Here is a 70,839-nt window from a genome sequence, read left to right on the forward strand (position 1 = left end):
ATAGAACCTAAGACTTAAACCAGCCTTGTTTCGTGGCGGTCCAGAAGGCTGTTTTCAGGAGGGTGTCTGTCACAGAGAAATTGTTGCACTCAAATCCTGTATAGTGCACTTCATGAATGGATGGAATGCGTTTTTAGAACCAAAGATGAGGGCCAAGGACACTCAGATGGTCATATACACTGAGTATACTGAGTAGGCGGTAGCAGCTCAGATGGGATCACAACTGCCCCTGTCATCTGTTGCAGAACCAGGAAGAGTTGATGGGTATGGATCCTCTCAGGTCTGGGAGACGCCCATTTTGTAGTTTTCAGTGTGTAAAATGTATATTCCATGTGATCCCATTCTGTATGCTTACCTGTTGAGTAGAGAAAGGAGGCACTCGCCTCCAAGTGAGTACTTTGAGGAAGTGAGTCTGACCTCTTGTGGACGTGAAGGGCAGCAGCAAACCCAGGGACTCTGCCCTGGAATGACAGAGGTGTGCTTTCTGTGTGACGGTGGTGGGGGTCAGAGAGGGAGGGTCTCTGGTAGGTAGAGAAGTCCCTAACTATTGCCTACCTCTTTAAAGACAGAAAATCAATTTAAACCCTCAAACGAAACTTCCTGAGCCTGTAAGCTTCCACGAGTGCAAAATGCTGCTGTCTTTTTTAGTGTTTCAGGAACAATGTTTTGAATGCTGATAAAAGTTTGAGAAACGATAACGTATTATCTAATTCTCCAAATATATAGCTAACTGTAAGAAACATCTCAACCGCGCCAGCAAAGCTGTCAAACTAGCACTGTACCATGGCTGTGCACTGACTCGGCCTGAATCAGGTGTGAACACCTTGTCGACACACATCTCTAACCACCAACCTCAGTTACCTTTCCTGTGAGTGTAACTTCAAATGGTTTGCTCTATTTCATACCTCAAGGATTTTCTAGTCAGAATCAAGGAGAACAAAGCACACCAATTGTACTTCATGACGGAAAGGCTTTCTACTTGAAAACGTCCATACGCTTCAAACTTGAGTGTACACAGCCTCTGTTCTCAGCTTGACTTAAAACACACACAACTCTTGCTGGTTTGCAGCTTATCTGTGAATATTACCACTCTTCAATAAAACACTGTTTATTGTGAATATCACCACTCTTCAATAAAACACTGTTTATTGTGAATATTACCACTCTTCAATAAAACACTGTTTATTGTGAATATTACCACTCTTCAATAAAACACTGTTTATTGTGAATATTACCACTCTTCAATAAAACACTGTTTATTGTGCTTTTGCTTCAGTGTTTTGGAACAAGATTTGGGGGTTGGGGAAATAGCTCATTCCATAAAGAATTGGTTGTGTAAGCATGAGGACCCCAATCTGATCCACGGAATCCATTTTAATCCACTTTAAAGACTCCCTGGCCTCACTGGTGCAAACAACGTCCTGTTAACACTCCGAAGGCTAAGGCTGACTTCTGGCCTCCACACACCTATGTATCTGCACACACACATAAAAATGACTTGCTGGTACTTATGCAAGAAATCATTTTAAAGAGACCTGTTGAGGATTCAAACATACCTTTGTTTAAAAAAATAACTGCGAGTTGGGCCTGACCTTTAATCTCAGCCGTCAGGAGGCAGAGACAGTGAGGGAGGCAGAGCTGAGTTCAAGACTAGCCTCATCTACACGGTGAGTTCCAAGACAGCCAGAGTTCATAGTTAATCTGTCTCAAAAATAAATAAACCACATAAATAAATAAAAATAACTTACCACAGAGTTAATTTAATCAGAGTTTTACCCACTCTCATCCACTAAAAAGATGCTTTTTTAATATATTAACCCCAGTTGTATTCCCAATCGTCACCCAACTGCGACCATTTCACTGTTCACTAAACCACCATTTCCTGACTGACTGCAGACTGGCCAGATGTAGTGGAAAATCCATTAAATGCTTCTTTCATTTTAAAAAACATCTGGTGCTAGCTGGGGGTATGTAGTTCATTGGTAGAGTGTTTGCCTAGCATTCAAAAACCCAGCACTCACTACCACCAACAGAAGAAAACAAAAACCAGTTTGGTCGAAACCTTACTACACAAAATCCTCCTAAGGGTGAAACACTCATTTTGATGATGGCTGAGGAGCTGAAGAGGTCGCCACACTGGACTCTCTGTGCCGACTGAGGTCGAGGATGACAGAGTCAGTGAAGCAATGCATGCACAGCACCAGCCAGCACAGGGCCCCGAAACACCGCTCTAATACAGCACTACAGGGAACTTAGGAATTTTGAAATGTTTTATTTTTGTGAGGTGGCAACACGTTACCCAAGCACAGGAAGCTCTCAGGCCTGTGCGGCTCAGTTGTATGTCATGTAGCGGGGAGTGGCGCTGAATTTGGCGTAAGACTTGATGACCTTATTTACAGCTTCCAAGAAGTCCTTCTCTGTAGCAATTTTCCGCCGTGCTCGGATTGCAAACATGCCAGCTTCTGTGCACACGCTCCTAATCTCTGCTCCTGGACAACACAGAGAAAATGAAATGTTTAATGACAGTGGTCCAAAAGGCTGACTGGCGAACGGACTAGACCAGCACTTACCAGTGCTGTTCGGACACAGTCGGGCTAGCAGCTCAAACCTAATGTCTCTTTCAACACTCATTGAGCGAGCGTGAATCTTAAAGATGTGAGTCCGGCCCTAAAAATGAAGGAATTCACATATATTAAGGTGAAAATAGATATCAGAAAGACAAAATTTCAGGAATATTTTTTCTAAAATGATTTTTTTTTTAACCTCTAAATCAGGTAAGCTAAACTCAATTTTTCTGTCCAATCTCCCCGGCCTCATCAGCGCTGGATCCAAAGTATCAGGTCGGTTGGTAGCCATCAGGACTTTGATGTTGCCTCGAGGATCAAAACCATCCAGCTGGTTAATCAGCTCCAACATTGTTCTCTGCACCTCATTGTCTCCCCCAGCGCCATCATCAAACCGAGCCCCTGGGAAGAGAGCAGAGACTCATCTCACGCCCAGGTAGAGCAGCTCCACGCGGGACTGAAGACACAGGCCTTGTCACACAGCCTCCCTGCAGCCAATGCACACCTACTCTCAAGTCATAAAACTAAAAAGCAAAATATACCAAAACAACACAAAATGAAACAAAAACCACAGAGTCGGTTTTGTGCTGGCCAACCTACTTAAGGCTGGGCCTGCCGTGCAGTGTGGTTGGTATCCAGAGATAATCCACTGAGAATATCGATTTTCCCTTTCCCAGCAGCTATCAACTGCAAACAGCTTCTTGGTTGGGGGTGAGATCTTATATCCATTTCCCCTTCTCAGTGCTGGATTTTTGCCTGGACTGAACCTAGGCAAATCTCTGTTTTAGAAAGAATTTACCACAGGTTTACTTGACAGCTTTTTTTTAGAGATCTTTGAAGATATCCCTTAAGGACATTTTGTTTTCAAATTAATCAAGGACTCTTGTGTAGAGAGTGAAGGGATTGCTCTGGCAGGCCTTGCCCTTCCATCCCTTCAGCCTTGCTAAGAACCCCTAGATGTTCCCTAGAGTTAGTCATCAAGGTCTATTGCCCCATTTGGCCACCTCCTTCTCCCAAGGCTGACCACCAAGTTTCCAAATACTGAAGTCCAGCAATCAGAAGCCCCACACACCTAACATCCTAACGCAAGGTTTCCCCTCGTACCTTGATAAACCGCGGTTTGCCTATGGGCCTCATTTTTCTCCTCTATCCAGAGGCAGCCTTTGGCCCTGCTTTCCCCTGTCCCCCTTCTTCTCGATCTCCCCTACCTGCATCCCAGTCCATACAGACCTCCCCTTCTGCTCTCAAGATTGAGCCTGCAAGGTTATTTGCTGCTGCTTTCTGTATGAGTCAGAAAGCAACCAATTTAACTTTTTTTTCCTGCCATGAAAAAAGGTGCTTGGTTGTGGTTTGTGCCTAATCCAGGGTCCAGAATGAAGCCCCCACTGGGCGGGGGTCCCCTTCAGGAAGACTTTCAAGATGTCAGCTGTTATTACCTTGGCTGGAGTCTCCAGGTAATAATAATCTGGGGACGGCTGGAGATCAGTTATTCAAAGAGTATTAGGAGAACAGAGATGGCGTGGCAGTTAAGAGCATTTGCTGTTCTTACAGAGGACCCCAGCTCCAAAGCATCTGACAAACTTTTCTGACCTCTGTGGGCGTGCACACACACACACACACACACACACACACACACACACACACACACACCACGCATGGCATACATTTTCTGAATAAATGAAAGTGGCTGGAAAGATGACTTGGGGTTAAGAGCACACACTGCTCTTGCAGAAGCCCTCTGAGTCAGCTTTCTGGCACCCATGTCTCAGTCACGACGGCCTGTAGCCTGCTCCCGGGCACTGTGATGCCCTCCTCTGATACTGCACTCATGCACACACCCACACACTGTCAGACACTAGTAAGCAGAAAAGGCCAAACCGAGGGCAGCTTCCTCTGCACTGGGTGTTCAGCACAAGGCACTGACAAAGCACAGACAAAGCAAGACACAATTTGGAAAAGACTTCTGCTATGCTGGTGGCTTGGCAGCTCCCTTGTGAGAAACTCAGCAAGTGTTGACCATATGCTGGAACCTGGCCAAAAGCATACTGCTAACCTGTAGACAGTAACCGCTGAACCAGATCTGTGTAGCATTCAGCAGGCTGAACACCTATATACGGGGGATACACACAGACCACAGACTAGGTCGTGCCTGGAGCACTGGGGACGGCACAGGATAGAGCTGGCATTCGTACTGAGGATCCCTGAAGGAATACACGGAGATGCTTTGGGCACCTGAGACTCCATCTGCTGAAGCACTACCTAAAGACTGGAACCGTATCTGTAACCTGGGACAGAAATCACAGAGGAGCTCCACGGTTATGACAGGCACTGAGATACCAGAACTGTGAGTACGACTGTTCGCAGTCTCCAGCCCTCTATGTCCTCTCCATGCGTTCCTCCCTAGTCGATCCCCAACGTCAATGAAGTCAGCCTGACTGAGAACTAAAGGGAACCTTCCATGACGAAAGCAGTCCTCAAGACTACGGCCACTAAGGTAGTCCCACAGAAGATACTGGAAGCTTCTGATCCAAAAAGAACACGGACATCTAAGAAGCTACAGGAAGAAGTCCTACATTGAGAATCTATCTTATCCCAGCCACAATGCCATTCATTAAGAAAACAAACAACGGGCCAGCAAGAGGGCTCAGTGGGTAAAGGTGATTTCACCAAGCTCCTTGACCTGTGTGATACCCAGAAATAAAAAAAAAAAAGAGAGAGAGAAAAGATTCTGGAGAGCTGCACTCCGACCTCCACATGTGCTATGGCGTAGACACACACACAGACACACTAATTCAATTGTCTGAGGAAAAGAAAGGAAGAAAGAGAAAAGGAGTGACAGACTCTGGAGGGTGTGGACAACAAGGCCTTACACATCGCTGAGGAGAGTGCAGTCTAGTCTAGTCATCATGAATTCTTCTCAAAAAAAACGACAAAATATTAACACCAAATCTTCCGTACAACCCAGCTGTACACTCCCGGGTATTTACCCAGAGGACGGCAGACATCACAGACACACCTGCACATCAATGCTCATTGCAGCATTAGACACAATGGCTACATTAAGGGCCCAACTTAGCTGTCCAACAAGAGAGGAAACAGCACACATGTACATGGTGGCCAGAAGAGACGTTACTGTGCACAGTGACGGACGAATCTGCAGCAACTACGGGTTAGTATTCTAAGTCACAGCCAACACCTCAGGACAGTTTAAGGTTTTCACAGTCATTCTGCTGCTTAAATCTGTGGCCTGGAGTTAAAGTCTTGTAGATTAACACCAGAACTCTACTACGTATCACTTGAAGCTTTCACAGAACTCAGTCCTATACCAATTCTTTAAAATATCACCCAGGGATGGTCAGACGGCTCAGGGACCTGGGACCCACACGGTCGGAGGAGGGAACCGGCCCCCACAGGGCGTCCTTTAACCACACGTGTACTGTACATGGTGGCCGAATGACAATGACCCCATAGGCTCATAGGAACCGCCACTATGGGGAATTATGGCCCTGCTGGAGGAGGTGTGGCATTGTTGGAGGAAGCGCGCCACTAGGAGCAGGCTTTGAGGTCTCAGATGCTGGCCAGCGTCTCTCTCTTCCCGCAGCCTGTCAATCTAGATGTACAACTCTCAGCTCCTCCAGCACGGTGTCCGTCTGTGTGACGCCATACTTCCCACCATAACAATAATGGACTGAACTCTGAACTGTAAGTCAGCCCCAATCAAGCTGTGGTCATGGTGTCTGCACAGCAACAGAAACCGATGAAGACACAACAGCCCTGTACATGTGTATGTGTGTGCGCGCGCGCACACACACACAGTAAAGACAACTAAACTTATAAAAGTCGTCCATACCTCCAATGGCATCAATTTCATCAAAGAAAATGAGGCAGGCTTTTTTCGTTCTGGCCATTTCAAAAAGCTCACGAACCATTCGGGCCCCCTAGTGAGAAAATTTGATTCATTACTACAGAGTTGATTTTTAAATCTTTTCAAGTACAATAAATAAACTACACTGCACAGTTTTAAACACTTTTTCTAACAGCATTCTCAACCATTTGCACCTAAGCTTTTTTTAAAAGACTGATGTTTGAGCCGGGTGGTGGTGGCGCACGCCTTTAATCCCAGCACCTGGGAGGCAGAGGCAGGCAGATCTCTGAGTTCGAGGCCAGCCTGGTCTACAGAGTTCCAGGATGCCAGGGATACACAGAGAAACTCTACCTACCTACCTACCTACCTACCTACCTATCATCCATCCATCCATCCATCTATCTATCTATCTATCATCTATCTATCTATATAATAAAACAAACAAAAAAAACTAAAGTTTCCTACCTATATTATCAAATGAAATCTTAGCCTCAACACAGTATCACACCATCTTCCTGACCCCCTAGCTATTTGATAGCACAAAGGTTACGATGAGAAGTAATCACTTTTTAAATTTTTTTTTCATTTTGCATGTTAGCATTCTTAAGTGAAGTACAATAAGCAAAACTTGAGGAAATCAAAGTACTTGATCTGTCACTTGAAATTACTGATCACTGAATCTGATTAAGGTTTGATCTAAATATTAAAAATTAAAATACTAAGTCATGTAGCCCTTTTGGCAATCCTTAAGTACACTAAACAGTATGTTCTAGATATCATATATGCAATCCTAGCCTTTAACCTAAATGTATGTTCTTAGCTAACACTTCTGTGCTTATGTGTGTCGACACCCAAGTCCCCACACACAGACAATCCATGTTTTCTATTTCTCACTAAACCTTTGGCTACTGTCCCTGAGAGAAAATTTCATTTACCCAGCACTCCTGGGGTTTTTACCTCACACACCCAAACTGCACTAAATGCTGTTCTTCTGGGAGGAAACATGTTGATCAGAATTTCAAATGGCAGCTTATTTGCAATTATTTTTTAATCTTATGCATTTATCACAAGTCTTTCACAGAGCAACGAATGCTTTAACTTTGACAAGTTCACTTACCTCCCCAACGTATTTCTGCACAAGCTCAGACCCGATAACTCGAATGAAGCAAGCGTCGGTCCTGTTAGCAACAGCCCTAGCACAGAGCGTCTTGCCCGTGCCCGGGGGGCCAAACAGCAGCACACCTTTCGGAGGCTCAATCCCAAGGTTAACAAATCTCTCTGGCTGTGACAGAGACACAAATTTTACACTTACCACTTCTCATAGTAAAAATATAAAAATAGTATTTTCACTTTTAAAAATTCCATTATTTGACCCTGTGTGTTCCGTTATCCTCCAAGATCTACCTGTGTCTTCTACAGTAACAGTAATTATCTATAACTCAACAATAACTTGTACCCCCTAATTTCCTTTATCAATCTAAGTAGCAGATCTGTCTTTTAATACACCTGGCCACTCAATTCCTGTTTGCTCTCTGCTGAAATTTAACCACTTTCCACACCTCCACCCTATCAAAAGCTTTCATTAACGAAACGCTCACAAAGCTTCGTACTACACGGCGACGTTAGTGGTCGCCGTACAGCAGCTCAGCGCGCCCTCACACAGGAGCTGACGGAGTCACCGGTCACTTACGTGGAGCAGAGGGGTTTCAACCACTTCTCGCAGCTTCTCAATCTGCTCCTTACAGCCACCGACGTCACTGTATGTGACGTCAGGCTTCTCCTCCACCTGAGGAAGACGATGCAGCACATCAGACAGACCAGGTCAGGACAGTGACCGATCCCAGTGTCCCACAACTGTCTGCTGAGCTACATATTCTGATATTAGCAAGTGACAAATACTGTAAATATTTCACAAAATTTTTTAATCTCTGGTAAGTTTTTGGAGCATTAGCTGCTTAAAGGCTTCAAACTTTTTAGGAAGAGATGCAGCTGTTGCTGTTTTGTTTGGGGTTTTGTTTATTTTATGAGATAGGCTTCTGCCTGGTAGCTCAGGCTAGCTTCAAAGGCTTTAATTCATGGCAATCCTTCTGTCTAAGCCTCCCAAAGGACGGGATTACGAATATGAGTCACTATGCCTGGCTCGCAATTATATTGAAGAATGCGAGTCACTTTCCCCATGTTTCTTACCTGCATCATGGTAACTGTTGGGTCAATCTTAGGAGGTAGTGGAATGTGAATTTGGTATTTATTTCTGTCCACACTAAGGGAATAAAAATAAAAAAAAAAAACAAAATAGATGCTCTTTAAATTTTCAGGACTTTTTTTCTGGCTAGTATTTATCTTGAAAATCACATGATAAGTAAGCAAAAGAGATATAGTCCCAGAAGTTATGAAGACTAAGTTATTATGTATCCCAGTTAATCCTCATTAACTGTTCTCAAGCATGGACTGCCTCTACCTTAGCTGCAAGTCTTTAATTAAGACACAAAGTCATGCATAAGAAGAAACGTGGGAATGGGAAGGCTACGTTGGTGTGAAGTCAGGAAGCTCGCAGAGAAGATCATGAGGTGTGCTAATCGATCCCCCTTCACACTCCACGGCATTCTGCACACTCATTCACAACAAAGCCACGGTGAGAACTTACCCAACTCTCATCCCTTCCTCAATGTCAGTAGGCGCCACTTGATCACTGAGATCCACTACAAACTTAGCAAACTGCTTCACATTGATAATGTATTTGGGGTCCTCTGAATCAGCATTGATTATCTTCGTACACCTAGCACAGCAAAAGGCTTCATGAGAGGAAGAAATCCAAACCACTAGCAGGGAGCCCAGGGCACGCAGTGTAGCACAGAGCAAATGTAGACCACAGCTGCAGAAACTGGGCCACTGCTCAAGATCCTTCTGGGCTCAGCCCCAACAGGACTCAACCCTAGCTGAGCCATAGAAACTTCAGATAATACCCTTCCTCAGGAAGACTAAACCCAAAAGTTGCCTTACTGGCTTCCAAGCTTGACTTTGCTTTTCACGTCCCTTTATTATTTGGGACACATTTCATCTTAGGAGACTATCTTCTTTATTAAAAATAAAGCCATGTGTCTTATATCAAATTTAGTAATTTATGTGTTTTCATTTTTCCTTGGGTTCACAATTTAAATCCATTTTTATTATTTTTAATCTGAAAGCATTCACTCTCTGAGAGCTCTGGTAGAAGTTAATATATAATAACACATGTGTCAAAGTATCTAATAAAACAGGAAACAGAATACAGAATTCATACTAAGCAGCTATCGCATAAGCCGCAGCAACAATACAGCCGGGAACGAACGAGCAGCCTCCTTCCTACTACAGTTACATCTTTAACTGGTAAGATGGCTCTGCACACAAAGGGGCTTCCCATCAAATCTGAAGTCCTGAGTTTGCTCCCTGGACTCCACATGGCCAAGGAAAGGACCACAAAAGTTGTCTTCTGACCCCTCACCCATGCTGTGCACAGGCGCGTGCTCACACACAAATAAACAAATGCAGTAAAGCTTTTCTAAGGACTCCATATTACTCCTCTGCATGCAGACACAGGAGCCCACACGTAATGGGCGAGAATCCCTGCAGCACGAGAACTGGGCTTTCACATTGTGCGCTGCACTTCCTGAGGATCCAAAATAATTACTTAAGGCACAGACTGTTAACCCCACATATCTGTAGAAAGTTTTAATTATGAAATGTGAAACAAACAAACAAACGGATTTAAACTACTGCATTAGCCCCAAACTCTAAATGTGCTTGGCAATAAAAACCACAGAGCACTGACGTACCTCGCTACCTGCAGCGGCTGCTCACTCTGAAGTGTCTGTTTATCTGCGGCCAGATCCCAGAGGGCTGGTGGGGCCAGGCCAGTGTCGGACTCTTTAATACCTACAAAGAGAAAGATGAGAAAATTCAGCAAGATATAGTGCGTCACCCCAAACTAACCTTCTCTACCTTGGCACTACTGGCATTCCAGGTTGAGTAACTCCTTTTCCAGGTTCTGTCCTTATACTCTGTGGGAAGCTTAGCAGCATCCTGGCTTCTAGACATACATAACACCAGTACCTGCTTTCTTGCACATCATGGGGATTAAGTTGCCTCCGAGCACTGCGGAATGCCTTCAGACTGAATCATTACCATATAGACTCTACACAGACAGAATCATTACCCTATAGACTCTACCCAAGCCACTGTCCTAAAGCAATCAAAGCAAAAATGTATACTTGATTTTCTTTTTTTTTTTTGGTATTACAGGACTTCACTATTTAAATTTCCCAGTGCCAACAACCAGGCAATAGCCACACTGAATAACATCGTGTTTTTACTCAATTTAAAATTTTGATATATTAAGAGTTTACTGAACTAGGCTTTGACCAGCAGAAATATCACTTGTGTAAGGTATGCTACCTAACTGCATAATGATTAAACACAGTTTGAAAAGTATATAGGAAAAGAGAGTGTTAAATGAGGTCATTTAAAATTTAAGGTTTTTTTTAACACTTCTGTTACGATTTCACTTCAAATTTATATTTAAAATCTTACAGCACAAGCAACAATTCAAAGAAAGGAAGTAGGAATGGATACGTACCAGTGAGCTCATTAATTTTTTTGAGAAGTTGTTGAATGTCATCCTCAACCTGCTTGATCTGCCTGGAGTACGTGCTCTGGCCCTGGGTGGCAAAGACCAGTTTAGTTAGAGCATCTGAACATCAATACTTAGGAAACTCAGACACAATTCTCTACGGCAACAGTCTACTAGCCTTGCTGTGTCAGGGCTGGGTAGTGAAAGGAGGAAGACCTTTCTAGACATTTTCCTGTGGCAGATCTGCATTTTCTGACCTGTACGTGATCTGCACCAAGCTGGCCTCACACTTGTGATAATGCTGAGTGCTGGGCAAAAGGTGTGAGCCACCACACCCAGCTGAAGCAGCATATGTCTAAGCACTTAAATTTTCCATTCAAATCTAATTTTGCCACATATATTTTAAATACACTACGTTTGCACAAGCCACTCCAAACATCTTGGACACACCACCACCCACTCTCAGAGGCCGTGTACAGATCAGGAGCAGTTAAGATACTGCAGACCCAACCCATTGTGGTCACTAGACAGAACAATTCTTGTTTAAACACAAAACATCTACTTTTTTGTAGTCACTTAAAAAGACTTACGTAAGTTTTCAGTAAGGCAATATCCCCTTCATCCAGAGCTAGAACAAAACAGAAATAATACATGATACGAGGTTCAACAGGAGAGGGCAGCTGGTCAACTTTCCTGTTCAAATCCAAGTGTTCTGTCTGAGTTCCAGAAACAGTAAGAATGGGGATGAGGAATTAATTACACAGTATTAGACACTCGCTCACTTATACACTTTATGTACTGCACATATAAAACATACCCATTACGGCACTTAAATAATCATGCTATATTCATACAATGAAATACAAGGCAGCCTACCAGTCAGTGGTAGTGGACACTTTTACTCCCAGCACTTGGGAGGCAGAAGCAGACGGATCTCAGTGAGTTTGAGGCCAGCCTGGTCTACAAGGCGAGTTCCAGGACAACCAGGACTGTTACCCAGAGGAGTCTTAGGTGGTCATTAGCTAAATGTTACCAGTAGTTGTCTGGTATAATAAATGATGTGTAGTCTCTCTGTAAATGATACATAGTCTACACTTCTTTAATGGATCAGTGTGCACTGTAACTAACATCTAATTATGACTCTCGATTCAACAGTCACGTGCTTCTGTGGGCATTCAAGAGCACGAACAGAGAGCCCTCCCCTCCTGCCCTGAGTCCCTCACAGGTGACAGGGCTGTAGTAGACAGCGTAGCACAGTCTAAGAAGCTCAGCTACCAGCCTGACAGATCTGAATTCCATCCGCAAGCCGGTAATGTCACTTCTGATAGAGTAGTTCACTGTGCAGACTATTTGCACAAATAACAGATCATGCAGAATACCAACTTCCTTCTGAGAGCCTGGAATCTTGGTAAGTGCTAGGCAAAGCCTGCCTATCTATCCAACCCCCAGTAAGAACAAACTGAGTACTGGCACCAAGCCTCCAAAGTCTTCCCTGACTGGCAATCATTTTAATCAAACTGTCATATCTTGTCAAGACAATCAGGAGCATCTGCAATTCTTCCTGTTCCCTTAGATGTCACCTCATGTCCTCTGTCCCTTTTGTCTTTGCAGATTCTGCTGTGTATCTTTTACCACAATAAAGTCACAGTCATGACTGTAACCATCTAAGTCCCATAACATGTCCTATAAACTTTAGAATCTAATGGTAGTCCTAAGAATCCTTAACACACCAGCACATTCCAATGTGGCAACCCAGAAGACAAAGAAATCAGACAGAGTTTCAGCACCAACATAAAGTCAAAACAATTAACTGTCTTTCCAGTCTTGGCTGCCATGGGTCTCAACAAAGGCCACTGGTGTGTTTATGCCTCACTAAACATACCAAGCTCTTTGAAAATATGGTCCAGGAGGTGTGTGCCTTTACAAATGCTGTTGCTCAAGGTGTCCAAGAACAAATGGTGCTCAAGTTCATCAAGAAGGAGATGGACCAAGAGGAAGCAGCAAGGCGCTGAGCAACCGAGTAGCCACAGGAAAGCGGCTGCCAAGAACTGATCCTACCCTGCCGGCCACCACCCACAACAAACCATTATAAACTGGAGAAGAAAAGGAACGGTTAGCTGAGAATTATCTCTGAGAAGAGACAGTTCAGATGCAAACAGATGAAACCACCAGAAAGAAAATTTCAGAGAAACTACTGCAGGACACAGTGAAGGGAAAAGAAACAGCAAAAGGACAGTAAGCAATGACAGTCACCTAGAAGAGGTTAGTAAGGTCCAGGGTCACCTAGTAAAGCAGTGGGCAGTCAGGACAACAGACCAAAGAGTTACTGTATAAGAGACAGAGATTAAATATAAATGTACTGTGTACTATGGATATGCTATTCCATCCCACAAATACCATTATTTCCAAACTACGCTGGAGCAAATCAGTAAGAACTATGCCAAGAGTTAATCTAGCTCCTTCTATTACCAAGCTTATTCTTCCAGCCAGTTAGGCAATAAAAGGAGAAAAAAAGGAAAAGAGAGTGGAGGAGGGAAGGAAGAAAGAAGAGAAGGGAAAGAAGAAAAGGGAAAAAAGATGGAGGAATGGGAAAAGAGACAATGAAATAAAAAACGGTTTGTAGATTGAAAAGGGAAAATACACTGTCTCAACTTTTTGTTCGGTTTTGGTTTTTTGAGACAGAGTTTCCCTATGTAGTCCCGGTTGTTCTGGAACTCGCTCTGAAGACCAGGCTGGTCTTGAACTCAGAGATCTACTTGCCTCTGCCTCCTGAACACACACACACACACACACACACACACACACACACACAGAGAGAGAGAGAGAGAGAGAGAGAGAGAGAGAGAGAGAGAGAGAGAGAGAGACGTCCTTGCTTCTATGTGTATTAAAAATGCCTAGAAAAAACGTAAAACGACTGGAACCGGCACTAGCTGGAATCTAGGGAAAGGATGCGAGACTTGACCTCTTCTGACTCGGGTTCGCCTTCCAGGGTTGCCACGACGCAGTTGCAACACCCAGCCGCCACACCTGGGGAGGAGAAGAGGGGCCGGGAGGAAGAACTCAAACCCCACCAGGCCACTATTTGCAGACCTACAAGGCCACGCTGGGTATGGAGCGTCAACGCCTGGCAAACTATTCGATACAAAAAATTAGAAAAACATTTTTTTTAAAAAAAAAAATCGGTGATCAAAAGAAGCATCCAGAGCCTGAAGTGAGCGAGGAAGAACGGGAGGCGGGCGGGAGCGGCGGCCCGGGCCTGTCACCACTCCGGTCCGACGGCGGCGGGAATCCCTCGCCTCTGCGGGGCGGGCGCCGGTCCCTCCCGGCTGGGAGCTCCAGCCCGTGTGCGCTCACCTCGGATGGGCTTGTCGTCCTTCTCATCCTCCTTGGTTTTCCGCTGGTCCGCACCTAGGTAATCAGGCATCTTTGGGGGCCGCAAGCGCCTCAGCGTCCGGGGTATTACGCAGCACCTTCGCGCTTCCGCCGGTGCTTTTCCTCTCTCTTCCCCACCGGAAGTAGAACGGCGCTTATTTACAGGGCGTTCGGATCTGGAGCGCCTGTGTGTGCTCAGGCTCAGACTTCCCCCGTCCCTCCCCGAGACTGGTCTTCTTGGTACCGGAACGAGAACTTTCAGGACCAACCCTGGTTCAGTGGATGAGTTTAAATTTGATTCAGTCATTAATAAATAATACACGCAGTCAGGGGTGGTTTGTTAAATCTCTAAATTTTAATTTCCGCTTTACCTCACAAGATTGGGAAGGTGCTAAATAACAGTGTTTAAAACGCTTGGCATTTTAGATGCTGCTAATTGGTGGCTGATCTACAAACAGAATGAAGGCAACGCATTTCTGTGGGAATGTGTATCCAGGATATACAAAGAGCTACAACTCAACAAGAAAACGATCTGCATTTCATGATGGGAGAGGGAAAGAATGTGTAAAAGATGGGGGAAAGAAAGATGGGTACAGAACTTGGACAATCGCTTCTCTAAAGGAGAGACACAAATGCCAATTAACACTTGAGAGAATGTTCAACCCTGGGAAAATACAAATCAAAAGCACTTTATTCTCGTTAGGCCTCAAACTTAAAGAGATCTGCTTTCCTGAGTGCTGGGACGAAAGGTGTGTGCACGAAAGGTGGATAGCTTTTTTTTTTTTTTGATGACTTTTTTTTTCTTAAAGAAATACAGTTTGAGGGAATGTAGGGGGAAAAGGCTAGAACTAGCGCGTGCTGTTGGTGGGTAACACGGTGCAATGGTTGTTGAAAATTGAAAACAACCACAATATAATCTATATAAGCGAGAAATTCCACATCTGGATATCTAACGCCGAACAGTTGGAAATGGAATTTCAAAGAGATACTTGCACAGCCATGTTCATAGCTACATTGACAATAGGCCAAAAGAACAGCAGCCCAAGCATCTACTGCTGAAGGGATAAACAAAATTGTGGTGTGTGAAAACAGTATTATTCAGCCTTAAAAAATAAATTCTGTGGCCATTTACTAGTAAAAAAAAAACCCACTCACATAGAGACAATGTTTAATAATAAGATATAAAATAAAATATAATTCCACCTGTATGAAGTACCTAAGGAGTCGGGGTGGTTTCTGACAAACCTGAGCACTTGAGAGAGTGAGACAGGATCGTCACGAGTCAGAGGCGGCCTGGCTGACATCGTGCCTCGAGTTCTTTTTCAAAATTATTTTCCACCTTTTGCCCTGGTGAGAGGAAATCAATTCCCCCCACTTCCACCCCCGGGCGGGAACTGAACAGCCTCGGAACCCTTCCTTCGCGCTCCGCGTCTCCAGCCGGGATAGGGTCCGCAGAGGAAGTGGGCGGCCCGCGCGCCGGCGCGCGCAGGCGTGGGTGGGCCGGGCGTCCGCCCCGCGAAAGCGCCATCCCGGAAGTGCTTGCGGGCCGTCCCCACGCGCCGGTGCCCGGGCGTGCAGCCTGGGCGCGAGGCGAGGCGAGGCGAGGCTAGGCTCGGACCGGGAGGCCGAGCGGACGGCGAGGGCCACCATGCTGCTGCTACCGAGCGCCGCGGACGGCCAGCGCACCGCCATCACCCGCGCTCTGACCTCCGGTAGGTGCCCACCCGGCCCCGGGCGCCCCGTCCCCGGCAGCCCCGTCCCCGGCAGGGCAGCCTCGGTGTGGGTGCGCCCAAGCCCAGCCGCCTGCTCCGGGACGTGCCCGGGACGCGTGGGGCCGCGACGAGCCCCTTTATCCATGCTGTGATTTGAGGAGTCCCCGGTTTATTAACGGGAGGGTGGGGGCGTCCTCTCTCTGCACCTGTGGTTCCCCCTTCCTCTCGGGGCCGCTGACTCATGAGCGGGCTGAGCGATTGGGGACCGAGCCCCCCGACTCGCTGAAAGGTCCCCTAAAGCACCCCGCGGCCCGCGGCGGAGAGACCCCGCTGCACGCATCCACGTGCTGGGGTTGTACAAAGCCGAGTGGACGCTTTTCTGAGCGCTTCACCTCTGCTCTTGCTCCTCGCTCTGTGTTTTACGTGTTCGGACTCAGACAGCTTCCTTATCCCCGTGGAAGCCCCTTTCGGGTGACCCTGGAAAGCTTGGAGTGTTCGGAGGAAAGATTGAAAGAGCGGTTGACCTCCTGTTGTGGGTATTTTAGTTTACACCCGGCACACTGGGAAGTGTTGCAAGCGTTGGCGCTCCAATTTTAGTGATCTTTACTGATTTCTGTAGCCACTTTACCTTGGGCACTTGTTGAATGTGAGTTTTAAATGTTTCCCACGGCACATGTTGCGTCTGTGTGTCCCGATGTAATCCTATATTAGAGAGAGGCTCCAAAGGCTCAAAGCCACGCCCCTGTCACACAGCTGTTTCATTTGAGCGGTTGAATCCTCTATTAGGTGGAGGAAATCGTAATATCATAAGCCAATTAAAATGCGAGAAACGTTCTTAGAAAATGTTGCCCCAAAACCGTGCAGCAAAAAAAAAAAACCTCTTTGATTTCTTATGAAATTAAAATTATGATCTCACCTTTTTCCTGACTCAGATTACCGTATTTCAGTTTCTGCTATACAGATGTGCAGTGATTTATTCTGTGATGCCTTCTCTACAACAGTTTGTAGTTTTTAAACTGCATTAAAATATTCTAGGAATTGAATGAGAGAGGTATTATTTCAGTCTTACATTTCAAGAAACTCGTGGTCCTAGACTAAAACCCAGAGATTTCGGGTTCACATCTAGCCAGCATCACTAAGCCCTAGATGCAATAAGTCCCCAGCATGGCTTAGAAAGTTGTCTGTTTGAGCAGATGGTCCTAGAGAATCCTTTAGAACTATTAGCCATTTTAATAATTTAATCATTAATAATTAAGATCCCTTGAGTATCTGTTTTTGCTTTATTTGTCTTTTGAGGCTAGTTCCTGGTGGCATTTTATCATTTGTTGTTTTATTACTATTATTGGTTCCTCACCTTCCTTTCTCACATCCTCGGGAAAGTATTGATTAGTGGCTGAATTTTTCTTTTGCTTTTAAAAAAAAAAGGAGTGTTTTTGAGTGCTGTAGCATGCATGCAGAGGTCAAAGGAACACTTATGGAGCCTGTCCTTGTGCACCTTGATGAGACTTCTGGGCTTCGAACTCAGGTCCATCACCCTTAATGGAATGTTAACTGAAAGAGGTTGCTGAAATAATTAATGTTACCAAGTATAATTTGCTTTCCATAATGCAGCTGGATTCTGCAATTATTTTTATAGTTGACGGTTTGAAAATTATATCCTGGCGTCATTTTTTTGCTCGTCCTAGGAGTCGTTACCTTGAAGTAGAGGTGTTCCTTGCAAAGGTTGACGTCTGCTTTTCCCTCACAGCCTCTGCACTCTGTCAAGTTGAGCCCGTGGGAAGGTGGTTTGAAGCGTTTGTCAAGAGGAGAAACAGAAATGCCTCTACCTCCTTTCAGGAACTGGAGGATAAGAAGGAGCTGTCAGAGGAGTCGGAAGATGAGGAGTTGCACTTGGAGGAGTTCCCCATGCTGAAGACACTGGACCCCAAAGATTGGAAGGTATTGGCTGTGCAGAGCTTTCGGGAGTGAAGCATCTAGACATAGGCCACGTTCCCCCGTTTTCCTGTGACTGCACTGTGTTTCCTAAGGCAATTCAACACGATAGGCTTACGTAAGCACCGTTACTGCTGAGCCTAGAGTTGGAATAGCACTGACCGTAGTCAGTGAAGCGCTTGCAAGCCAACCTTGGTTCAGTCCCCAGAACCCACTCTTAAAAGAAGTCTCGGGATTGGGTAGAAGAGGAAAGGGAATGGGAAAGAATGGGGTGTGAGGGTTTGATCAGAGTGCATTGCATAATCCCAGCACTGAGGTGGAAGAAGCAGGCCCGCCAGCCTCGATACTAGTGAGCTCCAGGCCGATAGAAACTGTCTAGAAGGGAAAGAAAGGTGGACCATACATGAAGAATAGCCTGAAGAATAGCTTTGGCCTCCACGCACGCGCACACAGACTGACACACACACACACAAGCACACATTTCTGATTATAAGTGTAGAGGACAATTCCGTTGACAGCATGGAAAACATCTGAAGTGTGGGGCAGGCCTAGAGGGGAAGTAAATAACTTTCTGCTACAAGGCTCGCTCATAAGCTCGGCCTGTTGGTAACGATTTGAAACACATGCAGTCAGGTTTGAGGAAGAGGGGACACACTGACGGCAGGAGGGAGTTTGGTAGAGTACACTAAACAGGAACCAGTTTTAGGATGCAGGCTGAAGGACTTTGTAGGTAGTTTTGTGCCCAAATTTTAGGAACGTTGTCTTGCTCGGCTTGCTTTTTTTGTTTGTTTTTTCGAGACACGTTTTCTCTGTAGAACAATCCTGGAACTTGCTTTGTAGGCCAGGCTGACATCAACCTCACTGAGATCTGCCTGCATCTGTCTCCCAAGTGCTGGGATTAAAGGTGTGCGCCCAACTGTCCAGCTCAGCCTTCTTTCTTCTGTCCTCTAGGACCATAGGCTCAGGGGTAGCGCCATCCCCGGTGGGCTGTTTGTTTGATTCCAGGCTCTGTGCCCTCACCTTCTCTTCTTAATGTGAGAGCCGGCTCATTCTCCAAGACAAAGTGGACAGTTTGGATTAGCGTGACCTCACTACTGTTGCTTCCTCAACTTGTAAATTCACCAGAGTGTTAACTGAAGAGCACATCCCTCAAGTCTCTAATCTTTACACAACATACTCCTGTTTCCTGGTTCTGTGCAACCATTCATTGGCTCATCCTGCCAGGTCTATTGTCATTCTCTCTCCTACATATTCTAGCTGAACTAGGTTTAAGGAGGGAAGGGTATAAAATACAGGTTTTAATAGAGACAGGGATTCTTTAGAAGTATATTTAGAGGATGCTAGGTGTTACCGGTCTGCTTGCTTGTTCTTGTTTGGTTTGTTGTTGTTATTGTTTCAAGATGTGGTTCCCTGGAACTCACTCTGTAGGCCGGGCTGGCCTCGAGCTCAATAGAGATCCGCCTGCCTCTGCCTCCCAAGTGCTGGGATTAAGGGCTTGTTTTACCATTACCTGGGTTTGTTTTTGTTTTTTCAATCTCAGAAAATCTCTAGCATCCAGTTCGCTAGGCTTCTGTGTAAAACATCAGGAAGGCTGTACAGTCAGCCGTCCCCCTCTCCCTGTGTACACGGCTGCAGAGCCTGTTTTGTCCAGAACCTCACCGGCTCCTCTGGAAGCCCTGCTTTCCTTTGCTTGCTCTTTTGTTAGCGATGTGACGAGACTGAGCACAGGCTGAGTCTGCTAAGCAGGTGCCCTGCGGTTCCAGCCCAGAAGTCTCACTTTGGAAAATAGTTTTTGTGGTAACAGAACACAGAGGGTTAAATGTCCTCCGCTCAGCTTTAACCCCGTTTTGTGTGTTCATCAGAATCAAGATCATTATGCAGTTCTTGGACTGGGCCACCTCAGATACAGAGCCACACAGAGGCAGATCAAAGCAGCTCGTAAGTACTGGTTTTGAAATAGTCCAATATTTAATACAGGAAATGTGACCCCAAACTCAGACGCAGAGCAACCACTTACATGAGACCCGGCCTTAGGAAAGGAAGGGCTCAGAATCTCCGTAACAAACAATAATTGTGCATCGGGAACCGTTTTGTTTTCTTATTTGTTTGGAGTTTTGGTGGTGGCTGGGGATCAAACCTGAGGCCTTAAGTCACAGGCCAACTCTCTACCGCTGAATTTCACGTCTAGTTCGGTTTTGCTTTGACGCTTTTTTCAGGTGAGAGAGGGACAGGGTGTGGCTACCTCATACCTTATATCCTTCTGCATCTGCCTTCCGAGTGCCGGGATTTCAGAAGTTATGGCTGTACGGCACCGTGCTTGGGTCTAGTTCAAGAATTATACCTATCTTAGTTTTCTTTCTAAAAAGATTTTAATTTTAAAACTTAGATGTGTGTCTGTATGAGGGTATGTACACGTGAGGCAGGCGTCCTCAGAGGATAGAAGAGATGACCAGGTCTCCTAGAGATGGAGTTACAGGAAGCTGCAAGCTATCCATTGTGGTTGCTACAAATCAGACTCAGGCCCTGTGCGGGAGCAGTCATGCTTGTAACAGCTAAGCCATCTCCAGCCCTGTTTTCTCTTAATACAGTATTTCATGGCCACATTAGCCTCAAGTCTGTGCTCCTCCTGCCCAGTGCTGGGATTGCAGGTGTGCGTCACCACACGCCTGAAGGTGTTTATGTCCGCAGACTGGCTGGTGCACATGTGTCAGAGAACAGCCTGAGTTAAGCTATATAGACTCTCGTTCTGGCCAGGACAGAGGAGAGGGGAAGAGAAGCGTTCACAGCTGTACTCCGCAGTGTGAGACCAGCACTTGTCAGAAACGGTGTTCAGCCTCATGACCTGCTGAATTGTCCCATGTTATCTGACTCTTGGGCTCCAAGATAGCTTATTTCATAGGTTTTTAGAGTTTCTGTGACCCACATAATAATCTTTACTACTTTCTACTTGAATTAGGTACAGTAAAATGCCTCTTTGTCAGCATAGTTAGGGAAAGGCTACTATATCCAAGCTGAAAGGAAGTCTTGGCCATCAGAAAGCAAATATCTCCCAGTGCTGAACCCTGTACATTCAGAATACATAGGAACAGCCAGATTGGGTGTGCCCATGAGATGGTTTCTAGAGAAATGTGTGTACATTCAGAATACATAGGAACAGCCAGATTGGGTGTGCCCATGAGATGGTTTCTAGAGAAATGTGTATACATTCAGAATATATAGGAACAGCCAGATTGGGTGTGCCCTTGAAATGGTTTCTAGAGAAATGTTTGTAACGTTATTAGATTGTCCACAAATGGAAAACTACTTAAATGTTCACTAACAGGAAAATAATACACAAATCAGTGTATTTTAGTCAGCCAAATGCTGTTCAGCAATACAAAATAAGAGCAAACAACCAGGACACCTTCCTTAAATATGGATGAATTTCAAACCACAATATTGAGGAAAGAAGCCAGGCTCGGAGACCTGCATACCTATGTCTGTATAAGGTTCCAAAGCACACAAAGCAGCCTGTGAGGGCGTAAGTCTGCAGCTGCTGCCCAGTCTAGTGGGGATGAGAGCTTCCCGGGAAAGGCAGCCTCGGGAGTAACTGTGTAACCAGGTAGCCCCTCTGTCTCTTTGGGTGTTTGCTGTGAGAACTGTACACCTAAACCTTAGAGTTTACTGCTGAAAATTTATCTCGGTTGAATGAAATATATGAGATTCCAACAACCTAACGAAACAGTCACATTGGAAATATGAAAAATGTATTAATGGATTTCTTTTTCCCCCTTGCCAAATTTGAAGCAAGCTTTAACTAAACACTGGCCCAATTGATTGTTCGGGTAATCCATCTCTGGGGTCCCAGGAAATGACCAGATTCCTTGTTAAAGTAGAATCATTGCTATAAAGCTTAAAGATAGAAAACTAGAACTAAGTGAGTTCATTGCCTGAACATATATTGTTTTAAAAAATATGAGGAGAAGAGAGATATTTTGTTTTCATCGTTTGAGAGGTTATCACTAAGTAAAGTGGAGGAAAGAAATAAACAAGATGATGTCCCCACGCTGAGATTTAGAGGAGGAAAATTGTAAAGGATAAAAATTATAGGCTGAGCTGGGAGGTGGTGGTGCACGCCTTTAATTCCAGTGCTGAGGAGGCAGAGGCAGGCGGATCTCTGAGTTCAAAGTCAGCCTAGTTAGTCTACAAGAGCTAGTTCCAGGACAGCCAGGACTACACAGGGAAACTGTCTCGAAAAAAAAAACAAAAACAAAAAAAGTCATAAACGGTTATTTTAGTTGAGATTATGATGTACAGTGGATTTGAAAATGTCAAAAAAAATTGACTGTTAAAATTAGAGGAAAAAAAAGTCAAATTACTAAAGAATTACCCCTAAAATCAGTGATATCTAATTGGTTCTGCAGATAAAGCAATGGTCCTAAAACATCACCCAGACAAACGGAAAGCAGCTGGGGAACCAATCAAAGAGGGAGACAATGACTACTTCACTTGTATAACTAAAGGTAAGAACGGCTGACCACAGGGGTCTCTTAGAGCCTGCAGTGTCTGCTGCTGCGGGGACAGAGTGTGTCTAGACACACTGCCTTCTAACGCCGCAGCCTTGCAGAGGTGCCTGTGACTGCTGCCGTTTACCCAGACTTCCGCACAGGGAGAGCCAAGGGCCTTGACTCCAACCCCAGCACTAGCAGCCCTGGAAATGCAGATGCTCAGGCCCTGCCCCAGGCCTGCTGGTGCAGTCTGCATCTTAACAGGGTCCCAGGGGATGGGTTTTGCTTGTTTTAAGGTAGGCCTTACTCTAGCCAAGGCCGGCCTTAAATTCTCCATCTTCCTCCCTCAGCCTCTTAGTGTTGGGATTGCAAGCGTGTATTGCTGAGCCCAACTCTGAGATGATTCTTATCACACTCATCGCTCATCCAGTAGTTAATCATATGTTTGTATATACATATCCATCTATACATGTATAATCATGTATTGGTATGTTTGTGTAGTGCTAGGATCAAACCTTACTCTACCACTGAACTACATACCCGTGCTGCCCCCTGCCAACACACACGCGCACACACACTTTTTTTTTTTTTTTTTTAAAGAAGACTGGATTTTACTAAATTGCCCAGCTGGCCTTGAAGTCACTGCCGGGCAAGGCTTGAGTTTCCAATCCTGCCTCTCCCTTCCTGGTCACTGGGATCTGCAGGCCTGCACTGTGGGGCCTGGCTTGAGTGCTGGGTTTGGGGGTACAGATCTAAGCCCTTTCACCATTTTAGATTGTTAGCATTTCCGACTCTATTATGTTTCCTTACGTGTAATTTTATAGTTTGTAGTGCTTTTGTTTTTAGTTACTGTATGCAGCCCAGACTGACCCCAGACTTAGCTCTTCCTGTCCCTGGCTCCTCAGCGCTGGGATGGTAGGAAGGTGCCTTCCTACAGTGGTGCATGTTCCTTTGCACACAGTGACACATGCGTGCACCCTTCAGATTTCTTCTCTCTGGCCACTCTGACATAGTGGTAGTCTGAAATCTAACGTTATGATTTTAGTTAATCTCCCCGTCCCTCTGTCCACCTGCCTTCTAGAACAGGCTGTTTGGAGGCAGGGTCTCACTCACTTTAGCCCAGGCTTGGTTGGAGCTCACTGTGTCCTGGCCTTAAATGCAAGGCAGTTTCCTACCTCAGGCCCCTCAAGAGGTACGAACGAGTCTAGGCGAGCCAACCTGCCCAGCTGAATGTCTTGTTCTCAATTCTGTAATGGCCTGACCCAGGTGTTCATCCAGCTTGTACCAGGCTCTAGGTTCGAGCCCCCAACGGGGAAAATAGTGTCTTGTCACTTGTCTACTTAGAGGAGTTACATTATTTATGTCACATAATGCTAGGACTAGGCCTCAAGAAAGCCTCTCCCATCTAAAATTCAAAAATTTGAAATATGAAAATAACTTTTTTAGCAGAAAAATGTTTTTGTTCTTCCGCCTTGTTTTCTTGTCTTTATTGGTCAGGCCCAGGCTACTCTATAGAACCACATCCCTAGGGCAATATTTGTTTTCTCATAGAGAAAAAAATGTTAGCCTCATGGTGATGTCATGTTACTCTGTTCTCAGCTTATGAAATGCTGTCTGATCCAGCGAAGAGACGGGCGTTTAACAGTGTAGATCCTACTTTTGACAACTCAGTTCCTTCTAAGAGTGAAGCAAAGGACAATTTCTTCCAAGTGTTTTCTCCGGTGTTTGAAAGGAATTCCAGGTGAGTTAAAGCACCAACCCCAGTCAGTGCTCACATATCCGGCCTTCGTGCTCCTCCACGCTCCCACTGTCTGCTCGAGTGTGTCCGCAGACTCTGCCCTTCTTCTCTGCTACCCTGAGCCTAATAATAAACAGTCTGTCTGCCCTAATAAGTAGCATGTGACGCTGGTGTTTAGGTAACAGCTCACCCTCTCCTCTGCTCCCAGACTGCACCGGTGTCAATGTTAGTCATCGAGGAAAGCTGTTAATCCTTACTTTTCGTGGTTGCTGCACGCATGCTTCACACTGAGCTGCAACCCTGGGCGTGGCTGCGTCCTGCACACGTGCTCCACACTGAACTGCATCTACAGCCCCGGGTCCTTTCATTGAGCATCTTATTTTCATAAGGGTAAAGGGTAAATTATTAGATCTCTAAGGTTAATACATAGTTTGTTGCAATAATATGAGTCTTAAAATAGTATGCGGTGTTAGTAGTGTCCGTCTGAACTGGCACATTTTCTGGCCATCTTCACTGCACGTGGAGCCACCCAGAGAGCGTGAGCAGCGCCTGAGGTGCCGGTTCTGGAGCTCTCGGCTTTCCGCTAATCTAGTGCTCCCAGGGGCTGCTCAGGCGGTGACTCCGACTGAAGGTGGTGTAGACGGCGCCGTGTGTTGTTTAGCACAGTGGACTAGTGTCGCCTCCTCATCTCAGGCTGGAAATCTGTCCACGCTGCTGCATCATACTGGCTCGCCATTTTCTTCTGTGCTGCATTTTTAAGGGGCAGCAGTGAGTGCGGGAGGAGACCAGCTGCCCCACTTTGGCCAGCGTGCCCAGCAACTCCTACATCACTGTACTATGTGGAAATGGAGATAGCTGGGCTGTGTCTCACCATTTCCTGGGCTGCCCTCTCCTGCACTGCTAACACCACTTCTGAGGGTCACACCTCTTAGTTGTAAAGGTTAAAGGGCAGAGTGTTGGAAGGGATTAGTTAGCAAAAGCTGTTGTTTTTAAAGAACTGGATGTAAATTGATCTTTTGTTCAAAATCTTTGAGTCAGATTTTTGTTTTAATATTTCAGATGGTCAAATAAAAAAAATGTTCCCAAACTTGGTGACATGAGCTCCTCATTTGAAGACGTAGATACATTTTATTCTTTCTGGTAAGTGAATAAATGTACTGTTTGTACGATGGTGTCATTTTTAAGGCTATTCCTTAAATGTTCATCCATTCACATTTGAGTCGCTGAACCTTTACTGAACAACTGAAGTCAGTAAAGATTTTCATGTAATGTTCTGTATCTTCTATATTTGTCTTTGGTGATTTTTTTAGATTGTTTTCCCTTAATGTATTGAAATCTAGATGTCAAGTACTTGGTTGCCGTAAAAAATGTAAATTGAGCCAGGCAGTGGTGGTGCACGCCTTTAATCCCACCTCTTGGGAGGCAGAGGCAGGTGGATCTCTGAATTTGAGACCAGGCAGGGCTACGTAGTAAGACCCTGTCTCAGTGGGGAAAAAGTTGAGTTCTTTAAGTAGGTAGTGCTTTTTACCTATAATTCACTAATTTTCAATAAACATAATATTTAGTGCATTTTATTTGTTTTATGTCTTTCAAAAATATTCGTGTGGGTGTTTTGGCTACATGTATGTCTGCACCTGGTGCCTATGGAGGCCAGAAGAGGCCGTGCTTGTGAGCCGCTGGGTGGGTGCCGGGAACTGAGCTGGGTCCTTTGGGAGCGCTCTTAGCCACTGAGCTGTGACTCCGGCCTCATACTGTGTCCTTTCACTAACCGGCGTGTTTATTATTTACAGAAATAAAGACACTTGAGAAAACAAGATTGAGTTTTGTCAGTTAGAGTAGCTTTTCCATTCAGATGACAAACCAGAAATAAAATAACCCTTAGCTGGAGTCATCGGACAACTTGACAGTGGTTAACACGAAGGTCAGGAAATCACAGACAACATTCTAGGGAAGTGAGAAAGAACCCGAGACAGGAGAGCAGGGAGCTGCTGACATTGAGTGTGTGGGCATAATGTTTAGTTTAATAGCAAAAAGGAGAGGGTCCATTTAGATAACAGATCTGTTTACCACTGGTTTTAAAAGTAGTGTGTATCTAATGTAATTTTAAAAGGATTTGTTTTTCCAATTCTATCTTGATTTTTTTTTGTCTATATTAGGTATAATTTTGATTCTTGGAGAGAATTTTCTTATTTAGATGAAGAAGAAAAAGAAAAAGCAGAATGGTATGTATGTCAGTGTGTGGTGGAGGGTCAAGTTCATGGCCTCATGAATTAGGGAAATGGGTCATACGTTCAGCTTTTTTTTTTTCCAAAGGGAAAAATGTGTTTGTGTTAGAGATTAGTTTTAAGACACCGTATAAAGTGGGCAAGTATTTCACCTCTGCGCTGCATCCCAGCCGCTTTATACTTATTTGTTGTGGGACACAGATTTGTCATAGCCTGGGGTAGGGACCAGAGGACAACTCTCTGTGACCCTGGTCCCACCAGCCAGCTCCCAGGTCATGACACGGAGACTTCCTGGTTATGAGTGCTCAGCCTCGCCTAGGCCCGTCTCTGGTTCTCTTTGTCTGCCCATTGACTGGGACTTTTCACTCTTCTCTCCTTCCTTATGTATTACTTCCACTGCTTCTTGTGTCTTGCTGCCCGACTGCTTGCCCCATGTGTGTCCCTCTCCTTGTTCTCCCGTTCTTTTCCCAAGCTTAGCTTTCTCCTGTTTATTCTCTGCTTGCGAGCCCCACTGTCCTTTCTCCTGCCTGTCCAATGGCCAGTCAGCTCTTTTATTAGACCAATCAGGTGCCTTAGACAAGCAAGGTGAAACAAATGCAACACATCTTTACAATATCTTTACGTCATTAAACAAATGCAGCATAAACAAATATAGTGCACCTTTACACTTAATATTACAGTTAAAGTAATATTCTGCATGAATAAACGTAGCATCTTTACATAGTTAAATATTCATTAAAATAATAGCTAAAAATTACATAGTTTACATACTAAATAGTTAGATATGTAAATGTTGAAGGCAAGCACTGTAGTCACCTTGCCACTCTCCAACTTTTAAAAAATGTTTATTCTTGCAAGCCGGGTGGTAGTGGCACACACCTTTAATCCCAGCACGCGGGAGACAGAGGCAGGAGGCCTGTGAGTTTGAGGCCAGCCTGGTCTACAAGAGCTAATTCCAGGGCAGCCTCCAAAACTTTGCTGGGCACCAAAGCTGGGTCCTCCAGAAGAACAGCAAGGGCTGTCAACCTCTGAGCCTTCTCTCCAGCCCGATCCATAATTTTAAAAGTCACTTCTCACGAGCTAGGTGGCACCAAATCAGTAATAGGTTAGGATACACATAAGAAATTGTCAATGAAAAATACTGTCCAAGTAGCCCAGCTCCAAAAATTCTTCACTTGGCTGCTGAAGCTATTTATGTGTTGGAAATTCTTTTGACATAAGTATCAAGGGGGAAAAAAAACCAAAATTAATAGGAATGAGGTGTCTTGGTTTCATCTCCTAAGACATCATCTCCATATGGACTTATAGAATGCCATGTTTCTAGTCATCTGAGGTATCCGTTTGATTCCAGTGCTTCGTGTCTTGCAGTCGTGATGAGAGGAGATGGATCGAGAAGCAGAACAGAGCGGCGAGGGCCCAGAGGAAGAAGGAGGAGATGAACAGAATCAGGACACTGGTTGATAACGCTTACAGCTGTGACCCGAGGATAAAAAAGTTCAAGGAAGAAGAGAGGGCCAAGAAAGAAGCAGAAAAGAAAGCAAAGGCAGAAGCTCGACGGAAGGAGCAGGAAGCCAAAGAGAAGGTAAGGTGGTACAGCTTCCAGGCCTCCTGAGATGGAATAATCTAGAAATAGAATCCAGTACCATTTTAAGGCTTGGTTTGGTTTGGTTTTTACTTGTGTGTTTTGAGATAGGGAAAGGTATACACCACCTCTTTCAGACTTTCTGAGACAGAGTCTCACTGTGCAGCCCAGGCATGAGCCACTTATGCCCAGCCTGTGAGTGAGTCTTAACAATCTGATTAGGTCTCTTACAGCAATTCAAATTTTGTTTGATGCAGTTTTGGCTGGTCTCGAACTCTGCCTCTGCCAAAGAGTGCTGGGATTAAAGTTGTACCCCACTACCCCTAGCCTTGAGTTTTATTTTTATTTTTCCTTGTGTATGTGTGAGTGTCTGTGTTAGTGTAGTATATACCACAGGTGTCCTTCTGCCTGATGATGGAGAACGGGCATTGGGTGCCGTGAAGATAGAATTAAGGCAGTTGGGTACTGTGAACCAAACCTGGGTTCTCTGGTGGGCTCTTAACTGCTGAGCCACCTCTCCTGCTCCTGGTTTATTTTTTAAATGTCTGTTTTATATTTTCTAATAAGTAGAATTTTGTAATTTGTAGACTTTTGCCAGGTGTCCTTAACTTTAATTCATACTAACTTGATGCCATCTTATTTCTCATTCATCAACCCTAGTTTCTTTATTAAAATGATTTTGTTCACCTTTTTAAAGCAAAGACAAGCAGAATTAGAAGCTGCTCGGTTGGCTAAAGAGAAAGAAGAGGAAGAAGTTAGACAGCAAGCTTTATTGGCAAAGAAGGAAAAGGATATCCAGAAAAAGGCCATTAAAAAGGAAAGGCAGAAACTTCGGAACTCCTGCAAGGTACGCCAGGCCGCTGGGGCCACTGCCACATGAGCGCCCAGGCTCCTGATGAGCCGTGAAGTATTTCCTTGTCCACCACGTACAGACACGTGTACACATTTTATCTTGAACTGCAGATTTGGGGTTTTGTTGTTTTTATTTGGTTACTGTTTTTTTTTTGAGGCAGGGTCTTGTTTTTATTACATTTATTTTCTATATGTGTGTGGGTACACATAAGCAAAGATCAGTCAGTTCTCCTGGACCATTCTGGTCCTAGGGATTGAATTTGGTTGTCGTCACACATGGGGGCAAGTGCTTTGACTGGAGAGCCATTTCACCAGCCTGACTGAGAGGCTCTTGAAACCTTTCTTGACCTTGAACTGCGCAGCTCTGGGGCCCTAGGGAGGTTTCCTTTACACTGTGGTTCTCATGTGCCTCATTTGTACCTGTGACTGAAGTAAGAACCTAGTTAATGAGAAAATTCACTTGACTGACAAATTCAGCAAGTTTTTGCTCAAATTCCTTGCTGGGGGAGATGTAATTCCGTCTGCCCCATCTCCTAAGTCCAGTAACTGTAGGATTCCGCCAAGGTTCACTCTGGGGATGAGTTTATCTGTCTTCCGTTTACAGAGCACAGGTGAGAAGTTACTGGGGTGTCGGTGCTCCTCTCCCTGTAGACTGCTCCTGGAAAGCCTTTACCCGTCAGGGAGGAGGGCTCTGCACAGCCACATAGGTGGACAGATCGCCCCTGACCTGTTTACTCTAGCCCCTCCCTGAAACTGCGTGCAGTTAAGGAAGAATTACATATAGCATGTGGTGGGTCGAGATCCTGTGACACCCCCACCCCACCGCAGCTCTCCTTGAAGAGCTGTGAACAGTCAGCAAGCCCAGCTGAGAGAATCCTTTTATAATAAGGCATAGCTGAACTCCCCAAGATGGCAGTTAGAGGTGTGGGAGATGATACTTGACAGCATGTAATGAGAATTTGATAGAAACCGTTAAAAAGAAACAAAGGAGACCTCAAAACCCTCCCCAAAGGGACACTTCCTCCAACAAGGCCACACCTCCTAATTGTGCCACTGCCTATGAGCTTGTGGGAGCCAATTACATTCAAACCCCTGTGATCAGGGAAACCCTGCGATGGGGGTGGGGCCCCCTCGAAAGCAGCACTACTTAGGAGCTACACTGCTCAAGGAGAAGCCTGAAGAGAACCATTGATGTTTGTCCACACCTGGGTGTCCACAGGAAAGAGCAGCATCAGGACTTCGTGAGAAGCAGAAGACGTGAATGTTAGCAGCAGCTTAGCCCGGGAAGGGTTTTCCAGCTAATTTGCTGTACATTCACTTACGTTAATCTGTTCCATTATAAGTATGATCATCAGTCAGTTAGATTTTTGCTAATGGCTTCTCTATTTATCATACTGTATTGGAACCTCTTTTTAAAATTTCATGTTTAGTTTTCCAGTAGATTTTCCAATTCGGCACATTAGATAGCCAGGCAGCAGAATGCTGGTAGTGGGGAGGGCTGACAGTCTCCTCATCCTGAAAGTTCACAGTGTCCATGGTGTTCTTCTCTCTCCGCTCATACTTGCTGTGATGCCATATGTGGGAGCTGGCGGGAACCCACAACCTCTGAGCGCACACTTTGTACTTGAGCTGATGATGCATTTGTGTTTCCAGAGCTGGAATCACTTCTCAGACAGTGAGGCGGAGCGTGTGAAGATGATGGAGGAAGTGGAGAAGCTTTGTGATCGGCTCGAACTAGCAAGGTATGTGAGGGACAGCGACTGACGGCTGCCTGTCATCCACCCCTTACCCCGTCCCGTTCTTACTGTGTGTCTGTGTGTGAGTGCGCATGTGTGAGTGTGTGCCTGACTTGAACACGGAGCCCAAGGCTTTGCGCATGCTGGGTAGAGGCCAGGCCGTGGAGCTACACTCCTAGCACTCACTCAGCACTCTCTCTCTCCTGTAGCTTACAGGGCTTGAATGAGGTACTGACGTCATCGACAAGAGAAGTGGGAAAGGCTGCACTTGAAAAACAGGTAATGGGATAAACCACTCTGTTTATAGATTTCATTAAGTGTTTCACCTGTTTCTTGACCTGATAATTGCAAAAGGCAAAGAGAATCAGATTCTTTTGTGTGGGTTTTCCACTATATTTTATTTATATTGTTTATATTAAGTGCTTTGATGATTTAAATCAAACTTCATATGCTTTTGCAGGGGCGGGTGGGGGGCTCCAGACAGGGTTTCTCTTGTAGCCCTGCCTGGCTGTCCTGGAACTCGCTCTGTAGACCAGGCTGTCCTCACAAATCCACCTACCTCTGCCTCCCATGTGCTTTAAAGGTGTGTGCCACCACCACCCGGGTGATAGGAAGTTTTTAATCATGTGGTGTTTAATTTAGAGTCTTTAGCACATTAATCATAGTTTTCCGTTTGGTTTTTTGTTTGCTTGTTTTTCAAGACAGGGTTTCTCTGTGTAGCTTTGGAGCCTGTCCTGGAATTCGCTCTGTAGACCAGGCTGGCCTCGAACTCACAGAGATCCGCCTGCCTCTACTTCCCAAGTGCTGGGATTAAAGGTCCGGCCAATCAATTTTTTTTAAAGTATTGATTAAAAATTATTTTGATTAATCCCAGAGTATTTCATAGGATAATATTTATAAGCAAAAAAGGGGCTTTGTTCTATCTAATGTATACCTTTTATTTTATAGATAGCAATTAGGCAGTTCCAGCAACTGAATTCAGTTCAACAAGTATTGGTACCTACTGTACTAAATATAGAATCAGATCGCCCTAAAGTATCCTGTGGTGGCAGTCAGCATAGGTGCTTTCTAAGAATAGCTAATGCTATCATTGTCACAAAGGAGTTCATAGAGTAGTTACATCAGAAGAGAAGGCCCATGCTGCAAAGGATGGAGGGAGGGCATCCAGCGAATACTAAAACGCTGAAGTCTGCCTCCGGATGGTGAGGGGAGGCTCAGTGAAAGGTGTGGACCAGCTTTAAAGGACGTGGTTAAAATGAGGCTGAAATGATGAGTGATGAGTAGAGGTAGGAGGAAAATAGAGTCGATTGGGAAGAATGGAGCAAAGCTGAATTGTACCTATTAACGCGACCAGTTTCCATTCACACGCCATCTGTCAGTTAGCGGAAGGTTCAGTGCTGCTCTGATTGTCTGGTATAGTAAACTGAACAGGGTACATAAGACAGATAAAAACTGTAATTCCTCTGTAAGAAGACAGGAATCAGAAAAGTGTTTCAGAGTTAGAATTATAGGGACTTGACTGCTTCTAAGATTGAAGAGGAGGAGCGAGTGACAGGTGACACCAAGGCAGCAGGAGCTCAAGTCACGTATGTCACATGTGCACGTATTTGACGGTGCACTAGGAAGAACAGCATACAGGACAGAGCTCCAAGTTAAGACAGACCACTTGCCTGTGTGCTGAATGAGCTTTCGAGAATTGAGGTGGCTTTGTATGTGAGTAACAGACCAGTCACCTTGCCAGTGAGTCCCGAGCAGTTCAACTGGTGGCTTCTCAGTCCTTGACCTGTGACCTGTGCAGTTGTGCAGCTTGGAACTGGAGTGAGGGAAGCGCATGCTTGCCTTGAGGTTTCACCTATGGAGTGTAGGGTTGGAATGAGATTGGCGTGAGGCTGAGAACCACGCGCCTTGGTCCCCAAATGCTCTGAAGACTCCGACTTGCCTGTGTTTGTTTCTGTAGATAGAAGAAGTAAATGAGCAAATGAGGAAAGAGAAGGAGGAAGCTGACGCCCGGATGCGGCAGGCATCCAAGAATGCGGAGAAGTCCGCGGGTGGGAGTGGGGGTGGCGGTAAGAACTGGTCGGAAGATGATCTGCAGCTACTGATTAAAGCCGTCAACCTCTTCCCTGCGGGGACAAACTCAAGGTACTTGCTCTTGTGAACGTTTTTGGTGTATGGTGGGGCCTGGAGATAACAGAGAGAGCAATCCAGTAGCAGCTTCAGCAGAATGGGTAGAGATAAGTGTACAAACCCTGCCTTTTAGGGGCTAGAGAGATGGCTCAGTGGTTAAGAGCATTGGTTGCTATTCCACAGGTCCTGGGTTCAATTCCCAGCAACCACAGGGCAGCTTACACCTTTCTGTAGCTCAAGTTCAGTGGGTCCAACTTCCTCACGTAGACATGCAGGTCAAACACCACAGTCAATGCATGTAAAAATTTAAATTTAAAAAAAAAAAAAAACCTGCCTTTCAGCAGTTCTGTCTCCGTGGCAGATGTGACCTCGCTGTGCTGGTCCACGGCACCACTCTCCACACATGCAGCAGGCGCGTCACCGTTCCTTGGAAGAGTGGAGGCTATGTAGCACAGGTCTCTCCGTGGCTTGTATCTCGTTTCCACTTGGCATCTGACTCCGCTTCTACCTCTAGAATTCAAATTCTAGCCCTAGAGATCTGGACTCCCTCATTCCAATGAGCACACTGCGGCTCTTGTTTCAGAATGATCTGACCTTTTTCTAGAGAATGCTAAACCAGCAGTGCAAATCTGTTGTTTCCACTGGGTTTTATTAAAAACAAGATTAAAGATGGTTGATTTAAACCTCTTAAGAGAATCTCAACAGTGGTAACATAACATCATTTAACTGAGAGCTCTTGCTGTAGATTTTAATTAACATCTACAGTCAGGGTGGAATAGTTCTTGCTTTGTTTCTCTTTATTAAACTTTAATACTGATTTCTCTAGATGGGAAGTTATTGCTAATTACATGAATATACATTCTTCTTCTGGCATCAAAAGAACTGCCAAAGATGTTATTGGCAAGGCTAAAAGTCTCCAAAAACTTGGTAAGTTAATATTGAAAAATCAGTTTGTTACCTTGGATGCATTTTTAAAGTAATAACCGAAGACTAGATTGGTCTGCTAATGTAGTTTGGGTTTTTGGTTTGTTTTTTGTCCCATTTCTCAGACCCTCATCAGAAAGACGACATTAACAAAAAGGCTTTTGATAAGTTTAAGAAAGAACACGGAGTGGCCCCTCAGGCTGACAGTGCAGCCCCTTCAGAACGATTTGAAGGTAAAGTATGTTCCTATGAGTAGAGAAGGCTGTCGTGATTCTAGGCACTGCACAGTATGTGAGGCCTGGGATCTGTGTCCAGAATGACCGAAAAGTGACGTCTGGTGGTCTGAAAGGGATACGACAAAGGCTCTACTGTAGTAATAGGTGTATTTATCTGCTTGTTAATTGGAACTAGCAGTTTTCCAGGGATTCCGTTAGAGGAAGAACTGATTGTTCAAGGAATACGGTTAACCACTCACAGGAAATTATCAGGACATATGAGCAAAATGTGTGTGTGTATAGGTTATTCTAAGATGTGTGTGTGTGTGTGTGTGTATGTATATAGATTATTTTAAGGTGTGTGTGTGTATAGATTATTTTAAGATGTGTTGCTTTTGTTTCGTTTGTTTAAGTCTGTGAAGCTGTGATTCTTTGCCTAAAACACCTGATGGCCTAATAAAGAGCTGAACCACCAATAGAGAGGCAGGAGGAAGAATAGATGGGACCGCCAAGCAAAGAATATATATATAGGAGGAGAAATCTGGGAAGAGAGGACTCTAGGGGTCAGCCACCCAGCTACACAGCAGGCGCCGGAGTAAGAGTGAAAGTAAGAAAAGGAAAGAGCCCAGAGGCAAAAGGTCGCTGTGATAAGAAAAGCTGGCTAGGAACAAGCCAAGCTAAGGCCAGGCATTCATAAGTGATAAACCTCCATGTGTGTTTCCTTGGGAGCTGGAGTGTGGGTCCCCAAAAGAGCAAGGAGTCAAAGAGTAAAAAAACCAAAACAAATCAAGGCCTATTTCCTGGCTTTGAAAGGTATGTGGTAGGGCAAGTGGATGGATGGCTCACTTGGAGAGCAGCCTGAAGTGTGTGTGTATTTATTTAGAGATTTGTTCAGATTACACATCCTGTATCGGGGCACTAAGAGCTCCAAGATCATTTCCTACTGTTAAGGCGGTGGATTTTTAAAACCATTTTCTTTTTCTCAAACAGGTCCCTGCACAGATTTCACCCCTTGGACCACAGAAGAGCAGAAGCTATTAGAACAAGCTTTGAAAACGTACCCCGTAAATACTCCGGAAAGGTGGGAGAAGATAGCCGAAGCCGTTCCTGGCAGGACGAAGAAGGACTGTATGAGACGATACAAGGTGTGGGCGTTAATATACTCTGTTGTCGTTTAAATTTCGTGAGTATCGTAATAGTTGTGGGGACCAAAGTTACAAGAGAAAGAAGACCGACCTTATGAACCTTATCCCTGGTGGTTGGTGACCTCGGCAGCTACAGTGCTGTCCTTCTGCTGGTCTGGGGACAGGCTCTCACTGTGCAGCTAGGGCGGCCTCAGACAGTATCACTGTGGAGCGCTGTGTTCAAGTGACAGAGTCTTGACTGCAACAACCCTATTTCCTCCTAGGAACTCGTTGAGATGGTGAAAGCAAAGAAAGCTGCTCAGGAGCAAGTGCTGAATGCAAGCAGAGCCAAGAAATGACGCAGGCAATGTTGGTTGTGTGTGCACTTTTCTAATAAAACTGAAAATACTGTACAAACGTTCACTTGGAATTAGAGTCATTTAAAAGTGTAGTGCTCCCTACACAAAGTTCAGCCCTTACACTAAACAATCGTCAGGGTTGTAGTCTTAGCCTCTGAAAGTATATATAACAGACCAACACAAGAGTTCCAAATAACATTTTTATTTTTTCATTTGAAGACTGACAGCTTTTTAAAACTTAAAGATCTCTAGTTTTATAAATATATATGTGTGCAGAATATTTGATCACAAAAATTAATCACGAATCCAGCGCATGTTACTACAAATCTGGTTAAAATCAGGTAAACGCTCAATAGGACCTATGGATTAAAAAGAAGACAGTGAGAACAGAATCCCAAGTCCTTAGCAACTGTGTGCACAAGGGGAGAGCCAGGCTTACCGAGTGCAGCAATAGCTGGACTTTTGTCATAGATGTACTTGGTACAGACTTCTCGAACCATCTCTGCATTCACAGCCTAAAACGGGCGATATCATCAGGACTTTTTGTGGTGAAGATGGATTCTACATGCGTGACCTTTCTAACCTAAACCATGAGTTAGGGAGCCTCGGCCTTGGTAACTGACCTAAGGATTACTTACATCAATTCTTGCTTCAAGCTCAGGGATGGGAATTCTCCTGTTATAGCACAGCATCTGCCTGCCGATGTCTTCACAAATTGGAGTCGAGCCTGTTTAGAGAAGGGAATCTAAGTATCCAGCTAGACGTGGGCATGCAGACAGTCAGCGCAGCGCTGCCCAACGAGCACTCCCGCCTGCCTCTGAAGACCCACCGTCAAGCTGCAGCAGCATGTTAGTTTTCAGGAGGTTTTTTGCGCGTGCTACTTCACTCTCCGTCACGCTGGTGCACAGTCGCACCCTAGAACAGTTGGAATGGCCGTCAGTGCCTGGGAAATGCTATAGTACAACATACACGTGACTGTATTTCAATTCAGTAAAAACCTGAAATTACTAGTCCTAAAACTAAAGGTAAAATATGAATTATTTTTTCAAGTGCCATTAATATTCCAAAAATCCTAACTCTGTCTAATTGCTAATCAGCAGACAGAGTAATAGAGTGTAAAACAGTGACCATGTTGTGAGAACAGGCATCCATGGAGTCGCCATGTGAGCTCAGAGAGGGGAAGGTTAGTGGTCACCTCTTAGCTTCTCAAGACAATTGGCTGAGTCTAATAGCCCAATATTTAGATTAAGAAACAAAAAAATCCCAGTTAGCTAAATTTAGAGACTTAAGGCTCGTAATAATGAAAGAAACAAATTTCTAGGAAGCCCTGCAAGTTTTTCTGCCTTGGCCTACTGACTAATCCTTCTGGTCAGTAGTTTTCAACCTATGGACTGTCTATCAGATATTCACATTACGGTTCATAACAGTAGAAAATTAGTTATGAAGTAATTTTATGTTTGGGGTCAGCAAACCAAGAGGAACTGTCCTAAAGGGTCACACCATGAGGGACTGTCCTAAAGGGTCACACCATGAGGGACTGTCCTAAAGGGTCACACCATGAGGAACTGTCCTAAAGAGTCACACCATGAGGACTGTCCTAAAGGGTCACACCATGAGGGACTGTCCTAAAGGGTCACACCATGAGGGACTGTCCTAAAGGGTCACACCATGAGGGACTGTCCTAAAGGGTCACACCATGAGGAACTGTCCTAAAGAGTCACACCATGAGGACTGTCCTAAAGGGTCACACCATGAGGACTGTCCTAAAGGGTCACACCATGAGGACTGTCCTAAAGGGTCACACCATGAGGACTGTCATCTAAAGGGTCACACCATGAGGGACTGTCATCTAAAGGGTCACACCATGAGGGACTGTCATCTAAAGGGTCACACCATGAGGGACTGTCCTAAAGGGTCACACCATGAGGACTGTCCTAAAGGGTCACACCATGAGGGACTGTCATCTAAAGGGTCACACCATGAGGACTGTCATCTAAAGGGTCACACCATGAGGGACTGTCCTAAAGGGTCACACCATGAGGGACTGTCCTAAAGGGTCACACCATGAGGGACTGTCCTAAAGGGTCACACCATGAGGAACTGTCCTAAAGAGTCACACCATGAGGACTGTCCTAAAGGGTCACACCATGAGGACTGTCCTAAAGGGTCACACCATGAGGACTGTCATCTAAAGGGTCACACCATGAGGGACTGTCATCTAAAGGGTCACACCATGAGGGACTGTCCTAAAGGGTCACACCATGAGGACTGTCCTAAAGGGTCACACCATGAGGACTGTCCTAAAGGGTCACACCATGAGGACTGTCATCTAAAGGGTCACACCATGAGGGACTGTCATCTAAAGGGTCACACCATGAGGGACTGTCCTAAAGGGTCACACCATGAGGACTGTCCTAAAGGGTCACACCATGAGGACTGTCCTAAAGGGTCACACCATGAGGACTGTCATCTAAAGGGTCACACCATGAGGACTGTCCTAAAGGGTCACACCATGAGGGACTGTCCTAAAGGGTCACACCATGAGGGACTGTCCTAAAGGGTCACACCATGAGGGACTGTCCTAAAGGGTCACACCATGAGGACTGTCCTAAAGGGTCACACCATGAGGGACTGTCCTAAAGAGTCACACCATGAGGGACTGTCATCTAAAGGGTCACACCATGAGGGACTGTCCTAAAGGGTCACACTCGCCTGTCTAACCTGCCTTTCAGGGGTTCAGACCAGGGTTCTAGGCTAGGGAAGTCACGTGCTCTACCACTGGCCCATGTCTCCACTCCTCATGCTTTTAGAGGTGTTTTCTGAACGTCCAGTTGACTTATAAATATTTTAGAGCATAATTAGCTTCACGTGAGGTTTAAAAGAAACATCTGTCCTTAAAAACATCGCAGTCACTCCTTTGAAGCTAAAGTCACCACCGTTAGGAAACAGCCTAAGATAATAAATAAAGGAGTGCACGTTGTCCCCTCACCATTCCTTTTGCACAGCGCTCAGCATGTCAGCCACCGTCGCCTGTTCACAAACCATGTAGAGTCCCCAGAGTCCAGTGTCTGTGTAGGACGTGTTGAAGGACTGGAAGCTGTGGCAGAGATTGCCGTGACAAGCCAGCTGGGCCAGCTTGCTGGATAAATTCTGTAAAGAAAAACAATCCAACTTGGTTTGTACACTGGACACATGGATCCAAGTCCCACACACACAGTGAGCTCTGAGGCTGTCAGTGAGTGCCAGCCCTACGTGGTGAGCCGTTGTGGAGTTTATTTTTAGAGACACGGTCATTACATAGCCCTGGCTGGCTTAGAACACACTATGTAGACCAGGTTAGAGATTGACCTGTGTTTTCCTCCTGAGTATCGGGATTAAAAACATGCAGCACACTCTGCTTAAGCTCCCAGTTCTATCCAGCAACACCTCAACAGTAATTTTACAACACTTACCTGCCTCAACAGAGAATATAAAAGCAGTGAGTTCTTGCAACTGGTTTAGCAGCTGCACCCATTTATAGCCTACAGTTCTATTGCCGCAACACGGAAGGCTCTCATTATGCACCTTGAGGTGATATTGTACCAAAATCTAAGATAGTCACAGGAAATGTACTTTGGATCTTTCAGACAAATCTTTGTATTTTGAAATGTAAACTTTTTAGAAAAGTTGTAAAAATAGTACAAAGAGGTCCGTGCCTTCTGCCTCTTTAACAGCTTTTCACCATGCCTGCTTTCTTCAGACTTATGCTCCTTTGTCAGTGGCTGAGCCGAGGGCTCGGGCGTGGGAGGCAATGCACCTCTGCACCACAAGCCAAACCCTTATACATTCTCAGCAGTCTCAGAGTTAGCTGTGCTTTTTTGTTGTTGTTTTTTAACCTCTGGGGTCTTCCGTGTGCACCAATGAAGACAGTGCCCAGAAGGTTAGAACATTAACACTGACAGACATCACAGTGTGGTTACACAGTACCTAATACTATTCGAACAGTAAAAACCGATTCTTCTGCCCTTGTTTTGTCAACCGTCCCGCTAAAACACAGTATGACAGGCATAGGTACAACCCAAGATGAGTCGATATTTTAGGTCAAGAGTCATCGTACAAGTAGCCTATTTTTGCCATTTCAAAAATGGGAAGAGCCTTACAAGGAATTCACATTTTAAAAAACATGACAGTCTTCCATTTATCATGAAGTTACTTCAAAAACCACTTACCATTCCTCCTCCAAAAGAGCGATCCCAGTTGCCAATCAGTGTATTTGCAACCATGAGACAGATTGTGTCTGGATGTGCCCAACCAACCGCTTCAACAGCTATGGCAAGGTGTGCCAAAGGCATCTTGTCATCCCTCACTCGGATCTGGGTTAGAACAAACAAGGTACCTGCTGTGGAATAGTACTTGAACTAAGTAAAGCTGTGTTACATTATGTTACATTTCCTTAATCGTGTACAGATGTGCTGCTCTGCCTGCATAAGGCCCCTTTCTGGTCTAACAAAAAGCTGAAGAGCCAACAGTTAGGCAGTAGAGGGATAAGCAGGGCTGGTGACCAGCGAGAATATGAAAGAGGGAGATGCCCAGGGCCGTCCAGCCAGGCATCCGCCAACCACAGAGAGGAAGCAGTGACCGCAGGACACACAGAATGAAGGAAAGGAAAAAAGCCCCAAGGCAAATGGAGATGAAGAGAAACAGGTTAAGTTGTAAGAGCTAGTGGAGCAAACATAAGGTTGAGCATTCATAACTAATAAGTCTCCATTTATTGGGTGCTGGTTGGCAGCCCAGAGAAATCCTGATACAGGTAACTAGTTAACAACACTAGTCCTAGAGTTACAGAATAGTTAATTTCACCAGAACACCGCATTGGAAATACCACCTGGTCAACAGGAGTTGCCCTAGTCCGCTAATATTTTATGTTTACTGTGATTTTTTTTTTGTTTTGTTTTGTTTTTGATTTTTGAGACAGGGTTTCTCTGTAGTTTTTTTGGTGCCTGTCCTGGAACTAGCTCTTGTAGACCAGGCTGGCCTCGAACTCACAGAGATCCACCTGTCTCTGCCTCCCAAGTGCTGGGATTAAAGGCGTGCGCCACCACCGCCCGGCTTACTGTGATGTTTTTAATCCACATGTAAGCAGTACTAATGGTACCAATCTGTAGCTGCCAACACCACAGTACTGTGAACGTCATGATGTGGCCAACTAGACCTGATGCCCAACACTGCAGCTGATAGCAGATCCTCCGCATGTCCTGGCTCTAACAGCAGTCCCAACCGTGCCTGTGGGGCAGAAATGAAGCCAACCACACACCCAGTGCAAAGGTCAAAATTCAGCCTTTTTACTATAAGGGTGCGTTTATACCCTAGCACATGTAAATATGCACTGTGCAAAAGAAAAACACACAGTGAGCAACTGTGACCACTGCTCTTACACCCTGCTTCCTCAGGAAGGAAAAGCAAGGCACTTACACGACAGGAAAGAAAGTAAGCAAATGCGCCCCCGTCCTTTTCCCTTCCTGTGTTTCAGTTTATACACACTGAAAAGGTTTACATTTTGTTTGGGGGTGGGGGGGCGCCATGGGCAGGATGTTGGGTTCAGAAGCCAACCAATGCGAGTCCCAAGATGACCAGCTTGGTGACCAGCACCTGTATTTACCCTTGGAGCCAACTCTCCAGCCTGAAACACAGATTTTATACACTCCTCTCTATTTTTTTTTTTTAACATTTTTAATCGCTCCCCCGAAGCCCCGTGAGTGAGTGTGTGTGATGGAGCCCAGAGAGGTCAAGCGGGTGTCAGCTTCCCCGGAACTGGAGTCGCAGGTGGCTGTGAGTCTGTTGTCCTCTACACGTGCAGCAAGCAGCGCAAACTGCTGAGCCGTGTGCTCAGCCCCAGAGGCTCATTTTTAAGTAGGAGACTTGCAGAGGCCGGACCGAAGGAAGAGCTCACCTACCTCGCTTCCAGTGAACTCACAGCGGGGCAGAGCGGGCACTTCTCCTCTGTGTGTGCACAGAGAGTCACCAAAGTGAACCTTGGCCAACTCGAGCAGCTCGTCATGACAGACACCTAAAGTGAAGGAAAATATATTCTTACGTATCTAACAGCCACATCATCAACTCAAGATAGCCACCTGCCAGCAGCGTGCTTCACAGGAAGTGCGGCACGGATCATGTGATGTACCTTACACACGGAGGACTTGCATTCGCTGAGCCTTGGGCTCAAAGCTTTCCAACATACAAATGCATTCGACTTTCTTCTTTTTAATTCTACTAGATTTTTTGATAGGTCTCTGTAACTTTTCTGGGCATTATAACTTCATATGGGCTTCTAGGAGTACACGTCTCTGCACAATGAACACTAAGCCAGTTCAAGAGAGTGAGAAATTGTCATTTTCATCACTTAAAAAAAATATTTGACCCTCAACTCAGTTTCTATAGACAATCATGTTAAATTATAAAAGTTTAGTGAACACCCTAGTCAAAAGTCAATTTCATAAGTTACCATTTAAGTAGGGAAGAACAGAAATAGGCTGAGTCTTTAGAGTTTTACACACAGAAGTGCTTCACTCTCGACCCCGGAACCAAAACCACCGATTCTAACTTTGGAAAACATCCCTGTTTCCCCATGTACTCATGACCTGACACCCAAACCTCAGAGGAATCACTGAGATGCTGATTATCCAGGCCTGGGACCCAAACAAGGTCAGTCAGGAAAGTCCTAGAGCACAGGCATCAGCTCAAAGACTGGACAAGTGTTTCCGCACCGGAGACAGGCCTGGCCACGCAGTCCAGCCTGGCCTTGGTCTTGGAATCCTCTTGCCTCAGTGTCCAGAATGCTTCAATTCTAAGTACGTGCTAGGCTTGTGCAAAGGCTTTAAAAATATTACCATTAAGATTTATTTAAGGCTGAGCAGTGGTGGCACAGGCCTTTAATCCCAGCTCTTGAGAGGCAGAGGCAGGTGGATCTCTTTGAGTTCGAGGCCAACCTGAGTCTACAGAGTGAGTTCCAAGACAGTTAGAGCTGTTTCACAAAGAAACCCTGTCTCAAACAAACAAAGATTTATTTAAATGGGGGCTGGAGAGATGGTTACTGGCTGCTCTTACAGAGGACCCAGGCTCGGCTCCCAGTACCCACATGATGGCTTAATAAGCATCTCTATCTCCAGACCCAGGTGATCCTACGTCTCCTCCTGACCTCTGCAGTCACTAGGCACTACATCTGGTGGACATGCACACAGGCAAGCAAAACACACACTTGAAAACAAATTTTAAAATAGGATTTCTCTAAATGAAAACCAATTAAAAGCAGAGTTTATACCCATAGTTCCCAAATAAATCTGTGATGTAACCAAGCAGTGGTGGCTCACGCCTTTAATCCCAGCACTCTGGAGGCAGAGGCAGGCGGATCTCTGAGTTCCGGAACAACCAGGGCTACAGAGAGAAACCCTGTCTTAAAAACCAAACCAAAACAAAACAAAGAGCTGTGATGTAAAAAACTTGACAGTGAGACAGTACAGTCCTTTGAACTGCCATGTAGGAGTCGCCTTGACCATCAGCCCAGGGGTTAAGACACAAAGTCATGGCAGGACAAGGATGCCAGAGAGCAGAGAATCCATCAAACAGTCCTCGCCCCCTCCGTCATTGTCTTGCCTTCAGAACTAGTAACTGTCGTGGTTAAATAAGCCAGATGTGCAGCTCTCCTCTAACAGGCCAATCTAGAAGGCAGGGACCTGTAACTTTCTTTTAAGGAAGTGGAGATGAAATCATGTATTGGTATAATACAGCTATACTTCCTAATAACTAAGGACTACATGGGAGCTGAGACAGGGACTCAGAAAAGGTCAGGAGAGGTTTAAACTGGCACATGGCATCTAAAACACCAACACTTATAAACTATGACATTTATAAGTCATCAGGCATTGTGGCTTCAGCTGTACCAGCACTCAGAAGACTGAGGCAGGAGGATGGCTTCAAGTGCAAGGCCAGCCTGGGCTACACAGCAAGTCTGTTTCAAAACAACAAAAAATGTGTAACTCAATAAGACAAAATGCTAACAATCTAGGCCATACCATTAATTTTAATTGACTTCAGTACCTACACAGAACAACTCAAAAGTTCATTAGATCAACTTGTTTTAATTTGTAGTAACTCCTAAAAAGAGAAAAGTTAAATTCACACAAACACAAATTTAATATACTCTGATATTGAAAGAGAAAACGGGCAAGTTAATTAAAATAACTGCATCCCCCAAATTCAGGCCACCAAGAAATCTGGCAGAATCTCAAATGAATCTTCTTCAGACCTCACAGGAAACCTGCCGCACCTACACGTTCTGATTCACATTACACATTTCCAGGGCTCCCAGTGTACCTCCCCTTATAGGACTAGTTGCTTTACCGGGTGAGTAACTGAGCACATGAATAGCTACAAGGAGAAAGCTATTTCTCAACTAAAGCTCTCAAGACTCTAATTACACAACACAGTCTCCCAAGTCAACTGTCTCCACGTTCATTCATTAGCCTTTGTCTTCTAAGAAAGTCCCACTGTTATGTACTTACGTGCTGAATGGGTTGTTAAGGTTTCTGTAAATGAAACCTACTAAAAATAAAACAGGGAGTCTGGTCCAGTGCTCACACTTAAGCACTTTCAGGATGTGCCCCAAGAGGAGCCAACAACCGTGTCTAGTGTAATCAGAGGAACAACCAACCTCCAGCAGCAGCAAGCACAATCCTTGGTCCTTTGTAATGCGTGGTTATGTAATCCACTAAGTCCTTACGATTTATAGACCTGTAAATAGAGTAAGAAGATTACCTTATTTCGTTTCATTTTATAGACAGGGTCTCATTTCTTGGAAAATATTATTTTAAGGTGTGTTACTTTTGTTTACGCTGCGTTTTTTAACTCTGAAACTGTGATTCTCTGTCTTTAAAACAACTGGTGGTCTAATAAAGAGAACGGCCAACAGCGAAGCAGGAGCAAGGGTGGGTGGACAGAGAGGATGAACAGGAGGAGAAACGAGGGAGAAGGAGCCGCGGGACAACAAGGGCAGGCAGACTGGCGGGGGGGTGGGGGGGGGGGAAGAGGATGAACAGGAGGAGACATGAGGGAGAAGAAGCCGCGAGACAACAAGAAGAGGAGGGCACCAGGGGCGGCCACCCAGCCACCCAGCCACCCAGCCACACAGAGAAAGAAGAAAGAAAGGTAGACAGAAGGAGATAAACGCCCAGAGACAAAGGTAGACGGGATGATTTAAGTGAAGAAAAGCTGGCTGGAAACAAGCCAAGCTCAGGCCGGGCATCCATGACTAAGGAGAAGCCTCCGTGTGTGGTTTATCTGGAGCTGGGTGGTGGGCCCCACAAAAAGCCAAAGAGTAAAGCAATCCGTAACACTCGTTCTGTAGCCCAGGCTGACCTAGAACTCAGCAATCTTCCTGTCTCATAGGCCACCACACCAAAAGGTAAAGCAATTCTTACAGAAGTAAAAAGCACAGCCCCTCACACAATATATCTGAAATGAACAGAACTCGAAGTCCTTCTAAGGGCTGAAAGTAGCCAAAGGTGCTGCCTCTTCTATCAAGACACAATTAACATTTCTTGTTTAGTTCCCAGTTTTCTATGAGTATCATCACAGCACAGTCAGTCACAATTTTAGATTATCCGGGTGAACATGGCTTTCTGAAACACAGAAGTTTGTATATGTCATAATTTTTGCGCACAATTTTCAAGTGAGAAATATACGTACTTGATATTTTCAGTTGGTCCCAGGATTGTCCGCCCAAGGGCAGTGTTCTGATAAGCTGTGGCGTGAAGGTAATCAAACACAACTTCCTGCAAGTTGGTCTCAACTTCCTGCATCTCTCTGAGAATCACCCCGCGCTCACGTTCGATCTCTGCTTCCCCCAGCGTGCTGTTCTGAATTATGTCAGCAAGAATCTCCACGGCTAAACGAAGTTAAAGCACCAGAAACACAAGCATTAAATCTCAAGCCAACATCAGAAACCTTGACACTAACCATCATTCAATATTATTAATTAGAATATTTAACCTCATTATCACATTAAAATGAATGTAAAATAGAAACTCTATGGTATAGAAGACCTTGGGAAAATCCTAAATGTTACCATTCCTTATTAATTCTGGGTCAGACATCCACAGAAATCTGGCTGCTAATACAAATGGTTCTAAATAAAAAGTATGACCTAGCCTGGCAGTGATGGTGCACACCTTTAATCCCAGCACTGAGGCAGGCAGAGGCAGGTGGATCTCTGTGAGTTCAAGCCCAGTCTGGTCCACAGAGCGAGTTCCAGGACAGCCAGAGTACATAGAGAAACCCTGATTCAAACACCACCACCCCCAGCACACACACACACACACACACACACACACACACAAAGAGTATGAAACAAAAGATGATGTGTTAAGAGAAAAGACAGGTACACACGCAGATACATGGGTAGAAACACTGCTACCCATATTTGCCTAGCAATGAGGCTGCAATGTAACAAAGAAAAAAACCCACTATAACCCAAAATATGCCCTCAGGAGCAACTTACAGAACTCTGTCTGCTGAAGTCCTAACTTGGTAGGAAGTCAGAGGAGGAGCAAATTTTATGGAAAAAATTATATCTCAAACTAAAGATACCCTCGTTGCCATAGCAATATAAATTTTAATAAGGGTAAAATAAACTTACAACCCTAAGTTTCATTGCTTTGTTCTAGTATAAATTTCTCTCTTGTTTCAGTTCATTTTTTGGGGCCTTGTCTGAGCCAATAAACTTCAAATATGAACAGGATAAAGCAGGTTGTTGGAGAAAGTTCATACTGAGATGGTCATGAAATAGTGGAAATTACCATGAAACTATTTCATTCACTGAAACCCAGATGAGTTGGGTGGTGACGCAGACGCTCACCAGCGACCCTGCCACCCCAGCATCTGGACCTGAGTTCCACCCCCAGGCCCACATCTGAAAGAGCCAGTGCAGAGAAAGGACAGTGCATACCACTTGCTCTTCGGCAGTCTAGACAGACCTGGGCCAGCCAGGCTCTCAATAAGATCTGGCTCAAAAAATAGTGTGGAGAGCAACTGATGTCAACCACTGGCTACAAACAACACAGAGTACTGTACAGAACACCACTCAGGTGATACTGATGAAACCCTACCGGAACTAAAGTTTTAGAGCAATAAAACTGATTACAACTGTTTATTCACAAAAGTTAATAATTCATTAGCTTTGAAATGTTACTTTGTTTTTAATTCTTCCCTAAGAGCAGACGCCCACTGGGTTTGTTTTTTATTTATTTATTTTTTTAATAATAGACATACAAAAAGCACCGTGCTAACTTATGTCTGAGCCCTCACGGAAACTGCGTTTTCCACAGTATAGGTGATAATACCTCTTGGCAAATCTTTAGAGAAAGCTTTGGCGTAGTACACGGTCTGCTCTCTGGAGGTGTAGGCGTTAAGATGGGCACCCATGTTCTCAATCTCAAGTTCAAGGTCTAACTGGGACCTCTTCTTAGTGCCCTTGAAATAAAGGAAAAAACACCATTATGACACTTCCCTTCTGTCCTTCATCTAAACACTTTAGACAGTAAGTGTACAGCAAACACCAGTCAGGCAAGGTCAAGTTTGTAGAGTATACCAGGTTTCAAAAAGTACCCACTAAGGATGGCATTTGTGTATTCCTGTATCCCAAAACAGCACCCTTCTTTCAAAGTCAGAAAGCAACTATCAGTAATTACTTCACAAACAATACTGGAAAAATAGAAACATGGCATCCATTGACATCGTTCTTGTCCTTTACAGTGCAGTATTTTTGCATTTTAGCAAAGCCTCACAACTTGCCTTGAAAGCCATATGCTCCAGGAAGTGGGCTGTTCCGTTATTCTTCTCATTTTCATATCGGCTCCCAGCATCAATCCACAGCCCAACCTGAATGAGATCACAGAAAGATTAGGCAAATCCCTGGCAGCCGCTAGTGACACTCACGGCTCTAACGAAGGACCTGACCATGCTTCCCAGCACCATTCCTCTTCCGGCCTCCTCAGGCACCTGAACTCACATGCCCCACACACAGACACATGTTATTAAAAATCATACAATAAAATTCAGTTTGTGGAGACAGAAGGTAATTTCAGTCCTTTTTCTGGCAAATGTTTTCCAATCTTAAGTTTCCACTTAAGTTTTCTTTGACCACAATGAACTGACAGTTTGTTCATATAACTTGGGACTTGAAATTTTCGGCACCAGGCTACTCAGCCTGACAGTGGTGGAGCACATCTTTAATCCCAGCACCCAGGAGGCAGAGGCGGTGGATCGCTGAGTTCAAGGCCAGCCTGGCCCTGGGATACACAGAGAAACCCTGTCTGGAAAAAACAACCAAACGAATATCAAACTCAAATTCTTAACATAGCTCATTAGGACATCCAATTAATAACTGTGGCAAAAACAACATCAGAACTGCAGAAAGTCAGGTTCAAATTGACATGTAAGTTTTATAACCTCAAGACACAACCATTTAACTTCTCTGAAATGATCTGTAAAACAGGTGAGAGGGGTTTTAATACTGCGCTGTAGAATATTATTTGAACTAAGACAAATACAAATTACATCTGTTTATGTTGCAGACTAGTCTTTAACTGTGAAAAGGTGTGCTACTTTTATCTATGCCGCATAGAGAAAAGTTGAATTTTTTGGTTAAACAAAAGATTGCTTGATTATGTAAACATGTATTGCATCTGTTTCCCTAAGGCACCTGATCGGTCTAATAGAGAGCTCCATGGCCATTAGGTAGTCAGAGAAAGTAGAGAAGGGGCAGGCAGGCAGAAGGAATAAAGAGGAGAAATCTAGGCTAAGGAAGAACAAAAGAATGAGAGGAGGCAAGGGACACACCTGGGGCAAGAAGCCAGGCAGACACCAGACAGACACAGAGAAGCAGTGAAGGTCAGAGATACAGAAGAAAGAAAGGCAATAAAGCCCCAAGGCAAAAGGTAGGTAAAGAGAAACAGGCTAAGGGAGCTGGCCAGAAATGCGCCTAAACAAGGCTGATCATTCCAACTAGTAAGTATCTGTGTCATGATGTGGGAGCTGGCTGGGGGCACAGTGCTGTATACGGGAGGGCGGGAAAGCCCCACAACCATGTTCTGTCAACAAAGACAGATGTAAATAGTGAGAGAGGTTCATATGCCCAAAGAAACACGGCCAATCAACTTCCTGGCAGCTACAGAGCCGCGAGTCGGCTCCCTACGAAATGAGGCTCCGTGTGGTGAAAGGCTGTTGCAGTCACTTACGGTGCACGTTGAGAGTCCAGAGTTTTCAGAAGCGACTCGGAGTCCATTTTCCAAACACGTTACACGTGTCTCGGGAACGTTCAGAACAACCTGGGGAGCAGCCTGTGTGCTTCTTAGTCGGCTCCCTCCACAAGACCACAGCTAACGGGCACAGGAGGGAAAGAGCAAACACTACTTACTACTCTGGTATGCAATGTCAATCAGAAAGAAAGACCTCGGGCTCATCCATAAAACACTTTCCTAGACTGGATATAAAAATATAAAAATGACTTCACAAAAATGTAACAGGATGCTAAGATCACAAAAGGAAATGTGGGTAGAACCCTATCAGACCGTAGATTCCTCACCTATCAGACCGTAGACTCTTCACCTATCAGACCGTAGACTCTTCACCTATCAGACTGTAGACTCTTCACCTATCACACTGTAGACTGTCACCTATCACACCGTAGACTGTCACCCATCACACCGTAGACTCCTCACCTATCACACCGTAGACTGTCACCCATCACACCGTAGACTCCTCACCTATCACACCGTAGACTGTCACCTATCAGACTATAGAACCGTCACCTATCAGCAGTTCTTTCTTTTCATAGTGAAATAAGAAAAACGTATTTGCTACAGTCGTACCCAAAAACCCGAGGTCAGCTTAATCAGCAGGCACGTGGGTACTGTGGTGGTTTGCACAGGAATGGCCCCAAAGACTGACAGATCTGGAAGTTTGGTCACCAGGGTGAGGAACTATTAGGAGGTGTGGCCTTGCGGAGGAAGTTTCCAATGCTCCAGGCAGGCTCAGAGTCTCTTCTTGCTCCCTGCCAACCCAGACGTAGAACTCTCAGCCTCTCCTTCAGTACATCTGCCTGCACAGCCCCATACTTCCCAAGAGGACGATAATGGACCAAGTTTCTGAACTGTAAACCAGCCCCAACTAATATGTTCTCCCTTCTAAGAGATGCTGTGGAAACCCCAGCTAAGACAGGTACTTAAGGAATTTTTGTTAACCTGCACTACTCTGCTTCCGTAACCACGAGGCTTTCTGTTGCCTGATCAAACAGGAATACCATGGTGAGAACGACTCAAATACAACAACATTGGTGAATACAACCTTAGTAATACACACGCATACACACTCCCAAATCCCTTTGGAGCTAGGAAACTTTCAAATAAACTAGGATGAACTGTTGTAAGCAGAAAAAAGAGGCAGCATTCCTGACTGATCTCCAGTCTGCAAACACTAACTTTTCACTGGTCAGCGCCTGCTCTTTCCTGGACCCGGGCACCCGGCCCCGCCCCCTCCCGCGGCCCCGCCCCCGCCTATGCCCCAGGGTGGGGGTTGGGGGACCCGGAGGCCCTGGAGCGCAGCGGCATCGGCCCCGGCGCGGCGGAGCGAGGCTCACCTGAGCAGCGGTCACGCCGTGTGGGGGCCTTCGGGTGAATCCCCACAGCCGCCGTCGGGCGGCTGAGAGCAGCGTCCGGGAGACCGCGGCGGCCGCCATGTCAGCTGCGGGGGAGACGGAGAAGTACTTCCGGGTCGTACCTCTAGGCCCCAAAGCAGGTGGCTGGCTGGCGCCCCCGTGTGGCGGCCGTGGGAACTACAGCCTCCCGCTCCGGTTCCCACAGACAGGGGCGGCAGTAGAAACGACGTGCTAGGCACACGTGTGACCACATGAATGTAACCTGTGTCCCCGAGGCGGGTGGAAGTCATCGGAAAGAAGCACACGGGAGGGAAGGGTGCGATCATGTTGGTCCTCGTTAGTGTTCCATTGTGTACAGCCTTGTTTATCCCGTTCCGTAGAAATAATACCTCTGCCGAAGTCGCTACTGAAAGCGGACATTTTTGCAAAACCTACTCTTCCATTCTGTTAGCGAGGCGTAGTGTTGTTTGCCTCCAAGGGCCTTAGTGTGTCTTAGTACTCTACCTTGACGATCTTTGCTTTCTCACATTCCCGGGCACCTCTTTATCCATGGACGTGTTAATGAAAGTAAAATCATCAAGCACTTTTTTTTCCCATGAATTTTTTTAAAAAATATTTATTTATTTATTTATTTACTTATTTATTATGTATTCAGTATTCTGCCTGCGTGTCTGCCTGCAGGCCAGAAGAGGGCACCAGATCTCATCACGGATGGTTGTGAGCCACCATAAGGTTACGGGAATTGAACTCAGGACCTCCAGAAGAGCAGCCGCTGCTCTTAACCGCTGAGCCATCTCCCCAGCCACAGCAAGCACTTTTTAAATTAAAAAAAATTAATTTAATTTATTATTATGGGGAGGGGGTGAGTGCATGCCACCACACATATGTGGAGGCCGGAAGGCGACTTTATACAATCAGTTCTCTCCATGTAGAAACCATTCCATGAATTCGGGGGGTGGGACTCCGATGGTCAGGCTTGCCCTGCAAGTGACTTTACCTGCGGAGCCACCCTGCAGGCCCCTGGCAAGCTTTTTTTTCTGAGGCAGAGACATGATTGTATTAATTTTACAGATGTAGGATCTGGGGTATTGGCTGCCTAACAGGTTGTTTAGTGTGCACACTAAAGAATGTGTCCTGTAATCCAGAAGATGGTGCCCTGTCCAGCTTGTCCCCTCCTTGCCTAAAGCCCACTGTACATTATCTTCCAGGTGCCCCTCCCCACCTGAGGAACCGTCTTCCCCACCCACACTCCTAACTACTGAACAACAGACTTGAAAGTCCCATTGGCACATCTGTGTCAATTTGTACAAAACAGAAATCCTGACTTGTCCCTAAATCTCTCCCCGTAGCTCTAACCAACCACACGTCTCTTCATCCTGATATCGAAACGGGAAGATCCAAGTCATCTTCAGGCCCACCGTCCTCTGACCCCCACAGTGCTCCGTTGCTATCTTATGGATAGTAACCATTCTCACTGATGTTTAAACACCCCCGCACCAGCTGGCCTTGCTGTTTGAGAAGGTGATGTGTTGGTACCCAGGCTTTTCCCGGCTCTTCGAGGCGCTATGCAGGGCTGTATCTCCTACTAGTCTAGCTTCCTGTCTTCTCCTCTGCTCGCTCCACCGCTAGGGGAATTAGCTTAGAGACTTTTGTCCTCTTTTGATATGGTAATTCCACCTGCAAGCAAAGGTTCCTGCAGCACCTGCCCCTGCCACCAGCTCAATACCCCCTGCTTGCCAAGCGGTCAACACCATGATCTCACTCCCAGGTGGGAGGGAACTCTCGTCCTTTTGCCCCCAAGTATATGAACCCGACATGTGCTGAATAAAGTCGACATTTACCCTTTGGGCAAATGATCTTGGTCTCTGTGTGTGTGTGTGTGTCTGTTTAACTCCTAGGATATTGATCCGGACTCGTGGTTCGATACGGGAGGTGCGCACTTGTATCGGAGAGTAGGGTTTCGCAGATTTGGGCTCCACAGTGATGGAACCTCAGGCAGGAGAGCCTCGAGGTAGAACTTCATCTCTGGGTCAGCCCCTGGAGGTTTGTAACCTGGTCCACTTCCTCATCTCCTCATCTTGAGTTGTGATACCGTGTGATGCCCCGCTCCCGCTGCCAACCCTTTCCATCACGAGGGATGCATGCCCTCTCAAAATGCCGGGTGTTTTTATCGCAATGACGGCAGGGAAGACAGAACAGATGGAATCTCAGCACAGTTTTCGTTTGCATCTGTCTGAAAGCTAAGGGTGGTGAGAATTTTCATTTCAAATATTTAGTACTCGTTTGTACTTTCATTTTGAATTCTTTTCCCATTTTTGTGTGTATGCGGCATGCATATTTTTGGTGCACGATGTATGTGTCCGTGTCTGTGTTTGTGTCCGTGTGTGTGGGGGGGGTACATGCTTATGTGTGGAAGCCCAAAGGTGACATTGATAATAGGTTTTCTGTATCATGATAATAGGTTTCTTTGCCAATGCAGCAAGCCAGACCAAGCCAAACTGAAAGAGTAAAAGAGCGGGTTTGAGCAAAGAAACTCCAGAGTGAGTTCTCCAGTTCCAGAGGTTGAAGCAGGAGAAATCGTGCACCCAAACTAAGGCTGGGAGGTTATATAGCCTGCAGACGAGGGGTGATGGTGTGTCCCAAGCTGGGTTTGTGCCCAAGTACACACAGAAACTGAATGCTTTAGGTGGGGCAACTTCAGGGGAGCTTCTGCCACAGCTGTCAAGGATGCAGAACTGGGCTTTCTGGAGATTCTCTGAGAGGGTGGGGTTGAGAGAGGTGGGGGCTTCTTAGACCCTGCAGGAGTGACCTGGAGGTTCCAACCAAGTGGCTGGGAGTCATCAATGACCCCTTCCACCTTGTTCAGATCGTCAGTTTCTCTAAACCTTGAGCTCACTGATAGGACTGGTCTCTCTGGCCAACTTGCCTGGGGGCTCCCTGTCTCTGCCTTCCAAGACAGGAACAACAGGCAGACCACCAAGCTCAACAACAGTTACCTGGGTTCTAGGCATCTGAACTCTGGTCCGAACACTTGTATAGCAAATAAGTTGACCATGGAGCCATTTCCCTGCTCCGCATTTCTGATCTTAAAGGAAATGCTTTCAGTTTCTCTCCATTTAGTATATAGTTTTCTATAGGTTTATCATATATAGTTTTCTATAGGTTCGTTGCATGCAGTTAGCTACAGTTTATTTTATATAGTTGGCTATAGGTTTATTGTGTATAGTTAGCTACAAGTTTATTGTATGTAGTTAGCTACAGGTTTATTGTATACAGTTGGCTATAGGTTTATTATATATGGTTAGCTACAGGTTTATTGTATATAGTTAGCTATAAGTTTATTGTATATAGTTAGCTACAGGTTTATTGTATACAGTTGGCTATAGGTTTATTATATATGGTTAGCTACAGGTTTATTGTATATAGTTAGCTACAAGTTTATTGTATATAGTTAGCTATAGGTTTATTGTATATAGTTGGCTATGGGTTTATTGTATATAGTTGACTACAGGTTTATTGTATATAGTTAGCTACAGATTTATTGTATATAATTGGCTATAGGTTTGTTGTATACAGTTAGCTACAGGTTTATTGTATATAATTGGCTATAGGCTTATTGCATATAGTTAGCTACAGTTTTATTTATATATTTGGCTATAGGCTTATTTTATATAGTGAGCTACAGGTTTATTGTATATAGTTGGCTACAGGTTTAATGTATTTAGCCTATATTATTTTGAGGTATGTTCCTTCTATTCCTAGTTACTCCAAAGATTTCATCATGAAAGGATTTCATCTACTGACATGGCTATGTGATTCCCATCATATAGTCTTTGTATGATATTTCATTTATAGATTTGAAACATCCTTGTACCCATGGGATGAGACCGATTTTGTCATGGGATATGATTTAACATGTTCCCAAATTCTATTTGACAGCATTTTCTTGGGAAAACTTTGCTTTTATTTTAAGGTTATTTTTTCTATAACCTTTGTTGTTTTGTCCTAAGCCAATTTTTGCTCTTGTACACTGTAAAGATTTGTCACTTATATCGGTTTAATAAAACGCTGATTGGTCAGTAACTAGGCAGGAAGTATAGGCAGGGAAACCATAGACTAGGAGAATTCTGGGAAGAGGAAAGGCAGAGATGCAGTCACCAGCCAGATGCAGAGGAAGCAAGATGAGAATGACTTACTGAGAAAAGGTACCAAGCCACGTGGCTAAACATAGACAAGAATTATGGGTTAATTTAAGTTGTAAGAAATAGTTAGTAATAAGCCTGAGCAATAAGCCAAACAATCTATAATTAATATAAGTCTCTGTGTATTTATTTGGGACTGAATGGCTGCAGAACTGGGTAGGACAGAAACTTTCATCTATAGGTTTTAGCATCAAGGTAATACTCATACAATACATCTCATAGTGCTCCTTCTCTTTCCATATTTTATTCACTGCTTTAAGGTACATTGATGTTACTTCTCTTTTAAGAGGTTGGTAGAATTTAGCAGTAATCTGGACAGTGGTGGTGCACGCCTTTAATCCCAGCACTCTGGAAGCAGAGGCAGGCAGATCTCTGTGAGTTCAAGGCCAGTCTAGTCTACAGAGCTAGTTCCAGGACAGTTAGGGCTACACAGAGAAGCCATGTCTGAAGAAGAGAGAAGAAAAGAGAAAGATTCAGCAGTAAATCTATGTAGCTTTTCTTTGCTGAACAGCTATCACTGCTGTGACCTTGTTGCTTGCTTCAGATCTGCTTAAATAGTTTAGATTCTCCCCCATTTAATTTTGGCAGGTCGTGGATGTCAAGGGATTTGTCCATTTCTAGTGTTCTAAAACTTTGGAATATAGGTTTTCAAACTATGGATTTCACTGGAATCTGTTGTGCGTCCCCACTTTCACCCGTGTGTTCAATTTCCAGTGTTTCTCTTCTGTGTGTGACTGTTGCCAGTCCACTGCAGTCTGCCGAGTTGCCGTGGGTTCCTTGATTTGATTTGATTTGATTTGTTAGGCTATCCTTTAGGCCTAATGTAGCGTGACTAATAAATGCCCGGAGACAGATAATGGGGTTCAACCTGAAGATCAGAAAAGCAAAGCAGCCAGCCACTGGCTTTTCCCTCTACCTCAGACTGGAAATGGCGACCCTGCCTCCATGAACCCTGAAGACTCCACATCCCACACCCCACTGAGTTCCTGTCTCTTCCCCCCTTATATTCCTCTTTCCACGCAGCCATGTCACTCCTGTCTCCATCTCTCTTGTCCTGGGATTAAAGGCGTGGGGATCCCCAGTGCTGGGATCGCCTTTGTGTGAGCTCTGTTTCTCTCTTAGACAGAGTCAATCTTAGGTATCCCAGGGTGGCCTTGAACTAACAGAGATCCATCTGCCTCTGCCTCCTGAGTCCTGGGTTTAAAGGTGTGTGCCGCTATTCCCTGGTCTGTATGGCTGCTTTGCCCTCTGATCTTCAGGGAAGCTTTATTTATTCAGACACAAATAATATACCAGTATAGCCCATTTTTACACAACTTGTGCTTACCTAATGTGTATGTGTGTAAATGTGGCTGTGTCACAGGTCACACGGCCTGCACGAGGAGGTTGGCGGACAGCTGGCAGAACTTGTCTCTCACCTCCACCAGGTGGGTCCTGGGGCTTGAATTACTTGTCAGACTTGGTCCAGGTGCCTTTACCCACTGGCTCTTCCCACAGCCCAAATGTGACCTATTTTAGGACAGATTCATGGACTTCTAAGAAAAGCCTATATTCTGTGTGTCTTTCGGGTGGAATATTCTGTAGATATTTCATTTCTAGGGTAGTTTATGACAACGTTCTTCATTTTTAGTTTGGATGGCATATTCTAAAATGAGAGTGGAGCGCTGTAGTCGCCCACTGTAATTGCTTTCTGCGCCTGCCTGATCTTTGACGCTTTACGTGTGGCAGACTGGTCTTGGAGTCACTACAACAAGGATGCTCTTGAATTTGGGATGGGATTACAGGTGTCTACCACCGTGTTCAGCTTATGTGGTGCTGGGAACTGAACCCAGGATTTCACAAATGGAGGAAAACAGTCTGCTAACCGAGCTATGTCCCCAATACCAGCTCTTATTTTTCAATTCAGTGTAAAACAGATGCACTGATCTTGCATCCTTTTATTAATGAGCTAAGCGATTTACATTTAAGGCTATCATAGATGGGCATTGCTAACCCCCTTGTTTTGTTAGTGCTTCATGTCTTGCTCTCTGCTTCCTGTCTGCCGTGAAGTAAAGAATTTTTGCCACATATGCCAAGATGCTCTGCCCCAGTGTGAGGAACCAAGCAACCGTGGCGTGAGCCCTACCTCCTGTAAGTTGCTCTCTTGGGTATTTCTTGGGTATATGGCCATAGTTCTAATTTGACTGATTAATACAATCGGTCATCAGACAAACGGAAACTGAGAAGATAGGCTGCCCCAACACATCCAGCAGAATGGCCGGGTGACAACAGTAATAGCACTATATGATGGCAAGGATACAAGGAATGAGCTCACTCAGATACTCTTGGAAAACTTAAAACCCCAGAGTGGTATAGATACTTACTCTACAACCCTGCAATTGTGGTCTTAGGCATTTTTTTTTTCAGGGAGGTGTAAAGTTATGATAACAGAAAGATATCTTGTTGACTTTGAATCATGAACGGCCAGACTGGGAGCAACCCAAATGTCTTTAATATGTAAGTAGTTAAACAATACGTAATGGACAAATCAATTCATGCTCAGCACTAAGAAGGGAATGAGTCACTGATAAATGTGTTGAGTATATTTCAGGGGAATTATGCCACAGGGCATGCATGTGATTCCACTTACATAACGTCTTTTTGAAATAACAAATTCATGACCACATTGGTGGCTTCCAGTGGTTGAAATGGGAAAGTGAGTACACCTGTAAGGAAGAGAGAGGTCCTCACGGCAACAAAGCCATTTTTCTTCTTAACTGCCGTAATGGTAACATGAATCTACGCGGCTTGGAGATGGCTCAGGGTAAATTGTTGGGTGCACAAGCCTAGGCTCCGTGTTTAGATCCCTAGCGCGGGCTCCGTGTTTAGATCCCTAGCGCGGGCTCCGTGTTTAGATCCCTAGCGAAGGTTCCATGTTTACATCCCTGATGCCCTTATAAAAGCTGTGTGTGGTGGCGCAAATCTGTAAGCCCAGCACTTGGGCTACAGAGATAGGTGGATACCCTGTGGGGAACTCACTAGCCAGCCAGTCTATCCCAGCAATAAGCTCCAGGCTGTATGAGAGACCACATCTCAAAGCACAAAGTGGAAGGCAATAGGAGATACCTGGTGTTAACCTCTGACCTCCACAGGCTCATGAGCCCACGTGTGTGCACACACATACACACAAAATCTGAAGGGAAAGAACCTATGTATTATTAAATACATGAAACAAGTTCATAGAAAGCTAGTGAAACATAGATATAAATGGATCATATTGTGCTCAATTTTTTGATTGTGATGCTGTATTACACTGTTACTATGGGGTAGCCTAGATTTTTAAAATATATAAAATTTGGCTGGATGTGGGGATGCACACCTTTAACCCCCACACCCAGGAGGCAGAGACAGGCAGATCTCTGTGAGTTTGGAGCCAGCCTGGTCTACAAAGAGAGTTCCAGGACAGCTAGGGCTGTTACACAGAGAAAACTTGTCTCAAAAAGCAAAAAACATAAAATTTGTTAAAACTGCAGGTGAATCTGTAATTATTGTAGCAGAGAACATTTAACTAATTAAAAGGACAAAAGAGGCCAGCAAATCACTTTTCCGTGGGAAGGGAAAAAGAAAGGCTACTGCTTCCTCCCTATTGGTCATGATGTATTACAGTCGCATGCTCAAATGCACCCCCGCACACACGCGTGCACACACATTAGTCACAGAGCTTTTTAGACAAATTGAAATAGGAAGAGAACGTGAGAGTTGTTTGTCTGTCTATAACTAATAAGGTAATAAAGGGAGCAGCACACGGATCAGAGCAAACAATCCTCGCATGTCTCCTAAAGCCTTCCCGATCCAGCCTGTTCTCAATGGTCCCTGGTGACAAGGGAGCGAGCGATCCGTGTGCTGTGACGTGTGTAATGTGACAAGCTGAGCAGCTCCCTGCATCTGGCTGTGATGCTGGCAGACTTTGTGCAGCCTGGACGCAGGGACATGTCCCAGCTTTATTCCCTGTGTCTCTTACCTCCTGGTGGAGGTTGTACCGAGTGAGCAGCCAGCCACGAGTTGAATGTATAATCACCATGGGAACCGAGGCTACACTCAATTCCTGGGAATGTGTCCCAGGGCCCCTAAATGCCTGTTGTCAAAGCACCTCTGTTCTGAGTGGTTCCATTTGAGTGAGTGCCCAGTCTATTTGTGCAGATTTGTCCTGGAGTGTAACCGCATCTCATGCTTGTAACATGGAGGGTTGGGCGCCATCTGTAACATGAAGGGCCGGCTTGTTGGGGTGTCTGTCCCGCCCGGTACCCCACAACCGGCAAGTCCCAAAGAGAATTACACAGAGTCTACATTAGGTTATAAACTGATTGGCCCATTAAGTCAGGCTACTTATTAGTTCTTATAATTTATGTTACCCCATTATCCGTATCTACGTTAGCCACACGGCTCAGTACCGTTCTCAGCTGGGCAGCTTACATCTTTCCTCTCCGGTGGTCTGGGCAGAACTGGAGAGGGAGCTTCCTGCTTCCTAGAATACTCCCAGTCTCTTTTCTCCACCTCTACTTCCTGTCTGGCTTTCCTGCCTATACTGCCTGCCTGGCCAATCAGCGTTTTATTAAAATATGATTGACAGAATACAGATAATTCTCCCGCACCACATGCTCCACGCTTCTGCCTGTGTAAAGTGTTACAATTTATCCCAGTTCATTCCTAGAAAATTGCAGCAGAAGAAAATAAAAACAATATCTGAAAAACCCCAACCCGTGTCAATCAAGCCAGCAAATGTCCTCCATTTGGCCCAGTATCCACCTTAGTCAACTCTGATTCCTGTCTTCCACTTCATTTCCCTCTGTGGTAAACGACCCCAAATTGTAAGGCTCTTCCTGTGCCTGGTGGTCTTCCTGGGGTACCTCAAATGAATTGAGATTTCTGTCATTTTGTTGTCCAGTTGGTATTTCATGATTCTCACTAGATCGCTTCTGCCTCCGGCGTCCAGTCACTCCACACACTCTCCAGGAGATGCCTGGGGAAGATCTGCTGCTCTAGGTATCTCCTGGGAAATCATCAGCCAGAAACTTGATAAAACGCAGGACAGAGGGCGGTGCTGAAGTTTAAATGTGGGTGGTGGCCCATGAAAGTCTGTATGCTGTAGGTGGAGTTTCCCTGGGTTCCAGCATTCACTCCCAAATAACCACAAGCGACCTAATATTATAAATGCTCAGCCAATAGCTTAGGCTTGTCTCCAGCCAACTCTTACAACTTAAACTAATCCACTTCTGTTCCTCTGTGCTGCCTCGGGGCTCCTTTACCCCATCTGTGAAGGTCCTGTGTCGCTCCTTCTGCATCTGGCTACAGACTCCCTAGACTCTGTCCTTCTTCCCAGCATTCTCTCTGCCCCTAAAATCCTGCCTATTCTCCAATCATTTTTTTTTATCAACAATGAGAGCAACACATTTTCACAGTGTACTAAAGGATTGCTTCACAGCAATAAGTTAAATACTTGGTCCCCAGAGTGGTACTGTTGATTTTCCATGTGACATTTGGGAAGTAGGATCTAGATACAGAGCTTTGGGTCATTAAAAAGGAGCCCCCAGTGAAGGCTGTGGGACCCATCTTCTCTTTTCTTCTTGGCTCTACCACATGCTTCTGCCATAATATGCCACCATCTCACACACACACTCAAAGCACAGGGACTCCCAATGTTGGCCTTCAATCTCTAGAGCAGTGGTCAAAATAAATCTCTTTGTTTCCTAAATAGCTAGCTTGTTTGGGTTTTTTTTTTTTTAATAATACTGATGCAAAGCTGACCTTGCTCACAAAGTTAAGTTTTAACTTGTAAAAATGTGGAAATATCACAGTGTAAAGTTTTCAAAACTATCAAGTCACTCCGTTCCTAAGAAGCTGTTTTTACAATGTGTTTATAAGACTCTTGCAGAGGGGCTGGAAACATGCCTGGACAGCTAAAGGCACATACTGAACCTACAGAGGACCAGCATTTGGTTCCCAGTGCCCATGCTGGGCCGTTCACAATAACTCATTGGGCAGCTCACAACTGCTTGAACTCCAGCCCCAGGGGAGCCACCATTTCTGGGCTCCCCAGACATCTGCGCTCAGATGCACACACTCACACACAGACACACATGCAGACACATACTTTTAAAGATTCTTGTATAAAAGTGAGACATGACAGTACATGCTTTTAAAGCCCAGTCCTTGAGAGAAAGAAACAGGCAGATATCTACAACTTTGAAGCCAGCCTGAGCTACATAATAAAGGAAGAGAAGAAATGTCTTAGAGAGAGAGCTGTTGCTCTGTTGGCAGAGGGCTTGCTGTGCTTGCCTAGCATGACGGAAGCCCTGGACTAGATAATCTGGGCATGCTAGAACACTCTGGAGATGGAGGTAATAAGATCTGAGTCAAAGGTCTGCTACCTAGGTCTTCCCAGCCTTAGATACATGAGGCCTCGCTTCAAAAACAAAGAAATAAAAACTATTCTTACAGAAGAACCGACTGGGTTCTATCCAGCCTGGTATACATAAGACCTTGCCTCAAAAAGAAGATGGCGGTTGAGGAGATGGTTCAGTGGGTTATGTGCACGCCACGCAAGCATGGGGATCTGAGTTCATATCCCTTGTAACTGTGTAAAAACTGGATATGGTGGCTCACAGCTGTAGGGGCTTACTGGCTTGCTGTGTGTGTGTGTGTGTGTGTGTGTGTGTGTGTGTGTATACATACATATATAATATGTATATACATGTGGTGGTAAATGTAAGACTTATATTTCCTCATGATGTATACCTCTCCTCAGTGGGTTTCAGAGCCTTGGCCGAGGCTGAATCTTCTAATAATCCCAACTTACCTGCTCCTGTCTGTTAGGATCAAGTGAGGTTTTTTTCTCCCTCAGAAAAATCCCTCAGCACTACAACAAAACCCAATAAATTAAGGTCTGCATGTTGGGGAAACCGCTTGTTCATTCCCGGCTACCCAGAACTGAAATAATCACACAGAAATCTGTACTTAGAAAAACCCTACTGACTACTCAGAGACCATTTGCAATTATACCAGACAGTAATCTTGAAACTTAACCATCATTTTATTTCATAGGATCCTATAGAAAGAACATCGCCCCCACTACATCTGAAAGCAATTCTAGAAGATGATGTCCCCTCTCCCAACAAAGCTTGTCCTCAGAGTTGGGGACATCATTTAGGGGTTGACTATTATTTGTATAGGATTGGGGGCTGGGGTGGAAATTATGTAGGCCCAGGGATCTCCTTGAATGAATGGGATAATAGATTTGTGTGAGCTTACTCACACTAGTAATAATAATAATAATAATAATAGAGTGAATACTTGTGAGCTATTATTTATAGACAATTTACATTGGTATAGATTCTTGTATATTGATACAAGTTCAAATTACTTTTGTTACATTGAATATGCTCCTATTTCTGTTTACAATGTTTGTGCACCTATGCAAAGTTATTTTGTCAGATTGTATGTATGTATGTTTCCACATTTGCTTAAGACATTTTGTGTGTTGATACAATTTTAAGATATATTTATCATATTGCATTATATATTTCTGCCTCTGATCAGGATACTTATACATTGTTGACATTTTGAGGTCATTGTCCTCACTTACGACACAGTTGTTTAAAGGTGGTTTACTATTCTGATATGAAGTCCTAGTCCTTAAGTTACATACGTCAGCAGTCATCCATGTTTGTCAGGCTTGTAGTCAGACTAATCAGGTTCTTTAGATACATAGAGACTGTATTCTGCATAGATAGGCAATCTTCAACCACTTCAAAGATTTGTAGAATACGACATTTAAATAACTTAGGGTTCTGTTGAGGTGAGACACAATTGCTCCTGGCAGCACCGATCTATTCCCAAAAGAATGTTGAGCACTGGAGATACTCCACTGAGCGCTTGTTTTCTTCTTGGCACAACCGGCCTTTGGGCAAGAAACTGCCCCTGCCTTGGCCACTGATGTGGTGCATAGTGTCCAGAATTGATGAGCAGGATGCAAGAAAAAAAGACTGCCAAACCTTGCCAAGACAAGGTAAGATGGTTCTGAAAATTTTTTTTCTGCCTCTAAAAACGGCCTGTCAGTTACTCTAGGCCTTAGCCAAAGTTGGTTGTTCCAACATTGCAAATGAGACTTTAGGTGATTGCCCAGGTAGCCAGCTGTCTCTGTTATCTACTGCACATTTTGGAAGCTGTTAGTTAGATTGCACATCCTGCCTACTGAAGTAATATTATCTCCCTTCTCAGGTCTTCGATGGGGTTGAAGATTAGATAGTCATAGTTACCTTCCTCTTACGATCTAGCCAAGCCATTTATAATACAAGACTTAGACTCTATAGGCTAAAATGATTTTTAAAACATTTAGCATGTGCTCCTTGCTTAATATTGTTTATCCTGGTTGTAATTCTAATTTTTATAGTTGATATCTGTTCTTAGTGTAGATAGCTTTGAATTGGGTTTGGAACTCTCTCACTTAGACCAAAGGAGAGGTGATGGGGAACCTCCTTCAGCTACTGGCCTTTAAGAGGCTGGACCAGGTTGGGGGTGTGACTTTGGGTCTCTTCTTCCCACGCACCACACCCGGATGTCAGACCATGAGTTCCCTTTTAATAAAGAAAAAACTTAGAATACTCTGTTCGGAGTTATATGGGGATTATTTGACTCGCATTCCCCCCGTTTGATGCCATCTATATACGCAGTCATTCTCTTGGAGTAAGAGCTATGGCTCTTCCTTGCACAGACATAGAAGATTCCCACTCCTGTGACCCTTAGAGCCCACTGGAGAGCAATGGCGAGCCAAGGAACAGAATATCACAGGAAGTGAAGGGTGCAATGAGAAGAAGAAGGTGGAGCTGGGGGACTGTGGCTTAGGCCTGTGATTCTGTCACTCAGGAGGGATTCCTGTGAATTCCAGACAAGTCTGGGCTGAATAATAAAACCCCAACTCGGGGGGAGGGGAGGGGAGGGAAGTGGGAGGTGGGGAAGAGGTGGAAATTCTTAATAATAAACAAACAAACAAACAAACAAACACACCCAACTCAAAAAAGCAAAACAAAAGCCATGGCTCTGTGAGTAACAGTGTTTGTCCCCCAAGCCAGATCTGGTGGGGCACATCTGTAACCCCAGTGTTCCCAAAGTGAGATGGGGTGTAGAGACAGGAGAATCATCCAGAAGCTTGTGGGCCAGTCAGCCTGGAGCATGAAGCCCAGAGCCAAAACATGATGCGGGAGAATTGTCTGTATTCTGTCAATCATGTTTTAATAAAACGCAGGCAGTATAGGCGGGAAAACCAGACAGGAAGTAGAGGTGATGCAATGAGAATTCTCCCAGGAGAATTCTGGGAAGCAGGGAGGTTCCTCTTCCACTCCTGCGCAGACCACTGAAGAGGCAACATGTAAGCTGTCACACTGAGAAAGGTACTGAGCCCATGTGGCTAACATAGATAAGGATAATGGGGTAATATATGTTATAAGAGTTAACAAGAAGCATGACCTAATGGGCCAATCAGTTTATAACCTTATGGAGTCTTGTGTGTGATTTTCTTTGGAACTTGCCGGCTGTGGAGTACCAGGCAGGAATAGAAACCCCAACAAGCTGGCCCTCATGTTACAAAAACAAGAAACTCTCCTTCCACATGTTGGAAGGCAAGAGCTGGCGGTTTCTTCTGCCCACAACATGCACACCATGGCATGCTCATGTTCTTCCCTGCAATACACACTAAACACCCCTGCCGCCCAAGCCCAGAAAGACAGTGTGAAGACGTTCCCTGTTGAGACAGCATGGAGACTCTTACCTAAGCCTCGTTTGAATTCAATGGCACAAAATTACAAGGCCAATAGGTAGCAATATAATAATAATATTACAATAATAATTCTTCTTTGTGTTTCTACTGGAAGCACTTAGGAAACCAGGTGTCTTTGCTTCCTGAGGCGGGGAAGAGAAGAAAAAAAAACCATGAATAAAATGGAGGGAGGTTCAGGAGCGTTAGGCTCTCGCCCGAGGTACAAAATCAAGAATTTGAACTGTAAATGTAGCCAAAGGTTTTTCACTCTAAAACACGTTTCTTTTCTTGAATTACATTTAATTTTTTTCTCTTAATCTACTAGTTTGAATTGATTATCTTCACTAAAAATTTTAAGTGGATTTTTTTTTTTAACTTTTCAAGATAGGGTTTCTCTGTGTAAATATTCTGGCTCTCACCCTCTCTTGAAAAAAAAAAATTCTGGTTGTCCTGAAACTCACTCTGTAGACCAGACTGGCCTCAAACTCACAGAGATCTGCCTGCCTTTGTCTCCTAAGTGCTGGGATCAAAGGTGTGCACCACTATGCCCAGAACTTAACTAGTCTTCTAAATACACAGATTTACAAGATTGAATAAATGTCATAAGTAAATACAAACTTTAAAATTCTGCCAGTCTTATGAACCACCATTAGTCAATCACTGGTATTGTGTTGAATGATTTATAATGCGCACATTGGCCTCTGTAGCACATGGATACAACACATTGATCTTCCACAAACAAAAGAAAATTGATGTTTTGTTTCATTTTCCTTTTTAAGATATTTTTTCATTTATTATTTGGGGTATGCATGCCCCGGCTTGTAAGTGGTGGTCAGCAGAAGTAGAAATCTCCTCTTTCACTGTGTGGGGGTGGGGTGGTGTCAAACTCAGGTTGTCAGGTTTAAAGGTAAGCATCTTTATCCACTGAGCCATTTTGGCATACTCATTTTGGTTTTGGTTGATAGATGACCTAATAAGTCAGGACTTAGGAACTTGAAAATCTATTTTGTATGTGTGTGTGTAGGAGACAAAGTCATACTGCTATTTTTTAAATATTCATTTATTTATTATGTACACAATATTCTGTCTACGTGTATGCCTTCAGACCAGAAGGCACCAGACCTCATTACAGATGGTTGTGAGCTACCATCTGGTTGCTGGGATTTGAACTCAGGACCTTTGGAAGAGCAGGCAATGCTCTTAACCGCTGAGCCATCTCTTCAGCCCCTGCTATTTTTTTTTTTACTAGCAGTAAAAACTATGCCTTAAGGTGTGTTGCTTTTGTTTATGCTGCATTTGTTTAACTGTGTGAATCTATGATTCTTTGCCTGTCTAAACACCTGATGGTCTAATAAAGAGATAAACGGCCAATAGCAAGGCAGGAACGAGGACAGTCGGGGCTGGCAGGCAGAGAGGATAAATAGGAGGAGAAAAGGAAGAGGAGGAGGAACAAGAAGAGCAGGACATCAGGAGCCCCGGAGAAAGAGGTAAAGAAAGGTATACAGAAATAGAGGCATTTCTATTAGGTAGTCGGAATGATTTAAGAAAAGCAAGTAAGAAACAAGCCAAGCTAAGATAAGGCATTGAAAACTAAGAATAAGCCTTGGTGTGTGGTTTATTTGGGATTTGGTGGTGAGCCCCCCAAAAAGAGTAAAGAGTAAAACATCACACAACCATGTCTCATGCCTTCTTGTTCTTATAACAGATTCATACACATCACCTCTGCTTCTTCCTTGTGCATCTATGAGACAATAAATGCTTGTTCATGTCATAAAGTTGCTGCCAGACAAGAAAGTGAAGCGATGACTCTAAGTTCAGTGACGTTTTGCCGTCTTCTTTTGGTCAGGAACAGTGACATAGCGGGTGGGAGGTTTGTCCTGAGGTTTGTCAAAGCCACAGAAAGCAGTACAGAAAGTATGGGATGGTCAGAACATGTGACCCTTACTTACTCTGCTCAAGAAAAGCATCTGGGTTAACCACTTAGTCCCGAAATCAGCAGAAGCATTTTTCTCAACCCATAATGAAGCTAATTTAAAAACCTTTCTTTTTATGTTTTGATTTTAAGACGGTCCTGCTCTGTGGATCAGGCTGGCCTAAAACTTGTGAAAGCCCCCCCTCCCGATTCTTCCTTCAGAGCTCTGGGGTCTCAACTGTATGGCATCATGTCCCTTGAGAAAGTGTTTCTTGAGAAACTGTCTTTTAAAAAAAAATGTCAAAATGAATGAATCAATTGGAAGTAAACCCTAGTGACTTAAAAAATTAGAAGTATTAAGAAATGTTCTTAAGGGATTGCCCTTTGGGTGTGTTTATAGGGAAGAACTAGATCTCCTGCTGGTTGGGTTGTTCCAGGTTGGCAACATTTGTCTCCGGCCAGCACCCTCATTTGTAGCGTCCTCTCTGAAACATTCTAAATCTCGGTACAGTGTTTCCCAAGTGCATTTTAGAATATAACAAAAGCTAGCTACACAGGCAGTCAAGCCTGGCTGGTCCCCGGAGCTTGTAACAATAGTAACAATGACTTTGGAAAGACGAGCTGCCTAAACATTGCTCTCGTTCCACCCCCAACAATTGTGCCAGCCATGGCATCTGGAATTTGGCCTGGAATGTTTAATAAAAACGCATTAGAGGGCTTAAGAGTGCTTCCGTGGCCCTGCCTAGAGGTTCTTTTCACCCAGGGAAGCAGCAGATAGGAACTGAAAGGCCGGCAAACAGACGGGACAGGCGAGGGTCTGTGTGAACCGAGCGGTGTCCTGCTTTCCACGTCCTTTATGATGCACAAGCATGTCTCCGTGTCTGCTTCTCTTGCAGAGCTGTTCATTAGTGCACGGGGAATTGCATGCTTTTTATACCCATAGGTTGCCTTCCAACCAATTAATTTGAAGAGTTGTGTTTTGTTTTTTGCTTCTTTCCCCCTCTTACTCCATGATTGATCACTGGGCACTAGCCTGAAGAGTCTTCAGGGCATTGAAGTTAGTTTTTTTGTTTTTTTTCTTTTTAATTTTGCATTGTAAAAAAAATTTGGTTTAAATGGAACCTAATGGCTGCGGATTGCTGTGTTGCTCATTAGCAAGGCTCCTGCTTTTAAAACTGGTGCTTCAGATTTCCCTTCAGGGAGGCTCACACTGCAAGGTCCGCACAGTTTCTGCTTTTAGACATTAGCTACTAAGAATAGTAGAAGACACAAAAAATAGGCCTGTCACTGTCTCAAATCATTCAGCTTCTGATATGAGCAGGCCTTTCTCCAGCATAAAAAGAAAGCTTGCATGATTCATGACATTCTTTTCACACATTCAAAATGAAGAGATGGCGCAGATGTTGAACAAAATGACTCATTTATTTGCAGAACATAAGTAGAAATTCCTTTGAGGGAATATATGCTGTATAAGTATATACATATGTAATGTGTATATACATATATAATGTGTATATACATATACACATACATGCACACAGAGAGAATGCAAATGCTTTCTTTAAATCAGTATTCACGGCAGGTGTGGTAGTGCATGTCTATAATCCCAGCACATGAGGCAAAGGCAGAAGGACCACCAGTCTTTGAATCAAGACCAGCCTCATCAGCATAGTGAGTTCAAGGCCAGCTGGAGGAATATAGCAAGACTGTGTCTCAAAACCTGCAAACCAATCAGTCAATAAGCAAAAAATAGATATGTTGGATTAGATTTAGTAACATATCATTTGTTTTAGACAATTTGAATCTTATATATCTATTTTTCTTTAAAATATTTTGTCTGGGGGCTGGAGAGATGAGAGATGGCCCAGAAGTTGAGAATACTGGTTACTCTTCCAGAGGACACAGGTTTGATTCCCAGCACACTTATATTGACTTATAAAGTTCTGCAAGTCCAGTTCCAGGGTCCAATACCCTCTTTTGGCCACTGTAACATGTAGGGCCTGCGTGTTGGGGTTTCTGTCCTGCCCAGTCCCCCCCCCCCCCCCGCTGTTTAGTCCCAGAGAAAATCACACAGAGAGTTTACATTAGATATAAACTGATTGACTCATTAGCTCAGGCTTCATATTAGCTCTTATAAATTACATTAGCCCATTATTCTAGTATATGTTAGCCACGTGGCTCAGTACCTTTTTTCAGCGGGGCAGGTCACATCCTGCTTCTTCCATGATCTGGGTAGGACTGCAGAAACAGCTTCCTTCTTCCCAGAATACTCCTGTTCTCATTTCCCTACCTCTACTTCCTGCCTGGTTTTCCCGCCTATACTTCCTGCCTGGCTACCAGCCAATCAGCATTTATTTAAAATATAATTGACAGAATATAGAATTGTCCTGCACCAGGCCACCAGTGACATCAGGCACACTTGTGATGCATGGACCTGCATGCAGACAAAACGTCAACACCCATAAAGTAAAAGCTAAAATAGTTCCTTTGGGATTGCATTGACCTAACACCCATATTATTGGAAAAGTGTCTTAGTACCCACGACTGTGCAAAATTACCACAGACTGGGTAATTTAAATGAGCATTTCTTTCCTTTTTGGTTTTATTTTTTTGGGGTTTGGCTTTTTGAGACAGGATTTCTCAGGGTACCCTCGCCTTGGCTGTCCTGGAACACACTGTGTAGACCAGGCTGGCCTCAAACTCACTCACAGAGGTCTGTCTGCTTCTGCCTCTCAAGTGCTAGGATTAAAGGCATGTGCCATCACTCCTGACCCCGTTTATAAAAATCTCTCTTTCTCTCTCTCTCTCTTTCGCGTGTGCGTGTGTGTGTGTGTGTGTGTGTGTGTGTGTGATGCTGGGCCCTCACTGGGACTCCTCTTGGACCTCTCTCCTGAGTGCTGCAGCTCCTGAGGAGTGGGACCGATTCTCCCTAGTGCTGAGGGGCGGGACCAACTCTATGCAGTCCAATCCGGGCCGAGGCCAGCTCTATGCACTCCAATCCTCATAGCTTTCGGTGGTAACAGGAACAACGGACCTCAACACAGATTGTGACTGTGGCTGACCCAGATATGGCCCCTGACTGCAGCCCAGCACCCCCCCCCCCCCCCCCGCATCTGCTCGGCCTTCGATGGTAACAGAAGCCCCAGACATCAACACGGACCCCCTATGGCTTCATCAAGGCCACAGACCAAGGCGTGGCCCTGGGCAGCAGCCCAGGCCTGGACATAACCATGGCCCTGGAGACAAGCAGGCCATCTCCGTCAGCCTGTTTCTCGCTACCTTTGCCCCTTCGGATCTGCCTGTCTCCCCAGCACATAAATCATTCTGCCTTTTACCCACCCTGTACTCACTCACTATAGTGGTGCCCAGCTGCCCAGTCCCAGAGGCTGGACTTGATTCGCCCTCCCTAGGACAAGAGGCCTGGAGGAGAAATATGTTCTTAGTTGAAACAGAATTACATCACTTCCCATTTCCCTTTCCTCCCTTGAGCCTTTCCCATGACCCCTCATTTCAAGCTGATAGCCTGTTTATCTTTATTATTTTTTTAAAATTTATTTATTTATTTCTTATGTATACAGTGTTCTGTCTGTCTGTATGCTTGCTGGCCAGAAGAGGGCCCCAGATCTCATTACAGATGGCTGTGAGCCACCACGTGGTTGCTGGAATTGAACTCAGGACCTCTGGAAGAGCAGTCAGTGCTCTTAACCTCTGGGCCATCTCTCCAGCCCCTATCTTTATTATTCTTACATATATACTTGTTAACTATATACATGTGTATGTACGTATGTATGTATGTGTATGTACAAATAAACATAAATACAGCCTACTGCGTCTGTTTTTATTGCTTGTGTGTATATGGTTTCAAAGCTGACCACTCCTCACAGGACGCAGGTTCAGGACCAATAAGGGGGCTCACCCCTGGGAGAGGTTAATTTTTCTTCTCCTGTCAGTCACCGGTTGTCTGGAGCTCTTTATCTAGGTGTGGGGCCCCACAAAACGTCCCTCTTTGCATGTTACCATGTCCACTGATATTGCCATTAGATTGTAAGAGCCGGAATGCCAGTGAGTGAGACAAGCCCTCCTAGAAATGGCTGCGTAAGTGTTTATTTCTTCTAGGGCTGGAGGCTGAGAAGTCCGAGATGAGGGGCCAGCAGGTATGCCAAGGGCTCACACTCTGTGCAGTAGACAGCTGTCTTCTCGTATCCACACAGAAACATAGGGGCTCTCTTCTCTTTCTTCTCTTTAAAAAAAAAAAAAAAAAAAAAAAAAAAGGATCACCGGGCCGTGGTGGCGCAAGGTTTTAATTCCAGCCCTCAGGGAGGCAGAGGCAGGTGGATCTCTGTGAGTTCAAGGCCAACCTGGTCTACAAGAGCTAGTTTCAGGACAGTCTCCAAAGCTACAGAGAAACCCTGTCTCAAAAAATCAAAAAAAAAAAAAAGGATCTTCCCCATTTGTTTATTTATTTACTTACTTACTTATTATGTGTGTGTGCATGGCATAGCTCATGTATGGGGGTACAACTTGGGGGAGTCAGTTGTCTTTTTCTTCCACGTGTGTCCAGGGGATCAGCTCAGGCTGCCAGGCTTGCCTGCTCCCAGGCTTTCAAGGACACTAGCCCCTGTGCAAAGGTCTGGTTCTCATGACCTCATAGAAATCTATACCTCCTGAAGGTTCCACCTCTGAAGACCAACTCAGCGGGAAGTGGGTCAGCTCGTGAATCTTTGGGGGGACACGAACATCTAGTCCATAGTGTTATCACACAACTGACGCTAAAACAGATCACGTAGGGTGTCCCATGATGCTCTTTCAGCTCTCACAAGACGGTCTAG

The 70,839-nt window shown here is 44.8% G+C and overlaps 3 protein-coding genes across 3 annotated transcripts; 1 reads left to right on the forward strand and 2 right to left on the reverse strand.

The window, feature by feature from the left end:
* Positions 1–2,252: 2,252 nt before the first annotated feature.
* Positions 2,253–14,547, reverse strand: Psmc2 (proteasome 26S subunit, ATPase 2). The gene is made up of 12 exons (XM_085684099.2): positions 14,390–14,547; positions 11,626–11,663; positions 11,042–11,123; positions 10,242–10,341; positions 9,074–9,205; positions 8,617–8,689; positions 8,120–8,215; positions 7,547–7,711; positions 6,415–6,502; positions 2,764–2,966; positions 2,571–2,667; positions 2,253–2,489 (listed from the first exon to the last, which is right to left on the reverse strand). Exons 1-12 carry the CDS (start codon positions 14,457–14,459, stop codon positions 2,332–2,334), a joined length of 1,302 nt encoding a protein of 433 aa, XP_085540225.1. The 5' UTR covers positions 14,460–14,547; the 3' UTR covers positions 2,253–2,331.
* A 1,401-nt stretch (positions 14,548–15,948) lies between these two features.
* On the forward strand, positions 15,949–35,482 carry Dnajc2 (DnaJ heat shock protein family (Hsp40) member C2). The gene is made up of 16 exons (XM_085684098.2): positions 15,949–16,119; positions 17,867–18,057; positions 19,914–19,989; positions 22,455–22,553; positions 24,138–24,279; positions 25,336–25,416; positions 26,433–26,498; positions 27,870–28,083; positions 28,781–28,930; positions 30,589–30,677; positions 30,881–30,950; positions 32,629–32,813; positions 33,625–33,725; positions 33,848–33,955; positions 34,928–35,082; positions 35,346–35,482. The coding sequence occupies exons 1-16, from the start codon at positions 16,056–16,058 to the stop codon at positions 35,418–35,420; spliced, it is 1,866 nt and encodes a 621-aa protein (XP_085540224.1). The 5' UTR covers positions 15,949–16,055; the 3' UTR covers positions 35,421–35,482.
* Positions 35,483–35,606: 124 nt separating this feature from the next.
* Pmpcb (peptidase, mitochondrial processing subunit beta) lies at positions 35,607–50,230 on the reverse strand. Its single transcript, XM_048433510.3, has 13 exons — positions 50,089–50,230; positions 48,689–48,829; positions 47,244–47,330; positions 46,793–46,922; positions 45,141–45,339; positions 44,107–44,186; positions 41,354–41,466; positions 39,629–39,772; positions 38,410–38,570; positions 36,250–36,335; positions 36,059–36,147; positions 35,860–35,935; positions 35,607–35,779 (listed from the first exon to the last, which is right to left on the reverse strand). The coding sequence occupies exons 1-13, from the start codon at positions 50,185–50,187 to the stop codon at positions 35,715–35,717; spliced, it is 1,470 nt and encodes a 489-aa protein (XP_048289467.2). The 5' UTR covers positions 50,188–50,230; the 3' UTR covers positions 35,607–35,714.
* Positions 50,231–70,839: the final 20,609 nt, after the last annotated feature.

This window comes from Myodes glareolus, chromosome 27 (genome assembly GCF_982192425.1).
Source record: "Myodes glareolus chromosome 27, mMyoGla1.1, whole genome shotgun sequence".
Lineage (NCBI taxonomy): Eukaryota > Metazoa > Chordata > Mammalia > Rodentia > Cricetidae > Myodes > Myodes glareolus.

Excerpts from the sequence above, each read along its gene's own strand:
- Dnajc2 (XM_085684098.2), top strand. The coding sequence starts at position 16,056 with ATGCTGCTGCTACCGAGCGCCGCGGACGGCCAGCGCACCGCCATCACC. Across the intron at positions 24,280-25,335 it reads GTGTTTGAAAGGAATTCCAG|ATGGTCAAATAAAAAAAATG; the intron begins GTGAGTTAAAGC and ends TTAATATTTCAG. Across the intron at positions 30,951-32,628 it reads AGGCTGCACTTGAAAAACAG|ATAGAAGAAGTAAATGAGCA; the intron begins GTAATGGGATAA and ends TTGTTTCTGTAG.
- Psmc2 (XM_085684099.2), bottom strand. The coding sequence starts at position 14,459 with ATGCCTGATTACCTAGGTGCGGACCAGCGGAAAACCAAGGAGGATGAG. Across the intron at positions 11,664-14,389 it reads GGACGACAAGCCCATCCGAG|CTCTGGATGAAGGGGATATT; the intron begins GTGAGCGCACAC and ends GTTTTGTTCTAG. Across the intron at positions 7,712-8,119 it reads TTGAAACCCCTCTGCTCCAC|CCAGAGAGATTTGTTAACCT; the intron begins GTAAGTGACCGG and ends TCTCTGTCACAG.
- Pmpcb (XM_048433510.3), bottom strand. The coding sequence starts at position 50,187 with ATGGCGGCCGCCGCGGTCTCCCGGACGCTGCTCTCAGCCGCCCGACGG. Across the intron at positions 41,467-44,106 it reads TGTGCTTGCTGCTGCTGGAG|GTGTCTGTCATGACGAGCTG; the intron begins GTTGGTTGTTCC and ends CCTTCACTTTAG. Across the intron at positions 35,936-36,058 it reads AGCTTGAAGCAAGAATTGAT|GCTGTGAATGCAGAGATGGT; the intron begins GTAAGTAATCCT and ends CGCCCGTTTTAG.